We start from the raw sequence: 72,089 nt of genomic DNA, 5'->3' as shown, positions 1-72,089 counted from the left end.
CCAACCCCCCCCCCCCCCCCTAAAACTATATTTTGTGAGCTATAACAATCCAAACTTCTATGTAACATGAGAATTGAGATGGGATGGAACAAAGCAAAGTGAATCGTTTGGAAGCTAGAAATGGGATGTACTATTTCCATTAGTAATAGGAACCCTAAAATTATCTTTCTTTTCATGCACCAACTAGCTACCTAGCTTCCCCAGCCCTACATATACTCCAACATATCTTCCTCCCCATCAAAACCCTAACAGACCTATATGCAATCTCTATCAAAATCAATAATCATCTACTAATTAGTACAAAACCACTTGCTTGTTATATCAACCACCGATCGCTGTTTTGATCCATCGTACGACCGATCATGAACTTTGAAGCTGTGCAAGCAAAGAGGATCATGAACATGGATCCACCAGTTCAAACTCCATCACATCAGCACCTTTGCTATGTTCGCTGCAACTTCTGCAAGACCCTTCTAGCGGTATTTGTGTGACTAACAACCTAACTTTGTTTAGGATAAAGATTTTATTAAAACCAAATATTTGCAGGTAGTGATACCATGCAAGAAGTTTTTGGATACAGTGACAGTGAAATGTGGAAACTGTTGTAATTTATCATTTCTCACCATTAAGGCTTCTCATCCTTTTCAATCTCCTTCACTTCCTCCTTTTCAGGTTTGTTTTATTTTTTTAATTTATTTTAAATAATTCTTGCGTACAAAATTGATTTTGCGATATATTATGAAAGAAAATAAGTAGATTTCGACCATTTTCGTGTTAAACCTGCAAAACAGGCTGACATTTCGAGCGATTTCAAACGGGCTCAATTTTCTTCATCTTCGTCATCCACATCAAACGAACCCGAGCCACCAAAAGTTCCGTTCGTTGTTAAACGTACTCACTAGTTCTTCTCCATCCCTCATATAATTTTAGTTGTTAATTTATATTTTGAAGTACTAGATATTAATCCTTTAGGTAAAAAAATATATATATATTAATCATATTATTTAATTTATAAAGGCTTGTTTATGCAGCACCTGAGAGGAAACACAGGATTCCATCTGCTTACAATAGATTCATGAAGTGAGTTCATAATCAAAATACTAATAATTTTTTAACACGGTCAGCTTTGAATTTTAAATATAAATAAAAATATAATTCGAACTTTGAATTGAAAAAAAAAATATTTTATATGTTTTTTTTTTGTGAACTTTCAAATTAGAGAGGAAATACAACGCATCAAGGCTTCTAATCCTCAAATACCTCATCGAGAAGCTTTCAGCACGGCAGCTAAAAGTGTAATTACGTACTACTTGCAGCTTGTTAATTTATATTTTTATATTCATGTATTTGTTTAATTATTTTTCTTTTTACATTTTAGCTGTTAATTAGAAATATCAGAAATAATTAAAGAAGAAAGCAATCTGTAATGCTGGGTTCTGTTAATTATTCATTGTTTAATGTTTGCAACAGTGGGCTGGCCGTATACCAAATGGATCCATCTCTGAAAGCATCAACACTGTAAGATTTCTTCTGCATTTCTTGGTTAAAAATATTAGAATATATACTTTCAATAATTAAATTTCTAATTCCAGCTCTGTTAAAGTTACATATCAATGTGGTGTTTCATAAATCCTTTTTAAAATCCAAATAACAAATTAAAAGAAGCCAAGTCTTTACCCCCTTTATATGTATTTTTTTCGTAATTAAAAACTTAATTAATTGTTAAGTAAGAAATAGATACTAAAATATGTAAGAGAGAACCAAATAAATAGCTTACTAAGAGAAAATTATTGTTTCTTACATTCGAAATTTCGAATATATAATGTCTTATTAATTTCCCAACCAAACTACATAAACTATGTTCTAAAATTATCATGTGTGATATAAAAGAAGCATTATAAATTTATAATAATAATACGTACACAAATACAAAAAAGAAAAAAAAAACACCTCTGTGTCGTTTTGTCTGCCACAATTTTGTGATCATTTTGTTTTAACCTTGGTTGCTAATGGGATGTCCATTCCATTTCGTTGCTAAAGTTTACAAAAGTGTATATAAGAAGTTGAACAAAATAGTCATTCTCTAGAACTTATGAGAACCAACAAACTAAATGTGATCTAGTGACTATTCCTTTCCTCTTTGGTTAGTTCATAACATGCACATGATTACAAGAAAACAGGGTAATAGCGGCGACAAATGTCGCCGCTAAAGACCCAAGTCTGCGCCACTATTGTTAATAGCAGCGACATGTCGCCACTAAAGGGTCGCCTGTAAAGATTGGACGGTAAAGGGCCCGGTGTCGCCGCTATTGCTTCATGTCGTCGCTATTAACTAGGTTAAACCCCAGCCGTTGGATCGAGATAAGGAATGAGTGGCTGGGGTTTAACCTTAACTTTAAAGTTTTAGGGGTGACGAGTGTCGCCGCTATTGATGTATATACATGTCGCCGCTATTAACTAGGTTAAACCCCAACCGTTGGATCGAGATAAGGAATGAGTGGCTGGTGTTTAATCTCAGACACCATTTTCTAGATCGATCAATAGCGGTGACATATGGCTTGTCGCCGCTATTACTCAACATTCTTGTAGTGATACTCGATGTTATACAAATGGGACTGGTCGTGTGCTCTTAATTGAACCTGAAATTAGATTGAATAACATCAATGATTAGATATGCTCCTCGATCAAGTTTAGAATCAAACACGATATTATTTGTACAATGGTATCACTTGATCAAGGTTGGTGATCGATGATATACACATATCATCTTTTATTATATGTTTTGTATTTTAAGGTTTCGATCTTTCAGGATTGATCGATGACTTGAAGTAACTAAGTATGAATTCTACCCAAGCCATTTTAAAGTGTAGGTCCCTGTTTCGCGGAGGATTACGAACCTAAACCTTGTTATACAAACCTACTAGCGAGTGCGGAATCCAAGCTAGCAAGCAAACCGAGTTAGTAGCAAGTAGAGAAACAAACACACAAAGATTCACCGATTAACACTAGTCGTATTAATGCAATGAGGGTTTCGGTTACAAGCTCAATGTTTACAGAAGTGTTCTATAAACTCTCTAAGTGTGTGAGTGAGTTCTGGGCAGAATGCTCTCTAAGCTTCTATCTCTCGGGTGTGTGAAAATGGCAGAACTTCAGAACTCCAGAACTAACTCACACTCAACACATGCATGGGTATATATACCCAGCTCAGCAGGTCTGCTCGAAGGATTCGACAGATGGTCCGAAGGATCATCTGTCGACCACATGTTACACGAAAGATCAGCATGGACCTCGAAGGATCATCCTTCGAGGTCTAATGGTCGAACCATGGTCGAACCATATCTTTCGATCACCTCGAAGGATCAGGTGTATCCTTCGAGGCTATCCTTCGATCAGAACATCTTTCAAATGTTGTCCAAGTCAAACCGGAGGATGGTTGACTTGGTCAACTTACAGACTACTAAGGACATCGTTTACATACAGACCCAATACAGACAAAGTACAGACACAAGTGCACCAACAAACTCCCCCTTGGCTGTAGCTTTGTCTTTGATCTCTAATCTTTGTCTTGTTCTTCTAAAAGTGTAGACTCGTCTTGAACTTCGACGGTCTTTGGTCTTCAAGTCTTCAAGACTCTGATGTCCTATCATGTCTTCAATGTCGGAGGATCTTCAAAGTCTTCACGTCTTGAAAGTAGAGAGTGTATCAACAAACTACCCGTATCATGTAGGAAGTGTGTTGACAAACTCCCCCTTAACATAAGCTCCCCCTTGAGTTATGCTCGTGAAAAGACTTTATCTTTATGAAGTGAGATCCTTGTGGTGTTGATGATGGCCAGCGGCAACTCGATCATCTTCATTCATTGAGTGCCTTCGTGTCTTCATTCCAAAGCTCGTCAACGACCATGTTCTCCTAGCCTTTAGAATCTGCACATGCAAGAAATCTAAACGCGTAATGAGAACAATTGCTTGGAATATAGTATAAACAAATGACACACGAATGACCATGTCATAATCAAACACCGTCCGACAGTTTGAAAGTTTAATAAAATTTGTCAATTTTAGTTTTTAACTTTCAAAACATGCAAATTTCGACCGTTTATGAAGATTTAGTCAGTTCGGTTTTCAGTCAAGTTTCAGGTAACGAAGACTTGAGCTCCAACATCGTACGATCGAAAATAAAGCAGAAATAAAATCTTTTTGGCTTTTATAAAGTTTATATTAAAACAAGCCTAAAATCTTTTTGGTATTTTTGAAATTAAAAGACAACAATTTAAAATCCTTTGAGTGTTATCAAACGACATCACCGCTAATGTCGTGCTGATATGCACCAAACGACGAAACTGTTTAAAAGAAAAACAATAAAAGTTAAGCAGTAAATAAATAAATATATACAAACATTCTTTTTGCGAGTTTCGAGGGTAAGAGAATCATATCAGTGTACGGTCATGCCAAAACACTCTTGTTGTTTAGTTAGTTAACATTAAGATAAGCATCCTATAACAATTATTGGTATTGTTGTCCACTTAAGCTCAACTTATCAGATGTAATCATGTTTAGAGGATACGTTAATGTATGATTTATACTTACCGACCGGTGTTCATCCACATCACGACACATTCCCGTATCAAGGTATGCACGAGAGTTCATCTTACCAGTGAGTATACCGATTATCATCTGTTTGACCGTATAAATTGTGAGATACTCACTTATTTTGATTTGAAAACAAGTCCTATGTGATATAATCACTTATTGATGAGGAACTTGATTTTCGTATGCATGAGGGCACAGGTGCAAGTCCGTGAACAGGTCAGTACTTCCGTACAGCAGAGAGACGAACTTGACACCCGGATAGATGTGATATTTTATCACTTATTTGATTTGGACATGTGATTGTTTATCACTTATTGAGGTCGAATGCAGTATGCAATATGTACACGTATGTATAGTATCATGGAAGATCTAGACTTGCGTCCCCGTTATTTTTCGGTAAAAGATACAACCATGATACCCAGATGATAAGCAGCATAAAGACCGAATATCTCAGAAACTCGGCAATCTATCAAACGAAATTTCGGTACTAAGACCATATGCCAATGAATGGTTCCCACCTGATCTTCAGTCGATTAAGATTTATATCACCCTGCACACTTTAAAATGATTGTGAGCCTACCGATACATCTTATATAGAGCTGCTTATCGTTTTTCATTTAAGGTTTAAAGAGGTTTGGATAGACCACTGATGTACTATCATTTTCTCTTTTGCTCGCCAGGAAACTCATTTTTGTTTTTCTATTGTTTTTGTGTTTTTGAAATTTTTCGATGTTTTTGGATTTTCAGAATTTTGGATTTACTCCCCCTAAAATCAATAAACTAAGATAAATTTAAAAACACACAAAGATATTTACAAAAATGATTTTCCGATGTTGGTTTTACTCTTGCTTGACCTTAATGCCGTTTACCAAAATTAAGTTTTATCAGAAAAGATTTAGCAAATTTTGGAAAAATGAGTTGGCATGTCGGTAAGCGGTGCGGACCATGACAACATTGATGAGTTTCATATTGAAACAATCACTTGTGAGGTGATATCCGAGATCAACGTGTCAGGTCAAAGAGTGCTGTACGAGATAATAACAATTCACAAAGCAGTTAAAATATCGACAAGTATAGGAGAGATTAAGAATTTAAAGGCGTATCCTGCAACTGTTCCGTGCATTGCAAGGAATCTAAGCACTCTCCCAACTGGATATCCACCCGGTGTGGACTTCAAGGTCGAATTTGCAACTACTGAAAAATCTCTTGACAGCAACAAGCTCATAAACCTCCGGGTCCGGCTGGTCTTCCACATTTCACCAGCGAAGGTCTTTGACTTTCTCTTTCAGAAATGGTGTGCGGATGTTCAATGCACTCCAAGGCATCGACACACATTTCACTTCATTCGTTCCTGTGGACCCGATCAAAACCAGAAAGACCAAATTTTTGGCACGTTCTTCATTTGGTCAAATTTTGCAACTTCATTCAGCCACATTCTCTTTTTCTTTTCTCTCTCTCCATCAAAGGCAACAATTTCTTCTGTCGCCTATCTTGTGCAAGGACATTCCACTATCAACAATCCTAAGACTATCAATAGTTCCTCCTGGAACTTCCTGCACACTCACTCAGAGATTAGTTGGAGAGAGGGACCCAAGCCATTGTGGTCTTGGGTCTTCCATTTTCATCAATGACAATAACTTCTTGTCTTTGATGGTTTGTAAATTGTGATGGTCCCCCTGATTCAGTAACCGATTTAGGTTTCCATGTCTGTTTTGTTTTATCAGTGTCATTCTTTAACATTTTAACTTCATTACAGTTTGAAGTTTTTGAATGTGTTGATTTTACAGAAACAGATTGTTTTTGAACCACATCGGTTTTAATTGCTTTTTCAATCCTTTTGACCTGTTGGCGTTTCTGCTTCTTCTCCCTTTCTTTTACAAGTCGGGGATCTTGTTTTGTGGAAGTAGATGGCTTACGGTCAGTCTTGTCACGGGGATCATCAACCTTCCCTTTTTGCTTATGAAGGTAAGGGCAATTTCGAATTATATGCCCAATGGTTCCACACTCAAAACATGATCTTCGTTCAACATACCTCGAAGAATCATGTGTTCTCTTAGCCGATGATGTTGAACCTTGTGAACTCGAGGTACTAGGCTTTGAGCTGTTTTGTTCATTCCTTTTCAAAACAGTAGCTTTCTTGACAAAATCTAAGTTAGATTTATTTTCAAACGTTTCAATTTTGTCCGTTCCCGTCGATTTCACAAAGTTAACATTTTTCTTCTTCTTTTGATTCGGCTTCTTCTGGACTTGAGCCGGTGCCTTTCCTTTGGGCTTGGTGTGATTTTGCTGTTTTGGCATTGCTGGTAATTTCTTGTTGCCAAATTGTTTTCGAACTTCAGCCTTTGGGATTGGAGGACACTGTGTAACTGTAACATGTGGTCCTTTCTTCCCCAAAAACTTACTTGTCGAATTTTCAAAGACTTTATCGATTAAGGATTGATTAACGTTCTTAATAGGAAAATCTTTGTCTGAGTAAATTTTATCATCACCAACCAAAGTGTACAGCAAGGTCACACTCTCCGACTCCTTCTCAGACGAGGACTCAGTTGCAACAGTCTTAGCGGGTTTTGCAGGGGGATCACATAGAATGTGATTCTCAAGAGGTATGTCCTCATTTTTGACTACCGCATCAGACTTTGCTGGGACAGCATTATCAGATTCATCATCAGACGAATCAGCATCCTCAATCACGACTGGAGGATCCTGTTTCTGTTCAGCAGTTACAGATGTATCTGCTGACACATTTGAATCTGAGGATACTTCTTTCTGGTATCCGAGTCCTGCTGCAAACTCCTTCACATCAAGAGGAACAGATTGTTCGAAGAACACTCTATCCTCCTCGTCAGGCATCGCATCATAATTGTGTCTCACAGGTGGTGGACATTTCTTATATCCTATGCATGTGACATCCCGTTTTTCTTTCTGAACGTCAATGATGTGATCCAACACATAGCTAGAGCTCAAATAACTATCTAGCTTAAGTTGGATCGCATCACTTTCGGTTTTCACACAAGCCATTTCTTTTTGCATTGTCTCAAGACGTGAGATATACAAATTAATTTCCGTTTGTTTTCTGGAAACCATTTTAGTCAATTCAGTTTTATCTTTCTTTAACGTCTCAATCATTGACTTAAATTCTTTTTCATGGTTTTCATAAAACATATTGGCTTCTGTGCATTTTGAAAGATCCACGGTCAACTTCTGGTTGTGGATAAATGTCACATCATATTTCTCTTGCAAAGCTTCGTGTTTGCTTTGCAATTCACACCACTTGACATTCAATGAAACATGTTTGTCTTGCAAGTCAAACAAACTAGCTTGTAAAGCATCATGTTTGCCTTGCAACTCAGACATGTTTGCCTTTAATCTAGCACAATTATCACAATCTACAGCAGTTGGTTCATCAACACATACCTGACTGGAATTACTCTCAGGTGTTGGCCTTTCTGCATCAGAATCAACAATCTCTCTTGATGATTCACATTCAGATCCATCCTCACTTGAACTTGAAGTTGTATCACCTTCCACTGAAGTTGAAACATCTTCACCTGAACTTCTAACATGTTCAGAACTGTCATCATTCCCCGAGGATCCACCCTTGCTGACATCTTTGACAATTTCAGCATACAACGCCGTTTTTGTCTGACTACTGTTCTTGGGATTAAGAAATGACGATTCTACAGTAGAATAATGGTGTTGCACGGCAACTGGGGGTAATGGATTTCCATACATGTCTGTGGTGGGAGCTGGCTTTACAGGAACTAGTTTTGGATTGCCAAAACAATCTGTGATTGTGACGTACTCCGTTTTTAATGGAGCATGTGAAACGGGTCTTGCAAACGAAGTACTGGAAGTTCCAAAATACATATCAGAATTGCATGGCACACTGGATCTTGCAGAAAACGTACTGCTCTCTGCAGTTGACGGATTACCCCATGCTGGATTCATTTTTGATCAGAAAAATGAAAACTATATCAATGTCTCAAAGGATAATAGCCACCCGAAAGATCACACAGCCGAAGGATCCTGGTTGCAAGATCTGAGATCACAGAAACTTGTTAACAATAAACTGACCACAATCGAAAGATCAACTATTGTTCGAAGGATCAACAGTACTCGAAAGATTACTGTTGAGTCTTGAACAATAATATCGAAAGATTCAAGAACTCGAAGGATTCCCTTTTGAAAGATCCTTATCTTTCGAGTCAAATCCCTATCTTTCGGACACTTATCTTTCGAATAGCTAACTTCCGAAGGATCACACTTGTTCGAATGATCAACAGTGTTCGAAGGATCACTGTTGACTTTCGAGCACTGGCTTCGAAAGACTCAAAATCTCGAAAGATTCACACTTGAAAGGTCCTTATCTTTCGAGATAAAACAACTATCTTTCGAAAAGATTCCCTGATCGAAAGATATATTTCGAACTTCGAGGGACGGGTCGAAGGATATAAATCTTTCGAGCCCTTCTTGATCGAAAGATATCGAAGGATGATCTTTCGATGTCGAAAGATATCTTTCGATATGTTCTGACACACTGACACAAAGTGATGGGTTGGTGAAAAGGTGACAGGTTGGTAAGGTCAACTTTCGGCAAAAGGTATGGTCAGACGTACTTTCCCACCAACTTTGAAAATTTTGCCAAAAATGAAATCCTTATCTTCAACACCAGTCACCGGAATGTTAACCGGAGACTTAACCGGAAAATACAAAATCACTTAAAACAATTTTTCAAGTTACCCAACCCCACTTAAAACACTCCCGGTTAGTTTAGACACGTTTTTACTCAAAGAAAAAGCAAGAAAACAAGTAAAAACAGGTGCAAAACCAAGTGTTTCAACACACCACAACTTGTAAAAACCCGGTTTTAAACAAGGTAAAGAGCGAGGCTCTGATACCACTTGTAGGTCCCTGTTTCGCGGAGGATTACGAACCTAAACCTTGTTATACAAACCTACTAGCGAGTGCGGAATCCAAGCTAGCAAGCAAACCGAGTTAGTAGCAAGTAGAGAAACAAACACACAAAGATTCACCGATTAACACTAGTCGTATTAATGCAATGAGGGTTTCGGTTACAAGCTCAATGTTTACAGAAGTGTTCTATAAACTCTCTAAGTGTGTGAGTGAGTTCTGGGCAGAATGCTCTCTAAGCTTCTATCTCTCGGGTGTGTGAAAATGGCAGAACTTCAGAACTCCAGAACTAACTCACACTCAACACATGCATGGGTATATATACCCAGCTCAGCAGGTCTGCTCGAAGGATTCGACAGATGGTCCGAAGGATCATCTGTCGACCACATGTTACACGAAAGATCAGCATGGACCTCGAAGGATCATCCTTCGAGGTCTAATGGTCGAACCATGGTCGAACCATATCTTTCGATCACCTCGAAGGATCAGGTGTATCCTTCGAGGCTATCCTTCGATCAGAACATCTTTCAAATGTTGTCCAAGTCAAACCGGAGGATGGTTGACTTGGTCAACTTACAGACTACTAAGGACATCGTTTACATACAGACCCAATACAGACAAAGTACAGACACAAGTGCACCAACATAAAGACATTGAAGGATTAATGCTATATGCATTAGAGTTCATGCCCTATTGTGTAATTTGTTTTTCGTACCAATTTAAAGAAATGCATGTTTATGTAGTGCATCTAATTTGAGGATGCGCGATATACGAATCTCTTTTAGTATGTTAAAGAATTACTTTAGCGAAAATGCTTGTTTTCTTGACTCCATTGCACTTTGCGTCTTTATTATCGTTTAACTATAACCCATAGGGTTATGGTATCAGAAACGGTTGCTTTATTTTTCAAACTAATCATGTCCCGGTTATATAATTGGTTAAAAATGATTGTTTACTTTATTTTTTAAAGGGCGTACGGTTAAGATGTCGCTAACCAAGTTAGTAGTTAGTATAAAAGAGATATTTAGGTTCAAAATGAATACCTTATATTTAATTTGGGGAAAAGAAAAGGAATCTATGGTATTAACCTAGGGTTATGAAGTGCTTTAGAAACCCGAATTCTGTTTAAAAAGGTTAATTGCAACAAAACCCTACCAAATAGGTTAAGAGTAGGCGGAGTGGAGCGTGGTGGGGTAATGTGGGGCTTCAAGAATGCCACACACCGCCCCGGGCATTGGTGTGGAGGTGATGTGGGGCACCGTCATAGGGGATTTCACCTGGCTTGGGACTTGGGGGGATGTCGATGTGGCAGGTGTTTGTTGATTGTTGAGATAGCCGTTGAACAGCTATAGATTAAAAAAAAAGTTTTTTCATTTAAAAAATATATAATCAATCTTTATATAAATCAAACCTCATTCAACCATTTTTACCAAATCTCTTCTATCCCACTCTAAAATTTATACAATTATATCTACTTCTATAAAAAAATGCATCCCCACAACCGTTTCTTTGACCTAAACAACCCGTATGGCCGAGGCGAAACACTGAATACTAGTTCGCCTCAAAACCGTCCTCTACAAGTTCTGGGCATGGGACCCGACATAACGGCGTACGCGAGTCTTTTAACGGGCATGGGCATGTTTTATCCGCCTCACTTTCAACTACCAAACTTCCCTCAACAACAACTCGTTCCTATATCCTAAACGCCCCCTACACGCGACTCCGTGCCGGAAGCACGACTGCAAGATATTGTTGAACTGTCCTCTCGAAAGATTAAAAAGAGAAGCCATAGGAAGAAAACCGAGACGGAGAAGGCCCAAGCCACTGATTAAGTTGTTCTTCCATGTACAAACGATGAAGTATTTTTAACAAAATATTGGATACACGTTTCGCAAAACCTAGTTTTAGGTACTTTTATTTGATTTTCACGGAAAAAATATATTATTTTATCTTGGATACACTTTTTTAGTGTTATATATATTTTACTAATACGTCGTCTTTTTAGTAGGTACTAATTAACACGAAAACGTATTTTGGGATCGAATCAACAATCTTTATCATGAAGCGATGAAACGAGAGCCTTAATAGAAGAATGATAGTCTCTCGTCAAAGTGGCGTGAAATAAATATCGGCATGACCGCCTTTAATGGTTACGACAACAACATAAAGAACGCCTAAAAAAGTGGTGAAACCGAAGTCGATTACGAGATGGGAGAGGTTAATACTTATCAAGATAAAAGAAAGGCCCGTTCAAATTTATTCATTATCGGGAAGTGGCGAGACACTCTAGCGAATGGGCAAAAGTACCTCTTACGTGGAATCATCGTCTAAAAGTGCGAAAACAAGCCCCTCTACTAATCGTTCGGATGCTCGTACCGAGCATAATCTATACTTAAGCGACGATGACGTCGTTGTTGAAGCGCTCACCCAGTAAAAACAAGTAAAAAAAACGAACGCAAAAATTATATACTTCGGGTGTGGACTACATCAAACATTTATCCGGCCTAAATCAATGGATTGGTACGTTCAATAACATCCAACAAGAAAGGCTCGACCAAAAAGAAAGGGTTATCTTGCTTTTTTATTTGAACGAGGAGAAGGATTTGACGAAAAAAACGAGAGGATACGAAATTCCTCGCTTTGACATTGATCACCTTGACTGTGTCGAAGGAGAAATGTACGAGGAAATGAAAAGAGATATCATAAAAAATATCGTAATTAATTTATTCTCTTAAATTATGTTAGTTACGTTTTTATTTTTTTTAGTATTTTTTTAAGTATATGTAATGTTATTTTTTTATTTAATATAAACTAGGTTAGAACCCCGTGTATTACACGGGTTGAATAAATGTAATTTTATATATTAAATAATAAAAACTTATATCTTTATGAACCTTGTATATTGTACAGGTTAAATAAATGTAATTTTATATATCAAATAATAAAAAAGTTATATCTTTAAAAACCACGTGTATTACACAGATTAAATAAATGTAATTTTATATACTAAATACTAAAAACGTCGTATCTTTAAAAAAAACCCGTGTATAATCGGGTTGAATAAATCTACCAAATAATAAAAAATTACATCCTTAAAAATCCCGTATATTACACGTATTGAATAGATATAAAAAAGAGTTATATTTTTAAAAACCATGTGTATTACACAGATTAAATAAATGTATTTTTGTATATTAAATACTAAAAACGTCGTATCTTTAAAAAAAACCCGTGTATAGTCGGGTTGAAAAATCTACCAAATAATAAAAAAATTATATCCTAAATAAATGTAATTTTGTATATTAAACACTAAAAACGGCGTATCTTTAAAAAAAACCCGTGTATAGTCGGGTTGAAAAATCTACCAAATAATAAAAAAATATATCCTTAAAAACTTCGCGTTTTACTTGAGTTGAATAAACATAATTTTGTATACCAAATAATAAAAAAAAATTATGTTTTTAAATAATTAGGATAACATTTAATATTAATTTATTATTTATATATTTAATATAAGATAAGTAGATAAGAGAGGTATTTGTTTTAAAAATATATTAAATTAACAATTTAGATTTGAGGATAATATTTTATTAAAATATGATAAGATTTAATATTAATTTATTATTTATTTTTTTAGATAAATATAAATTTGATGATACATTCAATTCAATGAATGACACGTGTCCAAAAGTTGGTTTCTTTTATTATAGTAGTTAGATTAGATGTTTTTTTAGTTTTATTGATTTCTTTTTTTTTAAGATAAACTGGATAAAAGTGATATCCATGTGTCGTTCCACGCCCCTCCTACCCTGCGCTTTTTGGGGCTTGAAAGAAAAATCCGTCTCTACTAACGTGGCAACCATTTGTTGCTTCATGCCTCTTCTTCAAGCTCCTCCACTCCGAATAGTATAATGGTAACACCTCTAAGCTAGAATAACATTGAAACTAAAAAAAAGAGGAAAGCTTCTGAACATGAGTCGTTATCTAACGTAAATATATGATTAGTAATTTTTGTTATTAACCATAAAACTATCGAAACCAAAAATAAAATTACAAAAGTGAAACAAGCGTAAATTGAGTGTATGTTTGGTTTTCTTTTTGTTATAACCCGTAATTAAAACTATAAGAGTCCTGGCCAATCAGATTTGTTAACACTTAAACCGAGTGTTGAGGTTCTACAATAGAAGAGATAATTCTGATTTGATGGATTATCTAGAAAGTTAATATGTGTTAAAGATAATATAAGTTAGTTGAAGAAAAAATTGGTTTGAATTATCCGTTTATTAGATAAGTTTATTTAAATTAGAGTTTGAGTTGGACTACAAATAGTTTATGTTTAGTATAAATATAGGGTTATGTATTCGGTTTTATTTGTCGAGTTGAGTTTAATAATATAAAGAATAAGAGACGTGTTAGTCTCCAAATCGTGTGTGTTTGGTTTTGTATGTTCGTGATTGGAAGCCTGGGCCAACAATTGCTATCAGAGCTTGGTCAAGAGCCGATGAAGAGAAGCCGAAGCAACGATCGATCACACGTTCAAGATGTATTAAGCCGAACTCGACCAGGGGAGAAAAAGATGAATAACGGATGGACAAGTAAGTTTATTCGTTTAGTAATTGTGTTTGATTTTCGAAGTCGTAAGAAAAAGAAGAAAAAAGAAAAAGAAAAAAAAGGAGAAGCGTTCGAAGAATGAAAACGTTGTGCAGTGAACTTGATAAGTTGATATCTTTTAATTGATGTTAAAAGTGGTTTCGTGGATTAAAGATTTGTAAATATTTAATTATGGGTCCATGGAGTCGATGTTTATGGATCAAAATTAAAAAAAGGTTGCAAGGGTGAACGCATGCGAGTTAGTAGAGAGTTGCTATACATGAGATGGAACATCAAACTTGGCTTGGTTTGGCGGCAAGGTAAAAAAGATTGAAGTCGGTGGAAATTGGAAAGAGTCCATGGCTCCAGGTGATACCTTTGAATTAATTTGTGAAATTCAATTTTGAATTTTAAAGTTTTGGATAACGCAAGAAGACAAGGAGAAGATCAACGATCAAGAGTAGGAAAGTACCGAGTAGATGAGACCGTTTTAGGTTGTGTGGAAGCAGCCAATCTTGTCGAAATTGAAGAAGTTTAATCACTCTGTTTAGGTGATCAGAAGAGAAATCACTCCATTTAAGTGATCAGAATAGGTGTGGCAATCTTATATCCGATGAAGATGTGATCGGATCCGACAAGATCAGGGCCAAGAAATCAAAGGAGGCGCAAAATCTTGTAATTCGATCATGGTGTGAATGAATCCGACAAGATCCGTGCGCGTAATCAGGATGGTGTTAAATCTTGTAATTCGATTAAGGAGTCATCAAATCCGGCAAGATCAGTTACACATCAGTTGGTATTTTGTGGGAAGTTTCTACTGTTATAGAAACTCGTTGTTACCACAAACAGTTTATACCATTAAGGAAGAGTTCATAATCGAAGAACAGTGGATCAACTTGTGTAGATTGATCATTTGACTCAGATTTAATCACAACCTGTGTGAGTTGCGATCAGATTTTAGGACAAGACCAGATGTGAAGCGGGTCCAAATCAAAATTAAGGGGGTGAATGAAGAGATAATTCTGATTTGATGGATTATCTAGAAAGTTAATATGTGTTAAAGATAATATAAGTTAGTTGGAGAAAAAATTGGTTTGAATTATCCGTTTATTAGATAGGTTTATTTAAATTAGATTTTGAGTTGGACTACAAATAGTTTATGTTTAGTATAAATATAGGGTTATGTATTCGGTTTTATTTGTCGAGTTGAGTTTAATAATATAAAGGGTATGAGATGTGTTAGTCTCCAAATCGTGTGTGTTTGGTTTTGTATGTTCGTGATTGGAAGCCTGGGCCAACATCTACGACCATTGGCATGAGAATCCAAGTCAACCATTAGACAGTACCACATTTGTAGGTAATATGGGTGTGAAACATCGAGCTTGAGTGGCGTGGAGGGCAAGGCGTGAGCCTATTCACGCTTTGTCACACCCTCATTGAGGCGGAAACGCGAGAATGCAATGATCGTATATCATAAGACACTAATACAAGAGAAATATATGTTTATTCAAAATGTGTCACGATATACATCCCACACAAAAGTCTACTTGCAATCGACGGCTATGTAAAACTTGATCAAAGTCTCTAAACAAATCCAGTCTAAGCTATCATAATTGTTATAACCTGAAAAAAAAATATACTAAAAACGGACAACTATAAAGTTGGTGAGCAAGTAAGCATTATGATTCGAAAAACAATAAATTAGTTTCAATAAGTACGTTGCTTGTATGTAACACGTGTATCACAATTTAACGGATAACAGAATGACACGAGTCACAACCAAGCCTATTGACATTTAAGTTTTTGCCCTAGATAATGTCCTTCGCGGAACATTAAAGTTTGGAGATATTCACTCATGCGCCGGTTCTATGGCGCTCAGTACCACGATAAGAGCGGGGATGGCAACCCGAATAGTACTATATTCAATCCTGTACATCGGCTCCATCCTGAAGTTAAATAGTTGTGAATGTAAGATTAAATATATTTATTCTATATTTAATCTAGTAGCCATTATAATCATTTACATTATATGGATCAAAATATATAACAATCCTATTAAATAATTAGTTGGTAATTGTTGATGGGCCTAATTACCCTTATTAACTAATTAGGGTTTCCTCCTGTGTGCATATATAAGGAGAATAATGTGGAGGTTAAAGGGTTAGACAATTTCACAAACCCTAATAGCACATAACATCAATCTCGCCTCCCTCTCCATAACCGATTCCCTTGTCGGTTTCTCATCATCGCCATCATTAGATTGCACCCTAAGGAGGAACCAGACCAAGATGACAATCATGTCAAAACTTATTGCTGTGTCTCCATCTGTATTCTCTGTTGGCCTGTACTGCTGCAATCAGGTATGTTTTCATGTTTTCCTTTATGTCTAAACAGAACTGAACCAACATGTGGTATCAGAGCATATGTTGATTAATCAGTTCTGTTTTTATCCATTATTCTAGGATAGAAATCTGAAAACGGAGTTTGAAAACTTAATAAACCATAACAGTAGGTTTCGAGTTCTTTGAATGTCACCGAAAACACTTTTTCGATAAACTGAATTGGTTAATAATGTGACTCGAAATCGAATAGGTTAATTTTATGTCCGAAATCTGTTTTAGAAGCCTTAAAATTCAGGTTTTGAGTTCCAGAATCATGTTTTTATTTTTAGGGTTCATCATGTTTTCTTAGGAAAATTCGAAATTCCTTTATGTTTTGGAATATAATTTGGATTTTTGAGTGTTATTTCCCTGTTTGATCCAATTTAATCTGTTAAGTTCATCCGAAAACTGTTAAAAGATATACAGCTATAATTTTCGAAATATTATGATAAAATTAGATCATCACTAAAACAGGAAACCATATCTCAAAATCCCTAACAATTCGAATTTTCGGTTATGTTTTCACATTAATAGCTGTAACAGAAGTTTCGAGATAAGTTTTAACCACCCGAGACAAAGGTCTCGACTCGAGACCACAAGAACTCGACTCGAAATCATAAGTGTTCTCAAATGTTTACAACTCGAGACAACGATTTTGACTCAAGATCTTAAGGTCTCGACTCGAGACCACTGAGGTTTCGACTAAGGGCTTAAATCTGTACAACTCGAGACAAAGGTCTCGACTCGAGACCATAAAGGTCATAACCCGAGACCATGGTTGCGACTCGAGACCTCATAAGGAGTCGAGATCTCATAATTCACAGCAGTCGAGACCATGATTACGACTCGAGACACTGAGGTTGCGACTCAAGACCATTAATGAGTCGAGACCTCATAATGTTATAAGCTGAGTCGAGACTTGACTCGAGATCTCACTCGAGACCTCATAACTGACTCGAGATCTCACTCGAACCTCATTATTTTTAGGCTGTTTAATGTGAACTAATATTTAGCTCGGAGCTCCGCCCCGAACCCCGTGCGGGGGCACGCTGTCCCCCTACACCCCCCTGATACGTGGTTGTAAACCGGCGCTCGTTATTGTGTAACTTGACGTTTTTACGTAAGTTTTAGTTTCGAATAGCCTACTTTTAATCAAGAATGTGTTGTGCAGGTTTGATGGAGTTTAAGGAGCTTTTCGGGAGCTTTACGGGTCACCGGGTCGAAAACCGGAGCACTGGGATGCGTTACGGGTCAACCGGGAGTTCAAGAAGCGAAAATTGGAGAAACATAGTTGGACAAGCCGTCGGCGACGGGCATAGGCCGTCCCCGACGGGTTCAGGAAAAGGGCCGTAAGTCAGAAACACCCGTAACCAGTCATTTAAACCGTCAGCACATTTCAGCTTTTGGGGACCCGTCGGCGACGGGGTCAGGCCCGTCGGCGACGGGCTTTGGTTTTCACAAACGCGAATTTAGTCAACTTGAAGGCCAAGCTCGATTTTTATTGGTGTTATTTCATTCATTACGGGGGTTACACTAAAAATAGAGTTTGAAACTTCATCTTGGAGCCTAATTCACCTACCATTACATCTCCAATTACACATCCATCATCACCATCATTGAAGATCATCAAGAATCATCATCACCATCTACACCATCAATCATTCCACAAACCCTAATCCTTCCACCATCACCATCCATCACCAACCCTCATCATTCACCAATCATCCAATCAAGCTTCAAGATGACGTCATCCGTATTCCAAACATCCGGTGATCAATTTGCATCAACCATGAGCGGCTAATCATCTCGGTTTCACCCCAGTGTAGGTAGTTGTTAATTTTAGGGTTTCGAATTGTTCTTGTTTTAACTTAGTGACAATTTGTATTTGATTTTTGAAACTCTTGATAATAGTGTTACATTTGTTGCGAATTCGTGAATTGTCGGGCGATGTTAAAAGTTATGACTTCGCGAAATGGTGATATGTAATTGTGCATTATCATTGTTAGGATTTACTTGTGTTGATTACAAAGTGTCTTTTTGTCCGTTCTTCGGGACGTTGATAGTTAGTAGCACCTAAGTCACGGTACACTAAATCCGTTAATCAAATGCATTTGAGTTGAAACTAAAACTTGTAGAAATCCTAGGTTAGCAATTACCGAAACCGGGTGTGATTCCTTTTTATCATTATTGTTCTAGTATCCAATTTTCTTGCAATCGTTAATTAGTAGTTGTTAATTAATTAATCCAATTCCAGTAGTTCAAATTCACATCTTTTTATTAAACAAAAATACAAAAACACTTTAGCAAGCTTCATAATTGTGACAACTCTTTATAATTCAGTCAAACCCATACACAAACCACATACTCTTCGTGGATCGACCCCTTACTACCACTAACACAGTGTTAAGGGTAATTTGGGCTTATAAATATTATCTTTGACCGGAGCGCGACACTCCGATCAAATTTTGGCGCCTTTGCCGGGGAGTGCGTGCGCTTTGTGTTTGGATATTGTTTGAATTTGTGTGATTAACTGTTTAAGCTGTTTAGCTTTCTTTTTGTATTTGTCTTTTTCCTTGTTACGCGGGGAGTGTTACTTGTGCAGGTTACAAGTAGTGCATGCATACACGGAACTCCGGGAGGACTTCACCTTTAGTCTACGAACCGGAAATCGAAAGACTCGCAAGAAGGAACCTAGCAAGCCGGTTAAAAGCAACTCTTGCTTCTAATCAAACCAACCAAACACCACCACTCACGCCGACCATTGAAACCGATTCAATGGCGAATCAAAACTCCAATCAAAACCAGAACCAATTCCAATACCGGAGCAACTTTAATCCCGCTCAAAACACCCAACCTATACCTCAAGAACAACCGGGTGGTAACACCAACGCTAGACCACCCACTCCACCTTTCCGAAACCAAAATCCCAACAACACCCAACGAACACCTCAACAACAAACCCTTCACCGACAAGCATCGTTACCTATCAACCTTGATGATTGGAATGTCAATTCCGATCGTAGAGGTAACCGTGATCGCGGCAATCCCGCAAATGAAGACCCGTTTTTCAACATCGACGATTTAAGGAATGCAATCCCCGATGATGAACCGTATAGTGTTCCCGGTTATCAATCGCCGGAACATGTAAGCATTCATACGGAAAATTCGGACGATGGGGGGTACTACGATGATCGGGTTAACGATGATGAAGATTGGGGCTACGTGAATAGGGGAAACATCTACAACGCTAAAAGGTATGATGATGAGGAATTTGGCTAGCAAAATGCCAATTACGTTGGGGACGATGAATACGGTTACGGAGGTGGCAGAAATGATGGTTATGGGAACAACCGTCAACCACGGAATAATAACCAACGAAACCGGAATGATGGGTTTTATAATAACCACAATGCACAACCTAATCGGATTCCTCGTTTTGTGGGAGGTGGTAACCCAAGGGATAACCGAAGGGAGGATCGAAGAGAGGATCGAAGAGGTGAAAGACGGGATAATAGAAGACCGGTCGATCAAGAAGTTAATGGTCCACAACGTCGTCAACAACCTCCACGGGGAGTAAATGACCGTTTCCGACCGATAGTGACCGAGAATAATTCTCCGATAGTATGCGAAAGGAGGATGTTTGATTGTAAACCGCATTACATCAACATACTTCCGCACTTCAATGGGAGGTCCAATGATGAACCATACACACATTTAACGGAGTTCTCTTCCATTTGTGATACTATTGGGGGGCACAATTTCGCACTAGAGGAAGTTAAGCTTCGGTTATTTCAATTTTCGTTGAAAGACAAGGCAAAACAGTGGTTCCTCACACTTCCGGCCAACAGTATTAGAACTTGGGAACAAATGCAACAAGCATTTTTGGATGAATACTATTCTATGGCAAAGACCGACGATGCTAGAGATGAAATTCGGTCGTTTCGTCAACTTTCGAGTGAGCCTTTACATGAAGCATTTACCCGATTCAAAGAGCTAATGAGGAGATGCCCACATCACCAAATAGAAAAATGGGAGTTGGTGAAATGCTTTGTACGGGGTTTGGATGATGCAACTTGGAATCGTCTCGAGTCAACAAGCAATGGAACACTCTTAAGTAACCATGAAGACGATGATCGGGAATTTTTGGAAAGGATGAGCAAGCGGTCTAAAGAAAAAGAATCGGCCGATAGAGCAAAGAGACATCTCGTTTCCCGGTCACTTCCCGATCTTGATTCTAAGGATCGAATCTCTTCTCTAGAGCGGGAAACGGCTCGTCTAAAGAAGAAAGAGGTAAATGCGGTTCAGTTTGCGGTTTGTGAAGAATGTGGAGATATTGGGCATACAACCGAGCAATGCTCAATGGGGTCGAGTGGTTACACTGAAGAAGTCAATCAAGTGTATGGAGATAGAAAACAGTATGACATGAACTCCAACACTTACCATCCGGGTTTGAGAAATCACCCCAATTTCCGGTATGGCAACGCTTCAAATCAAATGAACCCGAATTTCCAATCGGGTAATCAAGGAGGAAGTGGGTCATCATATCAAAACCGTCAAGGTGGTAACCAAGGAGGTTACCAACCATATTACAACCAAGGGTACCAGGGTGGGTACCAAAAGAATTACAACAATCAAGGCGGTAACAGGAATGGGTCGAACAATCAAACCGGTGGCGATGACTTGAGTGCCAAGATGGATGCTTTGCTAAACATGCAGAAAGAATCTCAAAACAACATAAAAGAGACTCATAATGATGTTAAAGAGATAAAGAAGGCAAACGAGATTCGAGACAAAGCACACGAGGCATTGGCGAAACAAGTGGGTCAACTAGCAGAAGAAGTAGCCCAAATAAAGGGGAGCATGGGGAAGCTTCCAAGTGACACCACCATAAACCCTAAGCATCAAGGGTCGAGCTCGAGGAACACACGTGAGGTACCAATTAATAAAATTACTTTACGTAGTGGTCGAGTTGTGGATAATGGTGTCAAAACACCACCACCCCAATTTGTTGAAGGGGTGGTGGAAGATGCTAGTGATGAGGAGCTTGAGGATGGTCAAACGGGTCAAAATAAAAATGATTTGAAAAAGAATAATGTTACTCCCGTTGCGACCATCCCTGTCCCCAAGGCTAAGGAAAAGGGTGTGGAGGCTAATACCGCCCCTTATCCCGAAGCATTGAAGGGACCCATGAAAAAAGTTGTAAACAAAAGAGGTCCACAACAAGAAGAGTTGTTGGAAATTTTCAAACAAGTAAAAATCAATTTACCTCTTTTGGATGCAATTAAGCAAGTACCGTCGTATGCTAAGTACTTGAAAGATTTGTGTACCCAAAAACGCACTCACAAATTTCCAAAAAAAATAGACTTAACCGAAAACGTGAGTTCGATTCTTTCGGGTGCACTTCCACCTAAGCTCCAAGATCCGGGTGCGCCTATCATTTCAATTCAAGTGGGCGATTTTAAAATCAACCGGGCACTTCTAGATCTTGGAGCTAGCGTAAGCATTCTACCGGGTAGCTTGTATGACCAATATGAATTTGGTCCACTTCAATCATCAAACACCACCGTGGTGTTAGCCGATTTGACACCCAAGCTACCCCGTGGAGTTGTTTCGGATGTGATAGTGAAAATCGAGGATTTTTACTATCCGGTTGACTTTCTTGTGCTTGATTATGTGGCGAAGGACCCAACCAAACAACCTACGGTGATTTTGGGTCGACCGTTCTTAGCAACTGCAAATGCTCAAATTGACTGCAGAACGGGAACGGTTGACATGACATTTGGAAACCGGAGGTTGAGGTTGCATGTTTCTACCGGACTTATGAGCCCTCCAGTTGATGATGAATGCTATATGGCAGACATTGTTGACACGTGTATACCTCTTTGTGACGCAGTCGTTTATGGGGAAAACACAATGGAGGATTGTTATATGTTTGACAGGACACAGGTGGAGGTGGAGCAAAGCATGGACGAGGAAGTAAGGAGTTTGGAGGTGCTTACGGTTAGAGAGGGAAAACCGACATGGACGCACCAAGTTGAAAGCTTACCGGAGAGCATTGACACTAAACTGAAGCCGTCATTAGTGGAGCCTCCGGAAGTTGAGTTGAAGGCATTGCCAAAGCATCTCAAGTATGCTTATATTGGAGAAGGCAATACCCTCCCGGTTATTATTGCATCGAATTTAACCGTGGAGCAAGAGAAAAAGTTGATGCAGGTGTTGGTCATCAATCGGGCGGCGATTGGATGGACCATTGCGGATTTGAAGGGTATTAGTCCCTCGGTGGTGATGCACAAAATCATCACGGAAGAGAATGTGACTCCCGTTCGAGATGCACAAAGGCGGCTAAATCCGAACATGCGGGAGGTCGTGAAGAAAGAAGTGTTGAAGTGGCTTGATGCGGGTATCATTTACCCGATCTCGGATAGCCAATGGGTGAGCCCAACACAGGGTTCCCAAGAAAGCCGGTATACAAGTCGTCAAAAATGACACAGGTGAAGAGGTAGCCACCCGGCCGGTAACCGGGTGGCGAATTTGTATTGATTATAGGAAGTTGAATACCGCAACTTGCAAAGATCATTTTCCTTTACCTTTCATAGATCAAATAGTTGAGAAATTGTCGGGGCAAAAATTCTATTGCTTTTTAGATGGTTATTCCGGTTACAACCAAATTGCCATCCATCCGGAAGATCAATCAAAGACTACGTTTACATGTCCCTACGGTACCTTCGCATGTAGGCGGATGCCGTTTGGATTGTGTAATGCTCCCGCCACCTTCCAAAGGTGCATGATGAGTATCTTCTCCGATATGGTGGGAAAGTCTTTGGAAATCTTCATGGATGATTTCTCAATTTTTGGCTCATCCTTTGAGACTTGTTTGGACCAATTAGATAAAGTGTTAAAACGATGTGTTGAGACTAGTTTGGTCCTAAGTTGGGAAAAGAGCCATTTTATGGTTCAAGAGGGAATTGTGTTGGGACACGTGGTGTCAAGTCGTGGGATAGAGGTTGATCGTGCTAAGGTACAAGTCATATCTACTTTACCATATCCTACGACTGTTAAAGGTGTTAGGTCGTTTCTAGGTCATGCGGGGTTTTATAGGCAATTTATTAAGGGTTTTAGTGATATAACAAAGCCTTTATGTTATTTGTTGTTAAAAGACCAACCGTTTGATTTCGATGAAAAATGCCAAAATGCCTTTAACAACTTGAAAGAAAAATTAGTGGAGGCCCCAATCTTGCAATCGCCAAATTGGTCTTTACCTTTTGAAATAATGTGCGATGCAAGTGATTATGCGGTGGGGGCCGTGTTGGGACAACGGGTTGACAAGAAACCCGTTGCCATATACTACGCAAGTAAGACTGTTTCGGATGCGCAATTGAATTACACAACCACCGAAAAAGAGCTACTTGCGGTGGTATATGCATTGGATAAATTTCGATCTTATATATGGGGTAGTAAAGTGATTATTTACTCGGATCACACTGCAGTTAGGTACCTCATGGAGAAGAAAGATGCGAAGCCGAGGTTAATCCGATGGGTGTTGTTGCTCCAAGAGTTTGATTTGGAGATACGGGACAAGAAAGGCATTGAGAATGTGGTAGCGGACCACTTGTCCCGTTTGATGGTTGAAGAGGATCCGAAAGCCTTAGAAATCAATGAGTCTTTCCCAGATGAGCATATAATGAAACTAGACAAATTGCCATGGTATGCTAACATTGTCAATTATCTTGTTACAGGTGATATGCCGGCACATTGGGATAGACGGAAAAGGCAACACTTCATGTCCCAAATCAAGTACTATCGGTTGGAAGAACCGCATCTGTGGAAGGAGTGTGTGGATCAAGTTATAAGGAGATGCATTGATGACGAAGAGATTCCGAGCGTGTTGCAGCATTTACACTCGTTTGCATGTGGTGGTCACTTTAGTGGTCACAAAACGGGTCATAAAGTGTTGAATAGTGGCCTTTATTGGCCTACTATTTTCAAAGATGCAAATGAGTTTGCCAAAAATTGCATAGAGTGCCAAAAATTAGGGGGTATATCAAAAAGGGATGAGATGCCCATGCAACCAATCCTTGTAGTCGATGTTTTCGATGTATGGGGCATTGATTTCATGGGCCCATTCCCCAATTCCTATGGCAATTTGTATATCTTGGTGGCCGTTGACTATGTGTCAAAGTGGGTCGAAGCAATAGCCACCAAGACAAACGACCATTCCGTAGTATGTAATTTTGTCCAAACTAGTATTTTCTCAAGGTTTGGTATTCCTCGTGTCATTATAAGTGATGGAGGATCCCATTTTAAAAATTTTCGGTATGGAAAACTCCTAAAACGGTTTGGTGTTGACCATAGGATTGCTACCCCCTATCACCCGCAGACAAGCGGGCAAGTTGAGGTGTCAAATAGGCAAATCAAAGAGATTTTGCAAAAGAACGTGCGGGCGGACCGTAAGGATTGGTCAATTAAGTTGAACGATGCTTTGTGGGCCTACCGTACGGCACATAAGACACCCATAGGCACTACACCTTACCGGTTGGTTTACGGTAAAAACTGCCATTTACCGGTTGAACTTGTGCACAAATCGTTATGGGCTATTAAAGAGGTTAATGTGCAATACGATGATGCAGGTAAAGAACGGAAGCTCAAATTATGTGAGTTGAAGGAGCTACGGGAGATGGCATATGAATACGCATCTAAGTACAAGGATGGGATGAAGAGAGTGCATAATGCCAAGTTGAGAAAGAAAGAGTTCGAAGTGGGTCAAAAGGTGTGGCTCTACAATTCGAAGCTCAAATTCTTTCCCGGGAAGCTCCAGAGCAAATGGATGGGACCCTATGTCATCACCAGGGTCGGACAATTGGGTGATGTTACTATCGAGGACCCGAAGGACAGGTAAGGCAAACGGTAAATGGTCATCGGCTAAAACCGTTTCTTGAGGGTAACAAGAAAGTGGATGAAAACAAGGAATCGGTAAGCTTCGTGGTAAGTTTCCCGGTTTACGAGGTCGAATGAAAAGGACCGGTAATACTTTGTGTAAAGTTATGTACCATTTTTTTTATTGTTTGTGTGTTTCGAGGATAATCGTTTTCAGTTCTTACTAATCCCTCTTGATTGTGTGAAGTCCAGACATTACGAACGGGTCATGAAGATACAAGGTATGTTTTTAGACTTGTTTATGTGTATTGAGGACAATACACGATTTTTTGGGGGGTGGTAGGACCGTCGACGGTTGTCGCGTTTAGAAATTTTAACTTATAAAAAAAATCACAAAAACATTTTTAATAATTTTTAGGATTTTTAACGTACATAGTCCCTTTATTAAATAATCATAATTTTCTTTCTAATTTTGAAAAAAATAATAATAATAATAATAATAATAATAATAATAAATAAAATATTTTTGAAGAACCCGTCGGCGACGGGAGTGATCCCGTCCGGGACGGGCACCGGAAATAACCCGTAGACACCTTTTTCCCGTATCCAGACGGTTAACCCGTCGACACCACACCACTTTTCCACAACCCGTCGGCGACGGGTTCATGACCGTCGGCGACGGGCATTCTTTTGTGAATCCGCCCAGCTTCGTTCAGTGCTTCAAAAGTCGAACCAAGTTCATCCTAAACCTAATAAAACGTAACCAAACTCTACATACACCAACCAAACTCGATCCACTTCAAACCTACACCACATATTCCACCTAAATCCCTGTTTTCTCTCTCCTAACCTCCATATCTTCCTCATCTTCCCCATTCTCTACCTAAGAACCCTAAAACCTTCAAACCCTCATAACTTCATCAAATCTCCATCAATCCAACTGATTTTTGAGTCCATCTTGGGTAATTTTTCAAGAGGAACAAAACCCCCAACACGGTTAACATCAATTCTTGCTATTGTGCGAGATTTCTAGGCGTGTTACTTAGGGTTTTTGAAAGGGTGTTCATCAAGTTGCTTATTTGCCATCTTTTCTTAGTTCTTCTTGTCTAACAACAACAAAGGTATGGATTCTTCTTAAATTTATGCTTGATTATCATATGTGAGTGTTTTTCTTCCGAAATTTTAAACTTTTTAGTTTAAGAGTAGGTTGTGTAGACAATGTGTGTTGGCCAAGCATGATATTGAGTAAGATTAGTTGTTTTGGATGGAATTTGAGTATGTTATAACCATAGTGAAGTGATTACACTGTTATGAACATGATTGAACATGAAGGTGATGTCGACTTTTGTTGAAATTATAAGAAATTGTAAGACTGACAAGAAATTAATAAGTTTATGATAAAGTGAGCAACTTTAGAAGTTTAAAGAGGCGATTTTACATTCACTTGTTAATTAAAATGTCAACATTACACCTCATGTTCAAAGTTTGGGAGTTTAATGAAGGTTGAATTTATATTGATGTTTGCTTGTTTGTGATTGTAGTTATGGCGGGTGGAAAGAGACAAAAGACTACAGGCCAAGCTTCATCATCCGGGGTTGGTTCTTCTTCCGGTTTAATACCGAAGAAGTGGGAGCAACTAAGCTCCGTGGAGGAGAACGATGCAAGGTTATACAGACAGGATTGGGAGTGGGCGAAGTTTAGAGATAGCCAAAGTGCTAGAATTTGGGATGACGAGAAGAACAAACCGTTGTCGGGTTATCAAGACAGGAAGTTGGAGGCTAAGTTGTGGAAGTGGAAGATGGTGAACGGTGTGAACACTTCAGTTCCCACAAGGATAATATGTGAACGGGTGGTGAACGTAGAAGAATTTCGTCACATCGGGATTGTGCAGATGTTTGAACGTCTAGGATGGGAAAGTGTTCTTGATTGGTGTGAAGATAATACCTCCAGGATATACTTGTCGGAAGTATGTGAATGGTTATCCACCTTGAAGCTCATGAACAAGAATGAATCTCCATCACAGTGGAAGTTGGTGGGAAAGACTACTCGAGGGAACATGACAATGTCCTTCGAGACGATGAATCGTATTGCTCGTTTCGACTCCTTGGGGGTACAAGCATATGATTACCCACCCATCGAGCAGTTTTTGGATAATCATTTGAACAAGAACGATGCCGAGCAACTGTTAGATGTTATCTTACCGTTCCACAAAGGGGGAGAAATGAAAAGAAAGCAAATGTCGCTTGAGGGAAAGATTCTTCAAGGGATTTCTGTTGAGAACATCTTGGCGAGGTTTGGTGATCGTGGAGGTGTTAGAGTGAGCGACTGTAGGGTGGTGCACGTCTTGCTTTATGGAACCCCAACGTTGTCATGGCGCCATATAGTAATGATGAACACGTGGGCTACTAGGGAGTCGTCCCAGAGGCGTTTTATTCCGTACGCACGCCTCATTAGCGCCATGATTGGGCAACAAAATTGTTTACCCCTGGAATCACTATGGGTTCCTAAGCCGGTGGAGGAATTTAATTTGGCGTACATGAGGAAGAATTGGAAGATAGAAGTTAAGTTCTCGGGAAATAAGTACGTTGTGACCGATGATTTGGGCAACAAGTTTGAGATCCGTACTTCTGGAGCACCACCAGTAGAGGAAGAAGATGAAGAAATGGGGGATGAAGAAGAGGAAGTTGAACCCGCCGGTGCACAAAGACCAAGGCAACGGTACATGCGGCCACATAGGGAAATTAACGCAGATGTGGCGAGTTTTGTGACCATGAGACGGGTGCCTTCCTACAAGAATTTTGATCGGGGGCAACAGGAGCTATATGACAATGTCTCCGCTTGTATAGGTGAAGGAAGGGAGTACAATCGAAGAAGGGAAACTTGGGAGGGGTCGCATGGATCCGCGATGCAAGAATATTAGGCAGCTCAAGAAGCCCAGTGGGAAAGAATGAACAAGTTTATGGAAGAACAAGAACTGTTCCAAGCAATGCAAAGATCACACATGGAACAGTTGGCAAAAATGCAGGAGGATGAGGCTGCCCGAAGACGGGCATGGGAAGAAGCAGCGGCAGCACGTCAACAGGAAGAAAGAGAACTGAACCGACGCTGTTGGAGTGCTTTGTACGTCTCTCAACAAATGGCGATTAATAACACCAAAGTGCTCCATGATCAGGAGCGACACCAAAGAGACTACCAAGCTGGCCTCCCCTATGCTGAGCACTCGGGGTGGACAAATTACTCCGAACTTCCTCACCCGCAAGGCCCATCCGACCCGACTCCGCATTGGCCCGAAGCGGTAGGGTCTAGCTTTGTCCCGATCCCGTACCAACCACCGCCTCAAGGGGAGCAAAGTCCCCTCGATAACTATAGGGAGATGTTCGAGGCCCTCACTGGTTATCCATACCAACCCAACCCGCCAATGGATCCAAACGAGCGATATCAGCAGTAGAGGTATGGTATATTTTATGTTGTTGTTGTATATTTTGTTCCTTTATTTCTTGTCGTTTTTATTTAATTTATGCCTAGATAAATGAACTTTGTGGGTGTGTTCCCTATATAACCCTCACGAGACCTACTCGTCCTCCCAAGCTATTGGGGGGTTTAAAAGGGCTTGTTGCATACGCTAAATGCAACCGTGATTCCTACGAAAGTGAGTTAGGCTTGTTGTTGTTGTAAAATATTTTCTACATAAAATCGAAGTGAGATAATGCATGGCTTGGTAATGTGTTCATAAAAAAAGGGTAGAACTAAGTAACTAACAAATTTTGATGGTTGTGAGAAGCATGCTTCTACACAAGGATTAGAATTTGTAGGTATAACGGGTTCGCGGGACAACCATTTTTATGAAGAGACGAAGGATATGAGCATCAAGCGATAAAAATCAGGTGCATGTGTTTCTTTTTACTTTGATTGGTAGTTTAGAATAAGTGGATTGTAATGTGTATTTTAATTTCCGGGGTGAAAAGTTGGGAAGGTTAGTCGTGTCACATCCCTTGTGCATTTCTAAAACTCTAGTTCTTACACATTGAGGACAATATGTACTTCAAGTGTGGGGATGGGGGAGTAGTAAAAATTTCGATTTTGACCCGTTCATTTAAACACTACACATTGAGGACAATGTTTACCTCAAGTGTGGGGATGGGGGAAAATTTCAAAAATTTTTCAAAAACGTCTTGTTTTCAAAGCAATCTCAAAAGCACAAGTAACCAAGTCAACGAGGGATGTCACAACCTATTTGGTCTTTTGTCATGGTCAAGTTCAAATTAATAAGCATAACGGGTATTTAGCGGGTGGTTATTTGGGAATAATCCGCCTAAGAAACTAGTATATCCTGCATATCACATATCATACCCTTATACGTGAGGTTTGAGCCATTTTTACATCATAGAGTTACATTTACATGTTTCTTTGTTGAGTGGACCATTAGTCGCGTATTGTAGAACTTGCAACTTTTGATACGTTTGAGACTATAAACCAAATACAAGCACGAGAATGATTAAGGCATTAGGTAAACCTTTTCTCTTAAAACCATTTTGCTATCCTTACCCGAACAAACTCCCTAGTCGCCCATTTTGAGCCTAAACCTTTCGTTTGGCCACCCTATAGCCCATAAATTTTAAACCTTTTCTTTTTAAACCCGTGTGATGAAAATTCGATTATAGGAATCGCATTTGTATAGTTATACTTGATTGTTTGCATTGAAAAAAAACAGAGAGAGAGAGAAAAACACAAAAAGAAGAGTTAGTAGTTGTCGAATAAAAGGGTGAAAGATTATTGCCCATAGTTGATGTTTATATTTAGTTTTGTTTAATTTAGTGGTTTGTAATAAAAATCGAACTTTCATCGCCATAGCCACTTTAAAATGTCCTATTCCCTACCCTTAGCCTAGCCCCGTTACAACCCTTCAAAGACCTTTTGACTTGTGCTTAGTATTTGTGTTCGGTGGTGGAGAATGATTGAGTTGCAAGCCTATACGGGTACGTGTTCTAATCGGTTTTGAGCGATTAATTGTTGAAATGCTAATACATTATACACGTTAGCAAATTTTAAGCCGAGTGGAGAGCACATTGTGAGGGATATGCATGAGTTGTTAGTTTTACGGGCGGGTTAGTCTTGGATAACCATTAGTATATGTGATTATTCACTTAACCGGTAAATATGTGAAATTTGTAAAGAGTTTGAACTTTTGTATGACAACAGACCTTAACCTCTGTCTCGGGAATGGGATGTGTATCCGTTGTTCGACCCACGTGAAAGTGAAATACAGATTTGCTTGAGGGCAAGCAAAAGACAAGTGTGGGGATGTGATACGTGGTTGTAAACCGGCGCTCGTTATTGTGTAACTTGACGTTTTTACGTAAGTTTTAGTTTCGAATAGCCTACTTTTAATCAAGAATGTGTTGTGCAGGTTTGATGGAGTTTAAGGAGCTTTACGGGTCACCGGGTCGAAAACCGGAGCACCGGGATGCGTTACGGGTCAACCGGGAGTTCAAGAAGCGAAAATTGGAGAAACATAGTTGGACAAGCCGTCGGCGACGGGCATAGGCCGTCCCCGACGGGTTCAGGAAAGGGCCGTAAGTCAGAAACACCCGTAACCAGTCATTTAAACCGTCGGCACATTTCAGCTTTTGGGGACCCGTCGGCGACGGGGTCAGGCCCGTCGGCGACGGGCTTTGGTTTTCACAAACACGAATTTAGTCAACTTGAAGGCCAAGCACGATTTTTATTGGTGTTATTTCATTCATTACGGGGGTTACACTAAAAATAGAGTTTGAAACTTCATCTTGGAGCCTAATTCACCTACCATTACATCTCCAATTACACATCCATCATCACCATCATTGAAGATCATCAAGAATCATCATCACCATCTACACCATCAATCATTCCACAAACCCTAATCCTTCCACCATCACCATCCATCACCAACCCTCATCATTCACCAATCATCCAATCAAGCTTCAAGATGACGTCATCCGCATTCCAAACATCCGGTGATCAAGTTGCATCAACCATGAGCGGCTAATCATCTCGGTTTCACCCCGGTGTAGGTAGTTGTTAATTTTAGGGTTTCGAATTGTTCTTGTTTTAACTTAGTGACAATTTGTATTTGATTTTTGAAACTCTTGATAATAGTGTTACATTTGTTGTGAATTCGTGAATTATCGAGCGATGTTAAAAGTTATGACTTCGCGAAATGGTGATATGTAATTGTGCATTATCATTGTTAGGATTTACTTGTGTTGATTACAAAGTGTCTTTTTGTCCGTTCTTCGGGACGTTGATAGTTAGTAGCACCTAAGTCACGGTACACTAAATCCGTTAATCAAATGCATTTGAGTTGAAACTAAAACTTGTAGAAATCCTAGGTTAGCAATTACCGAAACCGGGTGTGATTCCTTTTTATCATTATTGTTCTAGTATCCAATTTTCTTGCAATCGTTAATTAGTAGTTGTTAATTAATTAATCCAATTCCAGTAGTTCAAATTCACATCTTTTTATTAAACAAAAATACAAAAACACTTTAGCAAGCTTCATAATTGTGACAACTCTTTATAATTCAGTCAAATCCATACACAAACCACATACTCTTCGTGGATCGACCCCTTACTACCACTAACACATTGTAAAGGGTAATTTGGGCTTATAAATATTATCTTTGACCGGAGCGCGACACTCCGATCACCCCCAGCGAACTCACCGCGTAGTTCGATCCGCGTTAACAGGTGGTTTGCTATTAAATGATTGGTTTTTGTAATTACTTAGTTAATTAATGAGGATCAAATAATGTTTTACAAAACCAAAATGGCTTAACTTGAATGAGCTTTTGATGTATCACTTCTGGCCAAAGCTTATTTGATGCATCTACTTATCGTTCAAGTATTACGAAAGCTATGTTAAGTGTGCATCATAAACATGAATGTCTTAATATCTGGCCAAAGCTGATTTAATTCCTTCATAGATGGTATACTTAACAAGTGCATAACTAAAGTGATTGTCTCAATTTCTGGCCAAAGCTGATTCGTTACAACCACTTTGCACACATGCTTAAATGATTACACTTCTGGCCAAAGCTGTTTTGTCTTCGTTTAAGTAGAACTTTAAGTAGTCTATTATTTTGATGTTAGTAATAGACATATCACAACCTCTTCACATAATGATCCTTATATTAATGATCCTCAATTAATTTCTATGATCATTTCGACTGCCTTATTCTTAGTACCCATAATTTTACTCACTATAATTTTCTTCTATAAATCTATATCTCATCCACTCTAATTCCAAAATCTAATATGTTTTGCTTAAAGTTTCTATAAGAATTTGCTCTTAAATTAAATCCTTGATTATCTCTTAAGACACGATGATCCTATTGCCCTCTTCTGATAAAGCACTACAGAAGAAAAGTAGAGCATGATGAATAGGACAAATCAAACATGATGTCTCTTATGATAATCAAGAACTCTGTAACATAAATGCTGTCACTAAAAGGTTATTCCAGATTAGGTCTTTCCTAAGACTAATCTATAATTGTGGAATAATCACTAGAACTCCTAAGATGCATGCCTTCATTTAAAATTATAAATTATAAAGCTAAGTGGTATATGTGAATACATAACAATGTACAATGCCATGACCCATAAAGTTAAGGGCTTGCACATGGAAATAAGTATATTTTTCAAGTACATTACATACTAAGATTTTCACTTGTACAATTTGATGCCTTATAAATCAACTATAACACTCAAAAAAAAATACCAAAGTATAACGAGTGTGTTGATAAGCAACATATGTACAAAGAAATAAATGTTTATAGTTGGAAAATAAGTTGTTACTCACTTTACAACCACTTAAACTGTAAAAGATGATTGTTCTAAGGTCCATAGACAGATTATAAGTGCTAATTCCAACTCTAAGGTTCTTCAAGGGAAAATCTCACTGCATAATTATGCCATTAGACTAGACATAAGCAACGAGACTATCCATTATTCAGAAGAACAGTTGGATAAGTTAATTAGGTAGTCACTTACTAATGATATTTAAGTCTGATAATTTAAATATTCCAATTAACACATGATTAGTTGACTCTAGTTCCATACGTTTCCTTACCAGAACTCGACAAATAACTAACATGAGAGTTAGTGACAAAATTAAATGTTAAGACTATAAGAACCATAATGAACAGTCTTCCAACAACGCTTTTCGATACCTTATATATTCTGAAGATTAATCAGAATATAGTATCATAATTAAGCAATGTTATGAAGGTTGTGAAGTTTACATAGTCAACATAAAGTCACACTTACCTTAAACTCTCATTTTATTTGTTCTAAATATCTGGATAGAAACATTACTAAGATGAAACTAGATGATACCTTACATTTTCACAACTTTTGTTATCATGCAAATGAGAATTTGACAAAAGGAAAATGAGACTTATAAATCTCATCCATTATAACAAAATTCATGAGAAATCATGACATGGTTAATGAGGATGATTATTCATCTAATCTCATTCTAAGTGATTTTAAATCATGACGTTACAGCCCTAAATATTACTTGGCTTAAGGAATAAGTATGGGTCCATCATAAGTCATTCATTGACATTCGTGGAACTTATTCCAAACGGAATATTCAGACATGATTCATTTATCATTTAAAAGACTATCAACTTGTATCTAAATTTTGTCACATATGGCCCACTGTCTTAGAAGAACTCTATTTATATATGTACTTAATAAGATTTCTATTAAATATGTCCCTAAAGTTTCTTATGATATCTGGACATTAAAGAAATCAAATAAAGTCTAACGTATATATGATAGGTTCCCACGTCACGTAGCTCATTGAAACTTCTCTTGTAGCATTCTAGAGATATTAAAGATCAGTGGGAGCATTAAGTGTCTTAATAATAACTTGCAATAGTTGCAAGAGGTGGGAAGTGAAAATTTTACATTACCTAAATTTGCATCTCTTGTACAAGACACCGCTCCATCATGACATTGTTCTATCATAACTTGTCTCCTTAAAATCTAATGCTACTCTTACAAAAGTTTCATTGTTGCTTAATTGTGGGCACACTTAGTTTTCTTACCTAAACTAACATAATCCTCAAAAAGAGAAATCACAACGACTAACGTCATTATTTTGTTTTCTCTATTAGAATTTGTTGGTCGTTAAATATTGACCCTAAGCATGCTGAGTTCCTAAAAGTTTTCTAAGGTCAGTAGGAGCAGTCAAAGTCCTTATCATGACTTGCAAGGAATACAAGAGGCGGGGGGAAGAGTGTCATTAAATTTCACTCCAAATTTAACTCCGATTACACCTCTTGTACACCATACTGCACCAACCCTTACAAACTTAGAATGAAAATGATAGCAACCTAACCAAGAGCTAATTCATAAAACTGAAACTTTTAAAACCCAATAATCAACTCAGGAGGTCATCTAGGTTTAAAAACCTACTAACTTTGATTAACCTCCGTAACTGAAGTTGAAATGGATTTTGGAAATGTTTACTGATCCTATCTCTTCAAATTAAGCCATTAGTGTCAATTAATCTTCTAAATGGAATAAAACAGTTTTCTAGTAAAACTGATTTTATGTGTTCGTATAACGTTTGGGATTTGATTGAATTACCTAAGAGTGTTCATAGCTAAACCAAATCCTGATATAAGCATTAAGACACTAAGAAGCATGATTAATTGTCAAAGGTTATACTTAGGAAGAGATAAATTATCAAAGATTTCTTTGAGGATCATCATTGTTCTAGTAGCTTATAATGGTTTAAAGCTACATTAGATGAACATTAAAAACAATTTTCCCTAACAAATGGCTGACACATTTACATGTTCATTAGATAACAACCTAAAGTTTCAAACTGAAGGTTAAAGAACACTTTATTTGTAAGCCAATAAAATCCATGTATGGGTTAATGCAAACATCATAATGTGATGAAATCTTAACGTAATTATCTTCATCAACAACCAAGTGGATTAATGTACCTACCTCAAAATGAGTGGGAGCAACTAAGATAAACTTGTCTATATAGATGATATTCTTTTGACAAGTATATGTTACATAAGTCAAAGCATTGTTAACACAAACTTTGATATAATAGATCTCAGAGATGTCTCTTATGTAATAGATATCATAACGTACTGAGATAGACCAAATGGGACATTAGTTTCGTTCCATAAGTTTAACATTAAATGGGTCCTTACATATGTAACAAAATATTGCTCTCCTTTAGAGGATAATAGGATAAATGAAATTATTTCCTTATGCTTCATTAATTGGAAGCCTTATGTAAGTTTAAGTCTATACTCGTTTAGATATTACTCATATTGCAACACACTAGATACGTCTAGATTAATGTGAAGCATCTAATGGAGTATTACAATATCTTTAAAAGAAACGAGAGACTATACTTTAGAGAAGAAGTGAGAATTAAAACCGGTTTATTACTCTAACTTTGAAATATTCAAAAATGATAAAATGTAATTTCGGGTATATCTTTATGTCAGCAGACAAAACCTATCTCATGGAGGAGTCATAATGCACTGATATCAACAACCTAAGTTATAACGACATAATATAATCACTAAATGTTGTTGGAAATTTATCAGTGGACTCATAAGTTTATTAACTCCATATAATTAATGTTTTGAAGAATTAGTGTGATAAAGTCAGCTACCATGACTCCTTGAACAGTGTGAAGTGCATTGTCGTCTACACAAACGGCAGGGAGAGTCTGATAAAGTCAACTCCATAAGTTCATGACCATAACGAACATAACTATGAGGACTTGACTTTGTCAGGGAGAGTCTTGTGTGAAGTGCATTGTCGTCTACACAAACGGCAGACGAGTTCAAAGACATCGAGTTCTACTCAGAGCTAGTGGGCTAAGTGCATTTCATGAGTGAAGGTTCAAAGGGTAACACCTACCTATCGTATGCAAAACTCAACTGCTGAAATGTAATAAGGAATTATGTTGTTTCTGAGATCGACCTCCATTCATGTGGGGGATTGTTGGAAGTTATAGTGTGAATGGAAAGTCACAAGTGGTAAAACCACTTTGTCCCACATCGGAGTGGGAACAAAAAGATAGGTTGTTTATAAGGTGAAACCTTTATGAAGCCTTTGAAGTCTTATGACATGTTTTACCACAAGTCCTACCCCCGCGCGCGCAGGGGGGTGCAAAAATTGGAACCGGATTTAGTTGAACTCGTGTACGCCCGCACGTCCTGCGGACACGAATGCAGCTCCGAAAACCCGGGCTCGCGGGAGACGGTTTTTGCACTCGTGACTGACTAACTTTTTTTTTAGTCTTCAAAAACTGTAACTGATTATTCAGTATTATGATGATCATTATTGTGTTAAATGGTTTTTATTATCAGTTTTAAAACTATACTAATGACCATTATCAGTTTAAAACGGTGCAATAATGTCCAGAATTCGGTTATGAGTTCTGTGACTATAGAACTAGACCAGACCAACACAGTTTGACACACCGAAATACAATCTCTTCTCTCAATCTCTCTGCAGCATTCTCCGGTTTACTTTTCAGGCAAGTGTTCAAGTCCGGCAGCGCGCGGTGCTGTTTCGAACCGGCGTACCCTGGGAACAGACGACGAATCTGTTTAAGGGAATTGTGTCAAACACAAGCCCGGTTCAATCGTTTACTATTTCTTCGGTTTTCTTATTTTCTATCCAGATTATGTTCGGTTATTTTATATAGATTACTAACATTTTTGTTCCGTGGTTCCAAACATACATTTAGTAGCAACTATTTTTAATTGTTTGAATGATAACTGAACTTTAGGCAGCAAGTCATCAACTTGATTTGGTTCAATTGTTCCATGATATTCAATTGCTACTGATTTTTATTTAGGTAGCAACTCGATTGGTTTCTTTTAACGTGTGCCATAGTCCTGAGAGTTTGATTATTTTGCTACACTTTACTGTAGTTTTTTTACCCGACACATTTTTACATGATCCATTGTCACCAGACCAGTTTTTAAATGATTGTAATTAACTTCTATAGATATATTACAGATGCAAATATATGGCGGCGGTTAGTGATCTAGAGATTTTAATATTAAAAAAACAGTAATCAGTTGATGCTTAATGCATGGTCTATGCATAGTTTACTGCATATACATCATATCTTTGTTAACCAACTGGGGTGGCCCAGTTGGCCAGCCTCACCCGCCCTCAACCCTGAGGTCCCGGGTTCGAATCTTGGCAAGCTGTAAATCGCCCCAAGGTTCGGCTCGGGTGGGTATTAACCGCCAGGCAGCTATGGGGCTAAGCTAGCTTGTGGAGTGCGATCACTCCAGCGGCCGGGAGGTCCGTGCTCCAACCCCCCCCCCCCTACATCATATCTTTGTTAATTCTTATTTGAATATTCTTTTCTGCGTTTATGTGAGCGGTCGTATATCATTTGAGAATTAAGTCAGAACGAACTAATACGTGTATAATCTTACAGTCACTTGGATCACATTGGAGCCCTTCCATACTTCACTGAAGTTTGTGGTTACAATGGACCAATTTACATGACTGTAAACTCCGTTTATAGCTTCTTTAACTTTAATGATGGGGTCAACTATTGAGTCTATTGTTCTATTCAAGCAAAGTTGAGTATTATTCTCATAGGGAAAGGTTCATTTGAGAAGAAATTTAATGTGAGAAGAAAAAGAAGAAATGACATATTAATAAAATATTATTTTATTTATAACTCATATCATTAATTTTTCTCTCTTTAATTAATTAGTCAACTAATCATTAATTATCCTACATATAATCTACAAAACCTACACATATCAAAATTTCCCTACATTTACTCTACACAGTATAGAATTTTATCCTACACAGTCTAAATTTATCCTACACACCTTGAAACATATCCTACACAACTCATAACTTATTCTACACAACTAGTAATTTATTCTACACTTTAAATTAAGTTGTTTTTTTAATTTGGAAAAGTATATATTTTGAAAAGGAGTTACAAATTTAATTTAGTTAGTTATTAAAGGGGAAGAAAACAAATTAATGATTTATGTAAGTTTACCAATATACCCTTACTAGGTTATCACCCGCGAACTTCGCGGGTTGGAAAATTTAATCTATATTATCAAAAAGTGTATAAATAATATAAATACAAAAGTAACACATTACATAAATTAGTTATTGACAAAGTGAAAATATAGTTAAAATGCATTGAATTATAAAACACTATATCTTTTACTTTTATTAAGAATTAAGATGTCTTTAGGCAAACAACAGTTACTCGCTATAAGAATTTCTTACTATGGCCATCATTATAGATCTGCAAATTAAAAGACAAACATTAAATAACATCACAAGGTAACAAAGCTCCCATTAAAAGATATGCTCACAAAAAGTATAAAAAAAAAAGCAGGTTCACTAATAAGATATGCATAATTTATAGTCTAATATTCACATGTATATTCTATTAATTGATAGGCCAGCTTTTAATTGACTCATCTCTCATTCTCTTATAAAACATACTAATTATATTAATTATAATGCCTTAATGAAATTACGTAGTAATTGACATTACAATTTAGCAAAAATATGTGTACTAAACTTTGAAAATGTAAACATGGAAATTAAAAAACTTTAAAAATAAAAAAAATGTAACGAAATGATATCCTCATTGCAATGAAAAAAACTTTTTAAAACTTTATGGAAAGGAAAGAGATGTAAGTTAAGAAACTTAAAAAATAAAAATAAAATTGTAAAGATATGTTAGTATGTTTAACAAATATACCCTATAAATACAAATTTTGATCCATGAATACAGTAGCTGCATTCCTAATGCATCAAAATCCAAAGCTATCAAAAAACTATGAAAGCTCGAGAACGTATTTAAGATCTTTGGTGCACTCTAGACTTTCATCTTTTCTTTTGAGCTAACATCCATCAAGTTTCGTCCCACTATTGACTCTCCTGTCACAAACAACTGATAAGAGCACGTTGATGTTGTTGAGTTCAAGGTTTTTTATGCCTATCACACACAATAAACTTTCTTGTCGTTTTTAACATATAGAACATATCTGCATATAAGAGCACGTTGCAACACATTTTTCATACATTTATACTTTAAATCGTTGTCATACTTTACAAACCCTTCACACGAAAACTACAACCTATATTAAGTTCAGTTTAGTCTTATAATCACTCAACGATTTACAAAACTCGGAGTTAAGCAGAGCAACAAACCACTACCCAGGGACCATCTAAAAACCACATAACAATACCAAAAAAAAAAAAAAAAAACTACTAAGAGGGCGTAGGGTGACCGTAATCACTCCCATCCCTCTTTATCTACCATTCTTAATTAGGAACGCTATATTCTAAACTACCCAAAAATAACCCCAAAATTTCACCAGTTTAAAATTAACACCTACCTACACTACCTGGCAAACTAACTCTTCAGGATCATCAACCTTTGCTTCTGGAAAGTCTTTTTGTTCGTCTACTTTAGACAGATCGACACATGTAAGGTTTAAAGCAGCTTCACGCTTCTTTAACAATGAAGCAATTAGAGAATATCCATCACGGTTGACCGGGTTGTAATATCCAGCTGTCAGTTCAGCTGCATGGCTGTTAGTTTCGTACCACCAATAAATGCCTGATAACTGATCATCATGAAAAGTTTCAAATAAATAAATAGGAAATGTAAGAAAACAATTGACCAGTGTGGAACAACCGACTTACTTTCACAGAAATGGGAGTATCTCCAAAGGCCAATTTGGCCTTGGTTAGTACCCTGTCGCCATTATCAATGAGATACTGGGAGTACCAATTCAGAAAAAAAAATCTGCCATACGGTCTATTGTAATCACCACAATAACAAAAGTAATCGGTATCCACGTGTTCGTCATTATAAGAGCCCGCACCATCAGGTGGGCTACCCCACGTTGAAATTCACATTGCTTCTACAGCTTTCTCAAGACACTTACGTAGGTATTCATCATAGCACTGCAGGATATAAGATATGAATGGACTCAGCACCACCACAACTGTGATTTAAAAAAAAAATCATAAGTTCATATAATCAACAAAAAAACACATGAAGTGAACAACCTCAGTTCTCTGGTGATGAAATGCAAATGATCAACTAACAATGAGCTATAATTTTATTCACAGTTATAAAGCACGTAACCTAAAAAAATGGAAACACCATAACACACCTGCATATAGAAAAAACCTCAACAATAACGGCAAAGGGAAAAAGTGTTGTTATTTTTCTAAGTAGCCCTTCTCAAAGGGCGAGCCTTGTCATCACCGGAACCATCCCCAACAATGTACCCAGCACCAACCATTGCCTCTGCGACAACCACCATCACCCGAAGTCACCACCTTAGCTACCGTCAACCAATGCCACCACCATAGCCACCGTCAACCAACACCACGACCGCAGCTACCCTCAACCACATTGCCACCACCACAGCCATCACCACCACCATCAAACCATTGCTAATCCGCCACCACCGTAGCCACCATCAACCATCTCTGCCACAACCATACCAACCATCTCTGCCGCCGCAATCACCAACAATCAACGCCACCAAAAGCACCATAAGTTATATGATCCATTTGATATTGGGTCGCCCCAAGAGACCACCTACAGGCAGGAAAACAAAATTCAATTAATTCTAATTATATTCCAATAACTCAATAAGTGTTTTGTTTACCACAAAAGATACAAACCAATCACATTCCATTCCATATCCTTTTTTCAGCAAAACTCCAGGAGCAATATAATCAGGCGTACCAACAGTCGAATAAGCCTACAAAGTTACAACATCAAATATTATTAAAAAGTTCAATGTAATTGCATTTTAAGAAAAAAAAATAAACAAAAGAGTAAAATGCCATTGTGTCCTTGAGGTTTGAATGTTTGATCAGTTTTGCGACTTTCGTCTAATGGTTTCTTTTTCCGCATCTGGATCCAAAAGGCTTGAAATCTTGTCATTTTCATCTGACTCGTTAAATCCATCCATTATTTTCCGTTAAGTCAGGGGTATTTTCGTCTTTTTTGTTAACTTAAAGGGCAGTTCGGTATTTTAAATACTTGTACATAACGTGAAAAAAACAAATTGCCCTTTAAGTTAACAAAAAGGAGAAAATACCCGACTTAACGTTAAAAAATGGATGGAGTTAACGCGCTGGATAAAAATGACAAGATTTCAAACCTTTTGGATCTAGATGCGGAAAAACAAACTTTTGGACGAAAGTCGCAAAACTGGCCAAACCTCAGCGACAAAAATGGCATTTCACTCTAAACAAAACATACCAGCATCCTCCTATTTCTCTGCCAATGCTGCAGTTGCTCCTGTTGAGTGCGTCTCGGTACAGTAGGGCGTCCGTCACTTTGTAGAGCCCCACTTAAGTTCTTTGCAGCAGTGAAATCCTTTTCCTGAAGATTAGTGCAGTCTAACGGTTTACATAATCCAAAATCTGATAGATTCATGTGCCCGAATTTATCAAGCAGCAAGATATCAGGTTTAATATCCCTGTCACAATTTAACATTACATTTCTGATAAAAAAAACCCATCACGTGTTTGTTTGAGGTGAATTAAGGAAAATTGTTATAACCTCTGAATATAGTTATGTTTGTGAATCGATTCGATTGCCAAAACAGTTTCTCCGACATAAAACCTAGCTTCCTCTTCAGTTAACGTATTTTTTCGCATAAGTAAAGTCATCATATCTTCACCAGGTAAATATTCCATAATTAGGTAAAGATATTCCTCATCTTGATGAACAATAAAGTTTAACAATGCAATTACTGTCAACTTCTGCAAGTAGATTTCTTTTTGCTTTCACATGTTCAACCTAAAAACAAAGAAAGTAAGAACCAAACCAACTTTAAGCGTTTTTTTTATAAACTCTTGATGATAATCGGTTTGATAAATATAAGCCACCACCTGTCCTCTACGAAGCATTTCAGACTTTTTTAAGTTTTTTCATTGCATACACATTGCCGGTAGTCTTCTCCCTACATATTCTAACCTATAGAATACATTAGAAGTCAAATGGTCAACAAGTCAAGGCAGGTCAAAGAAGAGTTAGTAAACGTGACTTTTGAATGTCGTTAACGAAAGAAACTACTATATACCTCTCCAAATGGACCTTTTTCCTATCATTGTTAATGGCTCAAAATCATCGGCACCCATTTTATGCCTCTGAAGGCGCATATATTTCGTGTCTCTTTTCTCCATATGTTTAAGTAAATTGTTTTGCTCTTCTTCGAAGACCTAGACGGTCTCTTTATGTCACAGGAAACTCAGTATCCTGCCCTTGAAATTATTACAAACACTGATTAGTTGATTATTACATAAAGTAAAGGGGTAACTTTGTAGAATAGTAACCAAGTTTTAAAAGTGTTCCAATTAGGTCACTCAAGTTTCAAAAGTGTTCCAATCGAGTGATGACGTGGATTGTAACCTGTTTTTTTAATTTTTAATGTAATTAAATGGTTTTTATTTTTAATAAATATAATTTCATATATTAAAATAATTCGACCCCAGCATTTTATACTCCATTTTTTTCTTGACACATGGAATAAAGGACATGGTTCGATTTGAATGTTAAGTTATCTAATTGGGACAAAAACAGCACCAGTGACCTAATTAGAACACTTTTAAAACTTGGTTACTATTCTGTGAAATATTCCCTTAAACAGTATAACCATCCAAGTACCTGCCACCTGCCAAATTGAATTTGTTATTGGGTGCATATGGAAACCACGGTGACCCTGAAATTAAAAAATAAGACACGAATCAATAACTCGGCATAAAATGATAAATGGTTGCCAAAAAAAAGTAATTTTGAAATTTCGAATAAAGATTACTAAATGCAGAGATTTTGACCAATTTCTGACCCAAATCCGTTCCTATCTAATTGGCTTATGGAATTCGATCCCCAATCGATTCTGACCCGTAACCAATGTCGATTAGCAATCTACGAAAACGAAATAACGAAAAAAAAATTCAAAAAATTTAACCAATTTCGTAGCTAAGTGTGGAATACGTTCCAAGAACTTATTGTTTCCTCAAATATTCGTTCGACCTGGGCTATGTCATTACTCAAGATGATTGAAACCCAAGACAATAAAAAGATTTAAAAGATTTAGAAAAAGAACCAAAAAATTAGTAAATAGATTTAATAGGGAAGTGGGTTACAGCCTTTTGCCCCAAGTTTAATCAAATTCCTCTCCTTTGACCGTGTCAACCTTAAAAACACAACAAATATAACAATTTTAATAACCCTTTTCAAATGGACTATATATCATCATGACAAACGAAGAGACTATGTAAGTTGTAAAGTTACCCAAAAGAAATATTAAAACATTCGTGAGACAGATTAAGTACTTTTTTTTGCTCACCTAAAAAATGTTAGATACTAAATTTTTATCATTTGACAATTAGCAACCCTAAAAAACATGGGTTGAACCAACTGGCTGTTTGGGTGGGGCCCCTACGGGTGGTTGGGTACAGACCATGGAGCCACTTCCATGTGTCTATATTTGTGACCATTAGTAGCAACTTCATAACTAATCCATTATAACTGATCTTCCATTAGCATCAATTTTCCTTCTAACTTCATGGGCCCGAATCCATGTGTTTTCACTGGACACTTCGGTTTATATTAATCAACTTTGACGATAGACCATTACCGCTAACTATCAACAACTTCAACCCTTTATTTTGACCATGTTGACTTTAGCACTATATTCCAATAGAAACTAATTTAGGTGTTTGGAATTGTTGATAAATCCTTGAATTTAAAATAAACAAATGCAGAATCCTAGAATACATTCACCTAGAAAATAAAATTGAACAATATGAAAGCAAAGAATCAAACCGACCTTTCAGGAGAGAAGTATGCTCTTTCGTTTTGCCAACAATATCCATAGGATGTAACAAATTAAACTCGTTATCACAAGATCTAGAGCAAACCATCAAAGAAACCAAACCATCTTCTGGAGCAAACTGCAGAAAAGAAATAACACTTAAATTAAACCATCGGCAGAAAGTGCAGGAAACGAAAACCATCTTTTCTGAATTTGAATAACTATTTAATCAATGACATGCTAATAATCTTTCTAAATCGCTAAAGCATGCTTTCTCGTATAGAAGTACTCCTGATCTACAAAAAAAGGCACAACAATACATTTTGCCTTCCAAGTTTCAAGAACTTATAAAGTGAATAATAATTCAAATTTTCTTAATACTTTCATTTGGTTATAAATTTTTTTTAAGAGTCAAGTGCATTAAATGCAAAATACAGTCACTTTGATGTCACAATTTTCATTTCAAAGGAAAAAAAAGGCAAGCTCATTGTTTTTCTTAGCTAAGCCAGCAACCATTTGGCCGAGTACACAAAGAAAGAAAGAAAAACTAAATTAAAATATTGGATGACTTACCTGCTTCATAACTGGATGTAATATCTTTTATATGAGCTGAGATGCTTTTGAACCCATCACTTCCAAAGTTCCGAGTCTCTCCTCAATAGGCAAAACTCTCGTTAACCTGAAAGACTTATGGCATCTAAAAAAATAGAAGGGCTTTAAAACTTTTAGGTTCATGTAACTTACATAATAGAAACCCCACGCTGCAGAAGCACAATTTTTTCAGCGATGCAGCCCTGCACGAGCTTCCAGATAAAGAAAAGGACCTCTTTTAGAACTCATAGGTTCCATCTAAAATCTTCAGCCGCCACCTTGTTCCGGATCCGATTTGCCGCCTCATTTATAAACTGAGTGACTAAGAATTTTTTTCCCTCTCCATCCGCGCTTTGTCCCCCAACTTTTCTTCCCCACCTACTCCAACTTTGACAGCGTCTTTCAGAACCGAGCATATATCCTTCCAATTTCTAACCAATACTTCTTAAAGCAAATATACCAGCACCAACAACACTTGAGAAAATGGGTTATTAAGCAGCTGTTAAAAGGCTCTTATTCTTCATGATTTACAAAACTAAAAATGAACTATAAAATTAAACAAAAAAATAATATCATCCAAAAACATAACTAAAGGTTCCAATTCATGTGAGCACGAAAAAAGATATTTGCGGCTGTCTTACTCTTGCCTGTCTCACTTATTTGGAGTGCCCAGATCTCTTGTTAGCCTGCAAATGAACAAAAATACCAGAGTTATATTAAATACCATGAACAATGTAATATCTATGAAAAATGAATATTAAATGGAGAATGTGATGTTAAGTATTAGTTCATCTCTAGTACTGAAGCTCCTTGAATCTTGTTGTTTGAAATAAAAGTTGTGATGGTTAAGTGACTTGTGGTAGTTCATAGCTTAAATTTTTGCCTGAACATTCACAGATTCTACCAACATGTTGAATTAAACTATAATGATTGAAAAAAACATACATAAGATCAAGAGCCCCTAAAAATAGAAGTAAATTTCAATATCCTAAAAATACACAACCACATATACGGGTCAAGAAATTTGAATTCCGATAAAGAATTAATTTCGATTTTAAAACCTTGTAAATCAGAATTCTAAGATCAAGAAATCAGACTTCCAAGATCAAGAACCCTAAAAATCAGACTTCAAAGATCCAAAAATATAATTTAGAACGTGGTTAGGTAAAAAGAAGCCAATAATCAATCAAACCCAATTAGATACTTAGAATTGCCTTGCAGCTGTAGTAGAACCAACCCCACCAAACAATCTTCTGTGTTAATAAGTAAATAACCATTATTCAAATCCTAATTTGTTTAGAACCCATTGAATTCCGAGAAATGGAGAATTCTAAGCAAGATTTTTTTTACAATTCGATGTTTAGGAGTATTGTAGAATGAGCAATTGCTCCAATTTCTTTTGAATCTTATTCTCCAGCCCTGATTCAAACACCCACAAACCTTATTGCGGCTCAATGGCGATTGAACAACAAAATAAAAAAATGACTCCACAAACCCTATTACCATTTTCATAGCCTTCCAGAAATCAGATTCAAGAAAAACGAAATTAGATTCAAAAAAATAAAAACATCAAATTCAAGATTCAGGAAGGAAACATGCCTGGACGCCATGGAGTTTACATCAAGACTGATGCTCATCTTCATCTTCGAATTGAGAGGGCAGATTAGCAAAGAAGAACAAAGAATACGATGAAGTTGTCGGCCAGGGTTTAGAGGGAACAGGAAAGAAAGTGGTCTGAATTACTGGGTAGTGCCTTTTATATAGATCCGAATGAACGGGTATAAGATAACCCGACATCAAAACGGATTCCGCGTCCAATGTATGTTTATTTATGTATTGAGCTTTGGGAATGAATTCCCTCCCAAACTCACAAAACACCTCAACCATAGGTCACTCCAATAGAACTCACCTGTAGCATATTTTTAAAGTTTTGTCACTCCAATACAACCCACATCAAAAAATTAAAAAGAAAGTGCAATTTTAACCCAATTTTGTGGCTATTTTTGGACAACCCACAGCAAGAAATACCTTAACAAACCTCCTTCCAACAATCCTCAAAATATTAATTAAAAAAACCACTATCGACCATCACCGTCACCAACTTGAACCGCAACCACCACTATCGACCATCACCACTGCTTTCATTCCGGTCGTTCGGTCACCGGAAACCATCACTATCATCATCACTTCATCTCCAACCACTGCTAAGCACAATTTCAGTTCTTCCAATTTATTTTCTGTTTTAACCCTAAAACTGAAGTAAAAATTAAAAATCAATAGAAATTAGAGAATGCATACCTCCATAACTGATGATGATCTTTTGGTAAATATGAAATTGACATTTGTTTTTGTTAGTAAGTTAAGAGTTGGCTTCAATCTACATCATAAAACAACCAGACCGTTAATTTTGATAATTCACCAATGAATCATATCTTGAACTAATAAGAAAATGATGCGAAACAAAACAAAAAGAAAGCATCGAAAATCATGTTGCTAAACCGAATACACGTCTTTCTTTGGCTGTTGTATATCCATGAAAGTGCCAAGGTAATATATATAAACCTCAACTGGAAAAATCATCCAAAACAAATAACATTTTAAATGAAGCTTACCTCACTCCATGATCACTTGCTCCAACAGCCTTCATCTTTCTACCAAAGGTGTCGTAATTCCATTGTATGCTTACACTGATAGTTACATTCATAAATGCCCCTTACACCCAAGTTATAAACCAAAGCAACTGGTCTGATTGATTACGTGTTCGTTTTTCAAGTTAAACTCAGAATATAACTTTAAAAGATTACAACTTCAACAAGTAGAATACAATATATCCTATACTCTGATATATGAAGAAACGGGAAAAAGAATGGTTTTATTACATACATACCAACGTACTTCCAATCATGGCAGTTGATCCAATTTGTAATCTTCTATATAATTAGATTGATTTGTACCAAGAAGCTATCATCACTTGTTAAAACCAAAAAAAATAAATCAAAACTGGAATATTAGTAATCACTTACCGACACACAACATAGAGGTAAGCAACTGCAACTTGTGCCGTTATTCGTCCTCTTGTGAACCCACGCTCAACAACTATCTACAATTACAAACGAATCAATATGCAGATATAAATCTATAAATCTACAAAACTAAAATATATGAAAAGCACGAACACAAACCTTGTAATACTTAGTAGCATCATTAACATCGTTGATCCCATATTTATCTACGAGCCAAAATATTACATCATTCCCTGCAGCATAAGAAAATATAGTTGCGATCGAGTATGCAATGTAACTCACATCGACAAAAAAAAAAGCAAAAAATGACTGAATGCAAAAAAGCAAAGTAGGAAAACTCCTAGAAACCCTAGCCGGAATAAAGCAAAAAAGGTAACAAAAAATGAATGAATGCAGAGTCGAGGATCTGATTGACCAAATTGATGAAAAATTGACCAAATTAGCATTGTGTAACTCACATCAACAAAAAAAAGTTCATTGTAATAATATAAGTAATTTCTTAAAATGACAGCCACTAAGCCCCATAACTTTTAGAGTGTTTGGATTTGTGATTTGGAATTAGTGATCTGATTGCACCTTAAGTATCAATAGTCTGTTTAAAGTTTGGGTATAAAAGAAACTGCTTCTGGTAACCAAATAATAAGTTTCATATCATCTAAAACGAAACTGGTAATCTAAAGGCAAAATAATGTTAATTATTCACCTTTTCTTTAAGCTAATGTGAGACTTTTACTTCATTTTTACAAACCATCTACTTTGTTCAGATAAATGACCTTATTGGTCGTCTTACCTATTTATTTTAAAATAATCAGATTATGTAACATACTAACATTCAAAGTCTGGTTAACCGAATCTTACATCCACAAATAGATGAAGGATTTATTCTACAAATTTTTTATAATCACTATCAAAATGCACCCTTTATAAGCACGTGTTCAGGATCCTTGGTCTAGACATGACAAATATTGTAAAATCCATGATTACAGCCATAAACAACAAACCACCACCGAACTATATCCACATTACATTACGGAAAAAAGAGGATTAAGAAAAAATAAAACGATGTAACTGTACCTTATGAATCAGAGTGAAAAAAAAAATTAACTATTGAGATTTTTAATCTCTGTAAAATTACCAAAATATACCTGAGATTTTTCATCCTTTTGACCTAGATCCACAAGAAAGTGATACGCCTTAATCACACATTCCCGTCCGATCGTTCCAAAACAATTCCTCACCGGTGCACTTATCTTCTTTGACGACGGCACCATCGGAATCAACAAAGATTTGATTGAAAATCTACAAATACTTGATTGAAAAGGAATGAAAGTAACAATAAAAACATAGATGAATGAAATTTAGAACATACCTTTGTTTATCAAACTTGAATCGACGAAAAACGATTAAAGATGAATGGCGTCTTTAGTTTTAGGGTTTGTGGGGAATTGAACATTTATCAAACCTCTGATCGCCACAACGAAGAATGAAAGCGGCGACGAAGGATTATTGAACGAAAGAACCTGATGAACAACTTTGGTTTTAGGGTTTGTGTAGAATGACGAAGCTTGAGAAAGAAGGAGAGTAAAAAGGGATATAAAGGATCCGTATGGATCATTGGGTCACCCAAATGCATTCGGATCCCGCCTCTTTTGTGTTTAAATCGTGAATGTAGAAGCAAGAAGTCAATTTCCCTCCTAAACTAAATTGCCACATCAGCCAAGATGGCCAAATACAAATGCCACCTAGCCCAAATCCATCTCATTTATATATATATAGAGATACTAAAATTTAATGCAAATATTAAATGAAGTAAAATGAAGCATTCTTATTGGTTGAAACTTCTTCTTTTTTCTTCTTACAAAAAAATTATTCTCATTTGAACTTTCCACTATTCTCATATGGTATTATAGAGCAAATATGTGTTGTACTTTAGCACCAAAGTAATTTGCTTACAATATCACAGAGATATAATTCAATAGCATTTTTCCTGCTATATGGTTTTACACACCGTAACTCCTCATACAACTGAATACTTCTACAAATGCAAAAGTTGTGCCACTAAATTCATCTTTTGTTATTTTATCTTAGTTACTGCGGTGGATATCATCAAGCAAACTGTGCAAGTTGATAAAGACCTCCAAATATGTGCTTACTATGTTGGACATGTAGGCTTCTAGAACTTCTAGCTCATTAGCTCTGCACATTCTCATATCATTGTTAAACTTAACCTTCAAAAGTCAAATTAAACATTTACCTCTGTTATAATATTTCTTTAAGGTCCTCGGAGCTGCAATGTTTTATGCAAGTGTGGGAGATGCTGCTATGGTGTTTATACAGGAGATTATATCTTGGAGCAGCTCAAATTGACCGACTGCATTTAGACCTTAGACCATGTGTAGTGGTGACACAAAATAATGCCCCCACCATGGGGCATTATTCGACATGTGCCATCCTAGTCAGCATGGGGCATTATTCCAAAAGTGGTGTAGTGGGGCATTATTCCAATAACGCCCAAGCAATCAATAAATAATTATTATTTTTTATAGAGAAAAGGACTAAAAAAAAAAAAAAAAACTAAACTATGTCAGTTAGTCAAACTTACTTGGCACAATCCCATTGGTCTCCCATTGATCACATGCAAACACTTCGGCGTTTTAAAAATCACACCACCTTCCACTTTATTTGAAAATAACGCCGGCTAACGCCGGGTGTAGTGGGGGGAGGGGGCGTTTTTTTTCAATTTTTTTTTTAAAATCGCGCCCCACTACGGGTGGTCTTATAACTGAGTAAGAAGACCCATTTGTGTGTCTTTTTCTTGATAATCACTTGCTTCCTTTATTTTGACTTCATAGCTTTTGCTTTGCTTTGCTTTAATAGCAGTTTTTTTTTTTTTTTAACCGGCCAAAGACAATTTTATTCAGCAAAATAAAACAACCCTCAAGCAAGGCAGTACAGTGGAGCGAGTGTCTGGAAACAGAAGGCAAACAACAAGGAAAAAGACAAGAACATACAGCGTCAAAATTTCCCCATTTTACAGCGTTCAGGCCGACGACCTATGATCTCTTCCCCCACTACACTTACTGGGAGGCATCGATTATTAAAAAGCTTATCATTTCTCCTATTCCAGATCGACTACATACATCACCTTCTTCAGCTTATCTTCCTTGTCAGCCTGAGTGAAGTGGTTCATCATCTGGTTTACTGAGGTAAAGCTACCCGGGATGGGAAGTTTTAACCAAACACAAACCGACCACCAAACTGTTTTGGCAAACGTACAAGTAACAAGGAGATGGTCTGAAGTTTCGGCATGAATACCACACAAAGAGCACTTCCCATCACCAAACGCGACCCCTTTGACCACTAGAGCCGCCGTCGTTGGGATTCTCCCATGACTAGAACGCCACCCGAAACAATTAACTTTTGGAACCTGATGTGCTAAGAGCATTCACATCCAAACCACTATATTTTCACCCTAAATTACACTAAAAACACTACATTTTCTCTCTCCTTTTCAATTAAATAATATTTTTTTATACTTTTATCATTATATTTTCTCTCTCCTCCACTCACAACCACTTTCAAAATATATTAAAAAATTATAGGGGGTGAACAGTGTCCCCCAAATATACAGATGAACAGTAACATTTTCTCTCTCCTCCACTCACAACCACTTTTTATACTTTTTATATTTTAAAAACATCTCACTCAGAATATGATGCCTTGGATGTGAATGCTCTAAAAGTAGTTTAATAAAAACAAACTAAATTAACCTAATCTAGACACTAAGTAATACTTTAGATTCTCTAGAACTCGACTGAACTACTAACCGGCAAGTGAACCAATCGACTCTAGTAAAGCTAAGTAAGTCCGGATATCGAACCCACGAGACTCTATTTAACTACATTAACGACTATCTAGACCGACACTGACACGACACTAACTGTTTTTATGTTTGGGGGGGGGGGGGGGGGTTTCTAAAAATCCTAAAATTTGCAATTAAATTAAATGAACAACATTAACGAACACGAACTAACTTGGGTTCTACTCAGACTGGAATCCTGGTTTGCATCAGTAATGATATTATTAGGATATTAGTTATTATTAGGATCTTCTAGTACTAAACCTGTCGAGATACCGAACAAGACCCCCGACCCTTCTCAAGACGAAAGTTATGACACTCTAAAGGCTGTTATGAACACCGGTTGGTCTAGACTCCCTCACAGGACATCTAAGGGGTTTACGAAAGGACCCTAATTCGATTCACTCCCTCACAAGACATAAACCTAGGATAGACTCGGGTTCTCAATTTTGACTTGTTAGACAACGGTCAAAAAGTAAACTAGTTCAGACTCCTCACAAAGCTCCTACCTAGCAATTTAATGACTTAGACCTAACAATAATCTCACACCTCGCACCTCACAGCTATTGAGATTAGTAGAACACTTAAATTTATTTGATTACCGAATATTGCTTCTAAGGTGTATCGCGCGATTAACCCTAAAGATTATGAATTTATTCTATGATATAGACACTCACCAAAACTTATAACCTAGCATGAATCTATTATGTGATATAGACCGTCACCAAGAATCATACGAATCAACAAACAATATTCAAACACTTTTAAGCATGCATATACATCAAAACAATAACCGAGTCGACTACTTTCGCAAATAATCCATAAATAACTAAAAATCCATAATAAAAATCAAAACTTTACAAACCAATCATCCAACCTAGGTAGTTAAAGAGGTCTAGCCAAGCATAATTGAAATCAAACACACAGAACAAGTATTTTCAAAGCAAAGAAACATGATTAAAAGAAGTTGAAAACAAAAGAACCGGTTTCTCAAACAATCGACCCGAGTGCTTCCTTATGCTTCCTATCTTCAACCAATGCTTCGAATGCTCCAAAAACGCTTCCAAATCAGCTTAGTTTCGTCCCTAAGGGTTGCAAAATCGTTCAGGGTTGTCTGGGATTGATTAGGATTAAGTATGGGCTTAAATATGAAGTTTTCCGCGCAAATTAGGGAAGGCTTCGCGTCACGCGAAGGGTAAATGGTAAACCCGTCGCGTAGCGCCAAGGTCCTGCGAACTGAGAAAACCGTTTCGGCCATAACTTCTTCGTTTCAGGTTCAATAAAACAATACTTCCTTTTAACTCCATTTCGTTGCAATAATGGTGACATTCAATCAAATCAGTTAGTTATACATCTATCTTGCCAAAAAATTAATCAAGAACATGAATACCTTCTCAAAATCCCCGCTTAATTTTAAGATTTAAGGTTTAGGAGCGCTAATCTTTACTAATCATTAAACGGATTTTCAAAGAACATGAACCACAAGGCAGCACAATCGATGCCATGTCAGCAGTATTATGCGTTTGTAAGGAAACCTTGTCTCCTTTCATCAATAATTCAAACCCCATCTCTCCCAATTCCGAAGAGTCGAGTGAGAAGTAATCACCACACCGACACTGATAAAAAAGCTCCACCACATCGCCGCCAGTTTCCACCATCAGATCATCTACCACGATTTCATCTGCAACGGCATCATCATCTTGTCTTGACATCCGAAGCTCCGTGTCATATAATGCTCGTGATTTTACGTTTCCTAGGATTTCCCAAGCCGTTTGGATTTCCAGAAATTTTGATTCAGAATTTGTGGTCTCGGATGTTTTCTGTAGCTTATCTGGATGGGAAATGAGGAGAGCGGATTTGTAGCTTGTACGGATTTCTTCTTGGGTTGCGTCTTCTTTTACATTCAGAACGTTGTAATGAGTTCGACGGATTGGATTGCCGGCTAATTGCATGATCAAGATTCTTCAAAAGCCTCTTCCTGCAAATACATGAATAATAAATATGAGCACATAACCTCCATAGCTTGTAAAAAGAATTGTTCTAAAGCATAGACTTAACATTCCAGCCACATGTTTGGTTTATTTAGAAATTAATAGTTAAAACCGCATGCGATTTCATTTGAAGTTCGTTTGACCCATTGTAACCCTATTTAATGAGAGCCCGGATTCGCCAATTCCAACCTCTACCCGCTAAACTCTCGTTTATTTATCGAGCCCGAGCTCGAGCCTGGCATGCGAAGCTCGACAGGCTCATCGAACCTTGGTGTAATACTAGATTTTATTAATATTTAATAACATTTACCCCTTACGTAATGTGGTCTGGGAAGAGAGCCAAGCCGAGCTTTTTTAGACTTGATTACGAGCTGAGCTCGGGCCTGAGCTTCACTTATCAGGCTCGCGAGCCTAAATGAGACTATTATTTATATTAATATTTATTTAATATATTAAATACTAGATAATAAACGAGTCGAGCCCGAGCTCTCATAAGTTAATCAAGCTCGAGCCTGGTCGAGCTCGGGCTCGGCTCGTTTGCACCCCTAGCCGTGACCGAACTTACCAACACACATGCATACCTCTCTGTTGGTTAAAAAAGAGTGAGGCGCTCTAGGTCACAACAGCCAAGGTGCGTGCATCACGTACGTGAGGCGTTGCTCTCTATACAACCAAATAAACCGTATTTATAAATTACAACCACAAGTTGTGTGTCTCATTTGTTTTACATAAAGGTGGCAAAATGGGTTGGTTGTTGGGTCAGGATGGGTATATAAAAAAAAAGGTCGGGATGGAATAGGGTTAGGTTGAGTTTGGGTTAGGATATGGGCTAAAAATAAAATAATATTAATAATAATAATAATAATAATAATAATGAAAAAAAAAACAAAAAAATAAAAATATGAAAATATGAAAAAAAGTAAAAAAAATAATAAATAACTAAGATAAAAAAAATTAAAAATAATAAAACATTTAAAAAAAATGTTAAAATTAAATATTGTTTTAATAATAAAAATAATTTTTCTTTTAAATAAAACAAAAATTTTAAAAAAAAAGAACAATTAGTCGAACGCCATTTATGCTGTACAAAATTCTTTCTAATATCATAAATATTTAGCAATCTAGCATACTTCTCCCTTAAATTTTAGTTCCTGTTTGTTTTAATCAAACCACACAAACTGATAATGTGCATCCTTTTTCACTGTGCAGATCATAGTTATCAAAGGCGTAACGCACACTCAAGGCGCAAAGAGTGCCCCGAATACAGTTGTTCGAATACCTGGGGAAGCTATGACTGCAACTGTAGTGATGATCTTTTGTATATGAGAGATCATGATACGTGCATAAGTACCAGCGCGCGCCCGAAGGGCTTTTGACAACATAGATGCAGATGTTAACATACAAATCAAACACAAGAATATTCACCCAATCAAACCTTTTCATGACTCAACAGCTCTAACAAACAGCAAAATTTAATCACAAAAAAACTCAACCTAAACAAATACAAAACAATCAGCAACTTAAACAGCACTAAAACAGAATAAAATTAACTAAATAACTAGCACAATTGTGGCGTTCAAAGAAAAACTAGCACATATGTTACAATTGACAACCAACTATAATCGCTGAACAAATCAACGGAACCAAAACAAAACTGTAACTTGTCACAAAAAAAAACTAACTTCAAACAAACCGAGTAATTTGTGTGGTGAATGCAGAGCAGATTAAGTTAAACAAACAACATGAATTCGAATTTTAACTGTAAGAAATTGTTGTGTACGACAATTTAAAGATGGAAATTGATGAAAAAAATCACCTGAATTTGGTTATTTGAGTGTTTGTAGTTGTTAGAACCGTTGAAACCCTAGGTCCTGCATATGAATATTATAATTATGTGAGCTCAGTTGAGTGTTTTATGATCTAGCAGGGCAGGAGAATGTATTGGAATCCTAATTGATGGTGTAATATTTAATTATTTAAAGTCCATATGAACCCTTTTTCTTTCAGCCCATCTTGACCGTTTGTTTCGCGAGTAAATGTCTGAATGATTCGTACATTTGTATCTGAATGGTTAAGCATTATACTGAGTCTGAATGGTTAAGACCTCTTATCTGAATTGGTCAGACATTTGTCTCTGAATGGTTAAACATTATATTGACTCTTAATGATTCAGACCTCTTACTGGTTCAGCACTTAGTGGTCCAGACCTCTTACTGGCTCAGCACTTACTCATTCAGAAATTGCCAAACAGCCCCTAAGTCCATTTAAACCCCCTTGTAAATAATCGGGTGGACTTTAAATATTACACCATGGGTTATTTTGGGTAATAGATTATTTACAAGGGGGTTTAAATGGACTTAGGGGCTATTTGGCAATTTCTGAATGAGTAAGTGCTGAGCCAGTAACGATTCTTCATCTGTTTTTGATCCGCTATGAAATTGTGTTCTGTTTTCAGTTTTTCGGCTACACTCTTCCATGAAACTTGTTTAAGGCTGCTTCCTTCACGTCCATGGATTGTTATTTCATGAACACATGCTTCAAGAAATGTTTTCTGAAGTCCCTCTTGTTTCCAACTAATCCTACTTCTCTTTTGTCCATTTCTTTAAACAAAGTAAAAGCAAGATTCAACCAAATTGAACATTAAATACCATAAAAGCACATCAACAGTTAAAATAAAAAGAAAAAGAAAAAGAAAATGCATGTTTACCGATACTGTTTCGACACCTAATATTATGTCCCTTTTATACCTATGAAATTTTTAAATAATCAACCCATACCTGGTCTAATACCTGAATACCTGTCCTCCGGTCGGATTAAGGTACATAAAATCTTGGATATTTTTCATTTAAATATGATCCAGTTGATTAAACATAAAATCTTGGATATTTTTCATAGGGGTTTTGTATATTGATGGTAATAAATGTTTGACAGGCTCATGGAGTATTGAATTGGTTAGTTGGGGAGTATTGATGCCCATGGGAGCTATGTCAGATTGTCAGCAAGATCTTTAAAGGTGTTTAACGTCGCGAATCCAGCTTGGTTTTACATCCATGCTGCAACCCAAACATCAGCCTATATTGTCGGTGTAGGCGGATGGGCCACTGGACTCAAGCTCGGTAGTGAGTCCACTGGAATCAAACATAATGACCACCGGAACATTGGAATCATCTTGTTTGCTTTAGGAACACTTCAGGTACACCCAAATGAATCTAGACAATATCTTCAACAACTGTCATGCAGCTTTTGACATGAACCATAATTGTTCAAAGTTCAAACTAACACTTTATAAATATTTGTAGGTTTTTGCTCTACTTTTGAGGCCTAAACCGGACCACAAATACCGATTCTACTGGAACATTTACCACCGAAGGACTGGACATCTTGGATCCTGAGAAGAAATGGAAGAATGCTTACACAGGCATAATTATGTCTTTGGGGGTTATTACACTTCTATGTGAAGCTTTAACATGGTTCATTGTTGTACGAAGAGAAAAGGACACATGCAGGAACTAATGGTTCAATTGGAGATAACGGATATGGCCAGTCAGTCAGTATAGATGAGAGATGTTATGTTGCTAGATTGTAACTTTACTTTGTGGATGTTGAGAGTTATGTTCTCTTTTTGAGATTTATGCATTGATTCAATACATAGTACTCATGAAAACGACCAAAGTAATTAGCTGCAAGCCCATCAATTCTTCTTGAAAATTATACAATAACCTAGCTGCAAGCCCATCAATTCTTCTTGAGACCAACTCTGTTTACGACACTGAGAAACTAGTGGAAAGAATCGCTAAGCTATCAGGTGGAATTGCTGTTATTAAAGAACCGAAACCGAATTAGAAGAGCGGAAGCTACGTATTGAAGATATGCTAAAAATGCAACTTTGGCTGCTATTGAAGAAGGTATAGTTCCTGGTGGTGGTGCTGCGTTTGTTCATCTATCGACAATGGTTCCAGCCATTAAAGAAACGATCAGATGAACGGTCAGGTGCAGACATCATTCAAAAGGCAAGTTATGCACCATAATTAGGGAGGGGTGTTGAAACCTCAAAGTTTGGTATTGATGGTTTTTAACTGAACAACGAACTTCATCTATGAGTAGTTCCATACTATTCACCTATTTCTATCAATCAAGGTTAACAAATCACTTCTTTATTTAAAACCCTAGATTTCTAACAAATCAATATTTCATACAAATCGAACATATATCATCTTGACGAATCAATACTTTATAGCTTTCAAATCGCACACACAACGATCGTACAGAGATCTTACCTGGTTGTGAGCTTGTAATCGTCCAAGTCTTGATGTGCTTGGATGGTGGTGGTTTGCGTGATCGCCAGAAGAGGAGCAGATGAGAGGAACGTGTGACGTGCGTGGGTATTTAGCTCAACTTCGATATCTTCAAAATCAAATACTGAATCATTCAGATGTGTTCACTAAGCAAACCAAACACTCTTTAATTCTGACCCATTAAGAGGCTAGCCCCAAAGTAATATTCGATTAACTTTTTTAGGATTTTAGTTTTTCAAAACTAAGAAGTTGAAGTACCAAGATGTGAAAGCATAGAGGTGCACCTACTTACTTATTTGTTAGGTATAATATGTCCTGGGTGAGTCAGTGTATAGTGTGATTGTTTTTGTGGTGTAAATGTGTGATCATGGGCTTGGTTTTAAAAAGCGCGCCTAGGCGCTCAGGGTCTCTACGGTTGACTTGTGCTGATTGATCTTCATGTTCTGTTTCAGTGCCAATAAAGGTTTGTTGAATCCATCTTTGCGCTCACCTGATGAGTGGTGAGCCATGTAGGCACAATATTTTGGATTTCTATGGTGAAGTTTCTCTCTTTGCTTGCAATGATAGTCAAGGCCTCTCAGTTGCAAATATAGTAGCATACAAAGGTTGTCTCTCGAATCCTAGTTAACACATTATGTATTATGATAATCTAGTTTTTTAATCATATATTAGGATTAGTTGTGTAACACCCCAACCCGAATAAGGCTGACGTGTCAGTATTACAGATATCAAAACCAATCAAAATCTATTTAACAAGGAAAAATAGGGGATCCAAAAGGCAACCAAAAGTCTTGAATCAAACCAAGAAATCCTAAAGTCTTAGTTAATTTAAATACTGAAATAAAGAAAAGTCTTTTATTCTTGAATTGCATTAACTCTCATCATCGCTAGTTCCCAACATTCCCCCGATTACCTGTCAACAAATAAGACAACACAACCAGAAAAAAAAAACTACGGTTGAGCCAAAGGTTGCTCAGTAACGGAGAAATCAAAAGTAAAAGTAAAGACTGATATACAGAAAGCAGAACTGAACTGACGCAGGCAGAACTCACAAACAGATGCTGAACTAATTCAAAAGCATAGATCCGGTACATGATCGGAATATAATCAGATGTAGTACATAAACATATCAGAGACATATCAAATATATATACTGAATTACACGACCATAATATAACAACAAAACATGTCATGTAATATAGAAGCACCCAGAGCCAGAAACAGAGGGGTGCATAGCAAGCTAGCCCATGCACCTATGAGATGGTGTGTGTGGCGTTCACACATTATTCCATCCCCCAGAAGTCAGAAGTCAGAGGTCAAAAATCAGAACTAGGATCGATCCATACGCCTCTAAGGGGCCAAGATGCTACACAAGCACAAGTCAGAGACGCCGTGATTTTGATTACGCACTGTCACGGAAAGTGTTCATGTCGTTGACGCCCAAACGACAAGTCAGAAGCGCTCGGGTGACAGAGTACAGAAGTTAAGGCCATGTAACAATAAGCCAACTGAAAGTAATTCTAATGGGAACATGCAATAATGATTACAACTACTAAAGTCTATTGCATGCTACGAAGAACTTACCAAATACTAAAATGCGAAATTGAAAACAACCAACGGAAACAAACAAAATCTGTACTGCAAAGTAACGGATATTATAAGTAAATAATACGATGAGAAGACCAAAGAATCCGTACCTTTTTTTCTGATAAGTGAACTAGCAAAGCAATCTAGGTCGCCCACAGTTAACCACAAAAACCGTGTGATGCCCAAGCAAAGTTGAGCGGTGCGGTATCGAGTTCTGGAGTTGTCTTACGGTTGTGCGTCGGCGGTCGCCGCAGCTCAAACAGAGGCTGAATAGGATCGACTGTGAAATTTAAATGGCTTCGACTCGAACGTGGCGACTAACGCTAAACCCCGCTTCAAAGAACCATCTAGTCGCCGTGCTATAGTCTCGTCGGAGTTTTCTTCCGGAGGTGAGTCGGTGGATTGTTTTTGAATTGGACAAAGATCAAGAATGAGGGCAAGGAAAGGATGACCAAGGTTGGCTTAATATTGGGATTAATTTCATTGGTTTGGAAATGATCTAAATTGATTTGTTAGTTAAAGATGCAGAAAGGAATGCCTATTAAATTTGGTCAACGATTTGAGAAGATTTTTGGAAATGATAGTTGTACAATCATTCAACCCTTAAGCTCTTTTCTTTTCTTTTGTCGGTTACAAACGAATTCATACATTGACTATATAATTATAAGTATTGTTGTATATTTACTTATTTTATTTTGGTCTATAACATAGTTTATTCATTATTATTATTATTATTATAGCAATAAATAATGTTAAATAAAAAGGTTTTGGATAGGGTAGTGTTCAAAATATTTATTACCCAACATAATAATATGTTGCGATACTTATAGCATTTATTGTATTAGGATTGGAAGTTCTGTATGTTACAAGTTGTGTATAAATTTGTTTAATCAAGTTAACGATAAGTGTTTTGTACGTGAACCTGAAGTCCTGCACCCACTTATTTTGATCCATACTAAACTTCACCCGTTTAAGGGGTGTTTGGGATTGCGTTTTCAACCTGATTATTTGATTATTGTGTTTTGAAATCGCAAAAAATCTATTTTGAGTGTTTGGTAAAAAAATAATAAAAAGTGATTTTTTACGTTTTGTAGAGTTCAAAACGTGATAATCCATAAGTAGGTCACCCCTTGCTGCAGGAAAACGTGATAATCAAAAAACTGATTTTTTACGTTTTCACTTATTTATTTTTTGAAATATATATACTTGCCAAACACTCAAATAGTTGATTATCTGATTATTGTCATATCAAACAACATAATCAAATCCAAACAATGTTGATTATCTAATTGTTATGATATCAAACAACATAATCAAATCCAAACACTATCTTACTGCAGCACGTTTTGTTACAGCTAATTATCTGATTCTGATTATTCAAAACGCATAATCTATTTTCAAAAATCAACCCCAAACACCCCCTTAGACCCATTACCCAACCCATTTGACCTGCTCTTTTTGTCACCTCCAGTGAATTCCCATAAATCAAACAATGCTGCACTTGAAGAAATCTGGCTTCACGAACTGTTGGGTACGTCTAGAACAGCAATAAGATCAAGGCCTTCATCCTTGCTTTGAGTGAGTATGAAAAAAATCAGGAATTTTATACACAACTATAACATTTTCTAAAAGCACAGCAGTAAAAGCATGGAGTTCAACTGCATGGTTCTATACATATTGGCTGACATGATTCAAAAATAAGGATGCATATTTAATATTTTGGTTAGTTATACACATCTTGAACTATCACACACTATGAAGGAAACAGATAGATGCAGTATATTTATTTTTCGTATAACGAGTTGTTGATGGTAACCGTCATCTGTCTGGACTTATAGATGCAGTATATTTATTTTTCGTATAACGAGTTGTTGATGGTAACCGTCATCTGTCTGGACTTATAGATGCAGTATATTTATTTTTCGTATAACGAGTTGTTAATGGTAACCGTCATCTGTCTGGACTTATGGGAAACCAACAAAGCAAACAGAGTGTGTTAACCGGAGATCAGAGATTATCGCCTCCTATATGGCCAGTAGTGGACGAGATTAAGAAGTCAAATTAATCAATTAAATGTGTTCTGGCATGTCCGCATGTTAATAGGATAATCATACGATGGTTAAAATAATCGTGTGACATAGAAAAACGACACAAACACATAAAACAACACAGACTTGCCACAAGTGTTAAGAATCGTGACCAAGCTAGAGTAAGTTGGAGAATTTTTCGAGAAAGATATAATAGCATGGGTGTCAACAAGCCTGGCCTAAGCTTGTCTATGCTAAACCCTGTGTCGTTTAAAGATTTTATGTATAAATCTCGAGCTCGGCTTATAAAAAAATTTTCAAGCTCGACCTCGAGCGCAACTAGTTTATTATTTCTGATTATTATATTTATATACATATGTATATAAAATGTATGTATGCCTATCTATATATGTGTGAGAGACCTGATATATTTATTTAGTATATAATCCTATATATTTTTGAGATAAAAATAACTATTCGTTCGGTTCGGTTTTCGGTTCCATCCAAAAAGATTGTCAAACCGAACAACCAGAACTGAGGAAACTGATTAACCCACAACCGAACCAATGAATGACCCTGATTTATATCAATAACAAACTTGTTTAGATTCGTGAGCATAGTCAACCTAGTCTAGCTTGGTTGAAGCTTGTTTACTAATTGAGCTCTTCTTAAAGCTCAACTCAATAGGAGCTTCTAGCAAATCCATCTCAAATAGCTCATGAACAACTTGACTTATTTATTCTCTTAGACAATAGTTTAGATTGAACGCACACATTCCCTTTTGGAAAGGTATTTATAGGATAGGTCATCCATTCACTACTATATTTATCATTTAACGTGATTAATGTAGCAGCAAGTCGACTATTACAACGATGAAGATATTATTTGTTCGCTACCATATTATTTTTTCGTGTTGGTATGTGATGTAATATCAAATAGAGTTGTGAATTTGTTGAATCTTGCCACTATAGATCTCTCATACCCTCATGTTTTAACAAGGTCATCCATAATTTGTCATTGTTAAGGAGTATTAATTAAATTGTAAGGGGGGGGGGGGGGGTAAATTGTATTAGCTATTTTGTTAGATCATACTTTTTATTAGGGATAGAAAAGGCAAGGTGTCACACATGAAAAGAAAAGCACCTTGGTATGAGTCATCAAAATTTGTAGGTGGAATTTGGTTGGGTCACATGGCCAATACTTTTAATAATCACTAATTGCCAAACGGATAAATCTGAATTTCAAGTTTTACTCAAAAAAGAACAATTTTGGTATAGTAGTTTGAATAACTTTTTTCAATCTTTGCAATAATACTATATAATAAATACATACATACACACACACACACATATATATATATATATAGTTTATATAATATTATATAAATTTATTGAAATATGTTGATCGATCAAACTATTCGAATGGTAAACATTTGCATCCACAAACATTGAATCCAACATTTCAAATACAATAACAATTATATTGAAAAATATTGGACTATTGACCCAAAGTAACATATTATAAAAAATATATAATAATTCACATTAAAATAGTAAACTAAGACTAATATATTGACATCAGTTGTTAAGCATGTACAATTATAGATTAGTTTGAAAAAAAAATAGTGATGTAATTAACAATAATGTAAATATATGAAATTTTATGGAAATCCATAAAAATTGTAATGCAATTTGGGTGTGAACTTTTGGTTTACAATATAATTATAAAGTATTGATTTATGTAGAATATAAATGATATAGTTATATAATCTTTAAAAAACTTTATATTAGTAACGATCTATGTTAATTAGTAATGAAACTTTATATATACACGAATTTTTATTACCATATAATGGTTCACATAACTAACTTGAATTTATCACAAAAACTGGTCCATCTTAATTAATAATACTGAAAATACCATAATAGTCGTGTATTACAAAGGTATAAATAATAATAATTTTTTTATCATAGTGTATCTTTTAAATATAACTTTGATTAAAATGAATCTCTAAAACCTCAATTTTGTTTACAAAATTCATTATTTAAGTTGTTCTTTTTCTCTTTATTGATAAAAAAAGGCCAATTTTATTGGTATGATATAAATTAGATTTGAGGTATTCTTATTAATAATTGTTATGTGAATTTAATTAATAAATAATATTTGTAAAGTTATGATATAAGTTAAAGGTTTATATATGATGAATAAAATCTTTTCATTATTAAAGATTAATTGACTATGTTACAAATGGGTATAAAATGAAATTAATATATTTCTTAGCTATATTAAATTGAATACACATCATAAATCAATGTAGCTACAAATCTTAATATTATCTCATCTATAAAACTTCAAAACGTTAAGTTCTCCCCGTCTATCATTTTAAAACCGAGTTCAATAAATTTTTAGTCTTGTTGCGAGATAGTCATCTGGTTAGTTACTCTTTTTTAGCTTTTATTTATATGTTAGAAAAACTCATATATTAATTTTATAGATAATCTCATATATGGATAACAGTATTGTTTCTTTTTCTTTTGTACTATAAACTATTTTATTTTAAGAAGTAATAAAATCATATTTTTAAATATTATAGATCACTTATATGTTTTTTAATCATAAATTAGAAATAGTATTAATTATTGTATATTATTAATGAATTATCATAAATTAGAATTAGATATTAATTATCATTATATATTATAAATGAATTAAAGATGAAAATGCCATGTGACATTAATTGGAATGGATGTTAGAGGAGAAAATGGCATGTAACATTAGAAGTATTCTTTTATTAGTATTAGATTGGTTTATAATTTAACGCTTTACATAAAAAATTAGTTAGCAGTCGATTTATAGCTAATGTGAAAGTTAAAAATCAATGAATAATTATATACCCTAACAAATTCAAAAAACATGTACAGTGAAATACAAATTATTAAACACAAGGTACAACATTAAATATATTACTTCCCTAAAGGTTGACACATGTGAATGAAAAAGGTTTTAAAAATGTTTTTTTATTGTAGCTTTTATTTACTATTTTAAAATATTTTTTATAATAATCTTTATACTAAAATTAATTTTAAACATATTATGTTTTTTTGTTTATAACTACGTCTATAAATAAACTTTACTTAAAACCGAGCTGCCAATAGTAATTTACAAGCGATCAAAGCCCATGCGTACATGTCATCAACGTTATGTCGCAATTTAGTTTTTTTAAGTGACGCATTTACCTTCTTCGTCATTTTAGCGAAATAATATAATGTTTTATAAATTTTGAATATTTGTTACGACGTGCTTATTTTTTCTAGAATTTTTAAAAAAATTATTTGAACGTATCAAATATAGTTTTTTTTTGTTCTTCCTTGAAAACTAAACCAATGCCAACCAAATAACATTGGTACCGGTACCATATTCATTTTTAAAGATTTTCTTAATGTGCCAAACAACATTGTTACAGTAACAGTACTGTAATGAGTCGAGCTGATACTGGCCAAACAACATTGGTATCGGTATTTGTACAGTAACGAACCAAACCGATACAGACTGAAAGCCCGCAGCGAAGCGCGTGAATTCCACTAGTTATTTTACATTTCAAAGAGGATCATATTGGCATTGGTTTTGCAACCGGCTAAGAACACCTGTAGTGGGACAGTTTTTGGCGTTTTTGCCTTCAAAAACGTCACTCCACGCCCAAAACCACCCCCTTGGGCGTTTTTTTTAAAAAAATGTCCCAGACGTGGATTTAAGAACGCTTCTTGTTCAATTCGTTGGTCAATCACATTTAGTCTTTTTTTTTTGTCCAATAGCTTTTTTTGTTGGTTTTTTTATTTAATTCTTTACACCCCTTTTAACCTAATGCCCACATCCCTACTACACTCATTTTAGAAAAACACCCCATAATGCCTCATTGCTGACTGGACTGCCACATGACGCAAAACGCCCAAATGTGAGGTATCTTCCACTATGCATGGTCTAAGAATGGATTAGAGAAGGACTATGATATCATTATCGTTACTATCATAATGAGTGATTACAAGACTCCTTTCTCGCAAAATTGGATAAAAGAAAAGATATTAAAATAACAACAAATGAACCTTGTCCTCCCTTGCAAAGTTCTACACCAAAGGAAATCAATTTAGCTAAGGATTACAAAAATTAAAAAAAAATAGTAGTACCATCAAAGAGAATTTATATAGATTAGGTTAAACAAAAAACTAAGTATTTACTACCAATGAAGGGTGTTGTGCCAAGCTATTGTACATGTACTCATTATATATACTCACATGATTAGTATTTGATAGTAAGGGCACCTATAATAGCATGATTTTGAGGGGTGTTTTCTATGTGTTTGTTTTTACCATGATTATGGTTGAGGGTTTCATCATTGTTTTCGTATTTATTTTTTGTTGAAGAATGAAAAAGAATGGCATAAATGTAAAATGTGCGGCTCAATCTTTTCTTTTAATATGTAAACTAGGTTTAAAGAAGTTCGTCGCGTTGCGGCGAATTTATTTTGTTATTTAGTCTGTGTAAGATATATAATTAAATAATGTTGTAAGTTGTTTTCTTTTGTTCTTTTTCCTTGTAATTTTGGGTTTTACAGCTCTGCTGGCCCTTGTTCTATAATCATAGAATCTTCGCCGTTCAAAAAAAAATTGGTCTGTGTTTACATGTGTTTTGAAATCACTACGAGCGTGTCACGAACGGAATTGCTGACAAGAATAAAAATAAAATGTAGAAAAAAACACTAAAAGATAACCGAAAGAAAATCAACCAAAAGAATTGTATAGTAACGATATTGTTCGTATGAAACTCGTGGTCAGATATGAGCAAATTGTTCTGGGTACCGGTGTCACACCCCAACCAATGGCGGAATCATCGGGGCGCGGCACTAGGCAAATCAGATTGCTCAATAGAATCCATAGCAACTATCTTGTGATGGTATTCATTACATTCGTTATCCCATACTAACAAATAATACAATCACATAAGTTATCACAGATTTCTTGTCCTCTCGAACAATACAAATCCGACAACCTAGATTTTTAGGAGCGTCCTGGTCGGTTGAGAGCTGTCACTTCACTGTTTAAGTGAAGTGACAAGGCTATTTATGGCAAGAGGGGAAGAGAGGGGAAGCAGTGATCCGGATCGGATGGCCCGTCCGATCGGTTGGCCCGTCCGATCGGTTGGCCCATCCGATCGGCTGGCCCAGCCGTTCGGCCGGGCTAGCCGTTTGGCTGGCCCATCCGTCCGGACGGCCTACCCGTTCGGAGGTCCTTCAGCGTGCTGCGTTTTGGCGTTTCGATCCATGTGTTGTGCGTTGCGATGGTTTTGGTCACACATTTTCTTACACTTATTTATTATTTATTTATTTATGATAATGAATCACAAAAGGGTCGTATATACGTACACATATTATATATTTAATTATCCAAAGTTGCGATACCATAATTGGGTTTCGTTTCGAGTATTCGATTTCCTTTCGACGCTTCACGGTCATCGAGGAGGGTAGAATAGGTCCCCACTCAATGCCATCGTGAACGTTAGATGTATTTTAAGTAATGAGTCGCACTGCGGCACATCACGGCTATCAAGGAGGGTAGAATTGGTCCTCTCTTCACATCTTCGTGGTTGTCAGCAAGTGTAACGTGATGTGATAGTGATAGAATATGCGAAAATATTGCGATATAGTGATGTAACTGATGTGGGTATATTATGATCCGAATCTCTGGTGCTAGGCGTAACGAGTATATCGAGTAGTCACAACGCACGAAGGTGCGGGTTGTTACAGTCTCCCCTGCTATAGGAAATTTCGTCCCGAAATTAATCCACCAGTAGGGTTGTAGGAGTTGATGCGAATGAGAGTAGCGATCAGAAGCGTCTAGATGAGCGAGCGATCGATTAAAATTTGACGAGCGAGAGTGTCGCGATAACCGGCGATAGCAGCGAGTAGGATGATTTGCAGGGCAAAAGATGATAACACGCACCGAAAGTGATTAAAGGGCATTTAAAATTTCTGAAAAGTCGATTAATTAGGAAAATCTTGCTTATGAAAATCTTCTCACGGTGCGGCGTTAGCCGTAGCGTTGTTCATACCAGCACAATGAGAAAGGTTTGTTAGGTTACTGAAAGATCTTTAAGTGACTAAACTCATTTTACGAAATTTTCTCGCCCCACGGCGTTGACTTGAGTCGATTGTCAGACTGGTGTCACAAGAAAATCTCGTCTTGTACAAGGGTTTTTGGAAAAGTTTTTATAGAAAAGTCTTGTAAGAACAGATAAGTTTAAAGTTTGTGAAGCAAAGCCTTTTAATTATACCAAAAATTTTAAGTTTAAGGTCGGCCCCGCATGGCACTTTCCCACGAAAGTTCTACAATATGGCTAAAACACTTATATATAGGAAGTACCAGCGGTGTATCCACCATGTTTTACTCATATGGCCTCCGTCTCGTGAGGCGGTGTCATACGTGTCGACATAGTATAGACAAGATTGCGATGACTCGATCCAAACGAGAAGGGTTGGATCAAGTCTTGAAAGGGCGAACTGAGCGATGAAGTCGTTTTCGAACTCAATTCAGCGATACCAGGGAGGTAATAATCGATTGATAGCACAACATTCCTAATAGTCGAAAGCGGCGACGATAAGTGAAAGGCGATAAGCGATAGCGTCAATTGATAGCGACAACCGTCGAGCGATAAGCGACAGTCGATACGTTGCAAGAGATGGAGACATTCGATTCGATTAGATTTAATGACACCACAATTTTAACTACCATTAACCCTCATGGCCTTTTTCCACGAAAGTTTGCTGATACGGCTAAAACACTACCGTGTCTTAGCCCTATTAGCTTCGTCCCGTGAAGCGAGGTCATGAGTGCTAACATAACACAGCTAACACAGATAACACGAATAGCGATATGCGTTGAAAATGTCGAAGCGATGAGATAGGTGCGAGAAGCGTTACAGCAAGAGGTGACGAGTGACGCGCGATACTTGTTAAGCGATTCACGATACACGATTCTCAACAAGTGATACACAGTAGTGGTAGGGATTGCAAGATACGCACAATATATGATTTGCGATTTCGAGCCACATAGATAGCGTTTGAGATTAAAACACATAATAAGCTTTAGAGCGAGACACCTAATTTATGATTTTGATTTGCGAGGTAGATTCCAGCGATAATGCGATTGCGGGCGTGTTGACTTATGAAGAGTCTTGCGAGTACACGCTTTGGTTTGTGATTGAGATTGTTACGCCTTGCGATATATAGTTTAGTGTGTCGAAAAATAACCACAATAGTATAATAGGTCTACGTTCCAACTCCACATGGCACTTTCTTCACAAAACTTTGGTTGGCACAGCGAAACACCGCCATGTTTCAACCATGCGCCTCTGTCCCGTGAATAGGTGTCACATTTCGTCAGACATGGTCAAGACGCTTATATATAGGAAGTACCAGCGGCGTATCCACCACGCTTAACCATGCCTTGAACGTAAAGGCATCATTGAAATTCACTACGATCTCCGTGCACTAACCAAAATAATCCCGTGTGCACCCGTGATTAACTTGATTCTTGCACGTTTATCGTACCTCATCCCAAGAACACATGATAGGGGTAAAGTATATTATATAGTGCATAGTGCTAACATTTAGATGGTGCGCGAGTGTAAGAGAAATAGAATCCACACGCGACGATAGATGAAACAAGTTCCACACATAAATGGGATTAACGGCGATAAGTCGTATTATTACAATAACATCAAAAGCAAAGTAACGTTGTTGTGGGGGTACTTTTGCGGAGGCTGCGGTTGTTGTTGAAATTCCTCAAGGCTGCGGTCCTGTGCGACAATGCTGCGTAAGATGACCGTACCAGTTGCAATTTGCGCAATAGCGACAGTTAGCTTCTGGCGGGTGATGATACATACACTTGAGACACAGGGTATGGGGTCCATTGTAAGCATGGTTCAGTTGAACTGGGGCTGCTTGGAGAGGTTCCGGTTGCGATAGTCCAGTTGTTGTAGAGTCTGGGCTCATGGCCTTTTGTTTACGGCTGTGCTGAGCTTCCTGAGATAATGCAGTGTCGTTGGCGGATTCGTCTGATGATTTGCTGGAGACATCCTCAGTGGAGCCTTCAGAAGAATCGTCGGTAGATTTGCTGGAAGAATCGTCAGAAGAATTGATGATGATTGCTTGATGAGCTTGTTTGACAGGAACCTTGGAGAAGAATCCGCCCAAGACTCGTTTGTCGTTGATCTCTGCGGCCAAGCGATAAGTTTCTTCGATGGTAGCAGGTCTGGCAGCTTCGACGAAATCACCCACACACTCAGGCAAGCCGCGAATGTACTTTGGAATGGCTTTTTCTGAAGTGTTGACTTGACTTGGGCAGATTACGCTAAATTGTTTGAACCTTGCGGTGTAGCCAGCATTGTCACCTTCGACTTGCTTGATTTTCCAAAATTCGTCTTCTAGCTTCTGAATTTCGTGGGAAGGGCAGTACTCTTTCTTCATGAGATCTTTCAGCTCATCCCAAGAGAGGGCGTAAGCTGCGGAGATCCCACGTTTGTTGCGTTCGGCAGTCTACCATTCGAGTGCTCGCGATTGAAATACTCCAGTAGCGCAAGTAGTACGGAAACTATCGGGACACCCACTTTGACAAAGGGTAACATCGATAGAATCGAACCACTGGAGTAGTTGGGTCACATCTCCTTCACCTGTGAATTCCATCGGATCATGATGTGCTGAAAATGGTTTAACAAAAACAACTAAAATTAACCCTAATTTAGACACTCTAAGGTTTAAATTTATAAACTAAGACTCGATCTAAACCCTAAACCACACAACCGGCAAGTGTACCGATCAATGTAGTAAAGCTAAAGCAAGTCCGAGTATCGAACCCACGAGACTCTACTGATTACGCTAGGACTCTATAAAGACTAAGACTGACACGACATAACTAAATTGTTTATTGATTGGGGGGGGGGGTTCTAAATAACCTAAAATAAATATTAAAATAATACTAAAGGACTAGACACGAACTTGAACGAAGGTTTTTACCAGTGGTGATGAAGACTACCTAGGCTAGACTCAAGCTAAACTCAGAATGGATTTCTATTCGATGATTTTGTGGTGTGGAACCGGGATCTTTAAATGCTAAACCTATTAAGACACCACTAAGCCCCTCAAACACTCTCAAGGCGATTCTTGTGGCACTACCTAGGATGTTACGCTCACCGGTTTTCTAGATTTCCTCACAGTCCTCTAGTTTCTTGAAAGTGCCTATATAAGACGCTCTACCTTACAGCGCGAACGTCTAAAGCAACTACGGGTTTTAATCTTGGTTTAATAGACAATGGAATGTTAAGGACTTATAACTAAACCGAGACCTATTAATACCCTCGAGCCTCATAGCGACGAGTTTAGCAGAACACTTGATTTTATTAAATTACCGAGTATTGTTTCTAAGGTTACTTATGCAATTTTCACCCTAAAGGATTAGAGATTTATTATGTGATATAGACACTCACCAAAACCTAAAACCCTAGCCCGACTCTATTATGTGATAAAGACCGTCACCAAGAATCGAACGAAGCAATAAACAATAATAAAATAGTCACAAACACGCATACGCACCAAGTTAAATTCCCATAGCTTTTACAATGCAAGAAAAATCCACAACCACGCCAAAAATCAAATAAAAATCCAAACTTTGTTATACTATTGTCATTAGCCTAGGTAGTTAACGGTTTTTAGCCGGAAAACATCTTCAAAAACAGAATCAAAATCAAAGTATAATCTGAATTCATTGAGTTACAAGTAAAACGAACGAAAACGAAAGAAAAAGGATGATTAAACCCGTAATCTTCACTCCTGAACGCTCCAAGATGTTACCCGAATGATTCTCGGCTTCCAAGCACCCCCAAGATCCTTCACAGTCGCTGATTATTGCCCAAGAAACTCAAATTCGTAATGTCCTCGTCTGTTGATGATGATGATGTTTTTATAACCTTCAAAACCCTACTAGCCGTTTGCTGTTGAGTATATTGCACGTTTAAGCAGTTCTCGCGGCCCGCGTAATACATAGGTGGGAGTTAACGCGGCCCGCTTCAATGTCATGCTCCGGTATTCAAGTTTAAAGTTCAGGCGGTCCGCGTTAAAGGTGTCTCATAAGTTGTCGCGACCCGCCCGGACTTCAATAATCCTGGATTTCTGTTTTAAGTTGAGGCGGGGCGCGTGAGTGTCCATGTAAGTTTACGCGGCCCGCCTGGAAGCTCCAGAACTGAATTTTCGCTTCGTTTCTGCTCCCGAGTCCTCGATTTCCGTTCCAGCCTTTCGCCTTTTCCGATTTTACATCGTTTCTGCTCCTTTTGGCTGTAAAGACTTGGAAAACACAAAATATCAAAAGTATATACATTCTATGCTAAAAACGGACAAAAACAACTATCTAACGACTAAAACCGGACGCGAATAAACA

General features: G+C 37.0%; 2 protein-coding genes, 1 long non-coding RNA gene and 1 pseudogene across 17 annotated transcripts; 1 reads left to right on the top strand and 3 right to left on the bottom strand.

Moving 5' to 3' along the window:
* The first annotated feature begins 230 nt into the window (after positions 1–230).
* On the top strand, positions 231–10,317 carry LOC110896858 (protein CRABS CLAW). The gene is made up of 8 exons (XM_022143924.2): positions 231–479; positions 547–672; positions 792–891; positions 1,032–1,080; positions 1,220–1,295; positions 1,471–1,518; positions 2,810–2,864; positions 10,150–10,317. Exons 1-7 carry the CDS (start codon positions 363–365, stop codon positions 2,813–2,815), a joined length of 522 nt encoding a protein of 173 aa, XP_021999616.1. The 5' UTR covers positions 231–362; the 3' UTR covers positions 2,816–2,864; positions 10,150–10,317.
* A 29,110-nt stretch (positions 10,318–39,427) lies between these two features.
* LOC110895337 lies at positions 39,428–45,509 on the bottom strand (annotated as a pseudogene).
* Positions 45,510–46,425: 916 nt separating this feature from the next.
* On the bottom strand, positions 46,426–49,463 carry LOC110895338. Of its 7 annotated transcripts, XR_004875326.1 has the most exons (9): positions 49,219–49,460; positions 48,995–49,148; positions 48,009–48,082; positions 47,850–47,926; positions 47,714–47,756; positions 47,439–47,513; positions 47,125–47,203; positions 46,855–47,027; positions 46,426–46,735 (listed from the first exon to the last, which is right to left on the bottom strand). It is a non-coding gene; the product is annotated as an uncharacterized LOC110895338 (long non-coding RNA). The 7 variants fall into 7 exon arrangements; XR_002567080.2 differs by having other exon boundaries at positions 47,439–47,756; positions 49,219–49,461; XR_002567083.2 differs by having other exon boundaries at positions 47,714–47,926.
* Positions 49,464–52,514: 3,051 nt separating this feature from the next.
* LOC110895336 (DPH4 homolog) lies at positions 52,515–60,169 on the bottom strand. Of its 9 annotated transcripts, none has more exons than XM_022142637.2 (4): positions 57,977–58,607; positions 55,516–55,570; positions 54,265–54,362; positions 52,515–53,686 (listed from the first exon to the last, which is right to left on the bottom strand). In XM_022142637.2, exon 4 carries the CDS (start codon positions 53,658–53,660, stop codon positions 53,145–53,147), a length of 516 nt encoding a protein of 171 aa, XP_021998329.1. In that variant the 5' UTR covers positions 53,661–53,686; positions 54,265–54,362; positions 55,516–55,570; positions 57,977–58,607; the 3' UTR covers positions 52,515–53,144. The 9 variants fall into 9 exon arrangements, 8 of the variants coding, with proteins under 8 accessions (XP_021998329.1, XP_035837009.1, XP_035837008.1 ...); XR_004875324.1 differs by lacking the exon at positions 54,265–54,362 and adding an exon at positions 59,692–60,169 and having other exon boundaries at positions 53,015–53,686; positions 55,516–56,299; positions 57,977–58,907; XM_035981116.1 differs by lacking the exons at positions 54,265–54,362; positions 57,977–58,607 and adding an exon at positions 59,692–60,078.
* Positions 60,170–72,089: the final 11,920 nt, after the last annotated feature.

The sequence above is a fragment of the Helianthus annuus genome, chromosome 12 (genome assembly GCF_002127325.2).
Source record: "Helianthus annuus cultivar XRQ/B chromosome 12, HanXRQr2.0-SUNRISE, whole genome shotgun sequence".
In the NCBI taxonomy this organism is placed as follows: Eukaryota; Viridiplantae; Streptophyta; class Magnoliopsida; order Asterales; family Asteraceae; genus Helianthus; species Helianthus annuus.
The sequence above is the reverse complement of the archived record's forward strand: the minus strand, read 5'-3'. Positions and strand labels throughout refer to the sequence as shown.

Coding starts and splice junctions, on each gene's coding strand:
- LOC110895336 (XM_035981118.1), bottom strand. CDS start 53,660: ATGCAATTAGCCGGCAATCCAATCCGTCGAACTCATTACAACGTTCTG.
- LOC110896858 (XM_022143924.2), top strand. CDS start 363: ATGAACTTTGAAGCTGTGCAAGCAAAGAGGATCATGAACATGGATCCA. Junction 673..791: donor CTTCACTTCCTCCTTTTCAG/GTTTGTTTTATT, acceptor CCTGCAAAACAG/GCTGACATTTCGAGCGATTT. Junction 1,081..1,219: donor GCTTACAATAGATTCATGAA/GTGAGTTCATAA, acceptor CTTTCAAATTAG/AGAGGAAATACAACGCATCA.